Below are 72,089 nucleotides of genomic sequence, written 5' to 3'. Positions count from 1 at the left end.
TTTCACGTACCCCATTGACCGTGCGTTTAATTAATGATATATTTTTGTGATTCGGACTTCAACTTTTATTAGGGAAGGGGTTAAATGATCTTTATTCACTTTTTTTTTTGCAATGTTATAGCTCCCATAGGGGGCTATAACACTGCACACACTGATCTTTTACATTTCTCATAGGAAACCATTGATCAATGATTCTGTCGCTTGACTGCTCATGCCTGGATCTCAGGCACTGAGCAGTCATTCGGCGATCGGACACCAGGAGGCAGGTAGGGACCCTCCTGCTGTGTCACAGCTGTTCGGGATGCCGCGATTTCACCGTGGACATCCTGAATGTCCCCTGAGCTAACCGGCAATGATTTACTTTCACTTTAGGCACGGCATTCAACTTTGAACGCCGCATCTAAAGGGTTAATAGTGCGCGGCGCGGCGATCAGTGCAGTGCGCTATTAGCCATGGGTCCCGGACATTGGTAGAGGCCGGGCCCGAACCGCTATGACGCATTATAGAAAGGGAGCGGACTCATGACGTACCGGTACATCATGGGTCCTGTAGGGGTTAAAGGGGTGCTCCGCTGGAAAAAATTTTTTTTTAAATCAACTGGTGCCATAATGAAGCCCTGAGAATCCTCTCAGACACTACTTTCTACAAACAGACTCAAGGAGATCCATTCAACAAAATCAAAACTGACCTGGGAATATTCTTCTATTTAAGAATCTTTATCCTTCCAGTACTTATCAGCTGCTGTATGCTCCACAGGAATTTTCTTTTCTTTTTGAATTTCCTTTCTGTCTGACCACAGTGCTCTCTGCTGACACCTCTGTCCATGTCAGGAACTGTCCAGAGCAGGAGGGGTTTGCTATGGGGATTTGCTTCTGCTCTGGACAGTTCCTGACATGGATAGAGGTGTCAGCAGAGAGCACTGTGGTCAGACAGAAAGGAAATTCAAAAAGAAAAGAAAATTCCTGTGGAGCATACAGCAGCTGATAAGTACTGGAAGGGTTAAGATTTTTAAATAAAAGTAATTTACAAATCTGTTTAACTCTCTGGCACCAGTTGATTAAAAAAAAATGTTTTCCAGCGGAGTACCCCTTTAACGTATGTAATAACAGGCTACGATAAACACTTAATAATGTTCTCATATGGAACACTTGTCCACTATAGACTACAGTTAATTTCTTATGACAATCAAGATATCAAGAATCATGTCACGTATATCTTAAGGTCACCATAGACTCAGGGAGGCGCTGATGTTCCCACACTTAAAGTGCTGCAGTTAATTTACATACAATGAACCACATAACTACATGGATGCAAAAGGTCAAAGTATTGAATGGATGAGACAACAACTGGTTGTATAAAGATATTTATGATGCTCCCGATAAAAAATACACAATACATTGTAGTTCCAGTGCAGCATTTACTTGAAGCAGTCATCCTAGAAAAAAGAAATACAACCCCAGTGCAGACACCTGTCACCACTAAATAACTGCACCATGTCACAGCAATACAAGAAGTTTCTTACCTGCCCACCGTCCATACTTTGTGAGGTCTGTCCTCATGCATCGGGACACTAGGTGGTTCCTCAGGCCACATATTGCTTTCCATGCCTGTGTTATTACTATATAAGCTGCTGCCAGTATCCCAAACAGGGTAAAACCCTGCGTGCACAAACAAGACTCCTCTCCTGCCATGCTGCCACTAAATACAGAGTGAAGCGACAAGCTGGGAAGTGCTGGGCAAGGACCTCCTCCCTCTGTACTACACACTACAATACACAGTGCTCTGTTATCTGTCTTAGACATTCCATAAGCTCACAGTGCACACATGTACCGTATAGAAATATATATTGCACAGACTTTTTCCATACATTTTCAGAAATACAGGGTATACTAAAAAAAATCTCTAGTCTGATGAAGAAAAGGTCTAATACATATAACCGGGAACCAGACAGGAAGAAGTAGGTTTATATTTCAGAATATCCCACTCATACAGAATATGCCTTACATATATTAGTCACTTTCCCATACTTTATATGTGATATATAGAGGAATGTAAATTGTTTATTGGAAAATGGAAACTATTTTTTAAGGAATGTGGGTGCAAATATCTTAAGAAAGCTGTATCGGTCACAAGAAAAGTCCTTTTTTTTCTTACCAGATTTGCTAACTTGATACACTGAATCCTTTACATACCAACTGCTGAATAACAGACTTTATACATTAAAGGGGTACTCCACTGGCCAGCATTCGGAAGTAAATATTTTGAATGCTGTTTTCATGTGCCGGGGTCGGTCTTGCCCCTCCTGACATCACGGCCCCCTCAATGCAAGTCTATGGGACGGGGCGTGACGTCCGTGATGTCAGGAGGGGCAAGACCGACCAGGCAGCATGATATCTGTGTTTCTGATTTCCTTGTTCCGTTACCTGACCCTGCACGTGTGACACCTGCCCTGACCTTCTGTTACCTTGACCACGTCTTGCCAGTTTCTTTTTGTGCCATGCCACATCCCAGCAACCTGTGTGGACGAGTCGTGCTAGGGGTAGCGACCTGGGTGCCGCCTGCCGCAGCAAGACGGCGGGCTCTGGTGATAACGCTCCCTTGCACGGCTCACGTCATCATCCACACAGGCCCAGAGGATCCACCACCTGCCGTGACCCGTTACAAGTATTATCAGAGCTGGTTAGGGTTTCCAATCTTTAGCATAGCAACTAACGATAACAAAAATGGAGTAAATTGGTTAAAAATAAAAAACTTTTTATAATTTCTGGAGGAATGAAGACTGCACTGAAATCCCCTTGCTTCATGGTTCTTTTATGACTGGTTTGTTCCATTTTACCATTTAGTTTGGGCCTCTTATCCCTGATATATGACATATGATATGTTATGGTTTACAGATTTTTATACATATTTATTTAAATAGGACCTTTGTATATGCACCCTTTCTTTGTTTATTAATTGCACTGTGCTTAGCAGGGGATGGCTCCTTTTTTCCTCTGTAGTGGTACCTCCTCTGCCTCTTTTAATATTTATATACTTTAATTGCTATAAGAAAAATGCTATATTTATATTTACAACTACCAAAGTCACTCCATTTGTGTCAGTTAGTGTCTTCATTTTGGGGATCACATATTGGCATATACCGGAACTTTGTGAGCTGATGGCATTAATACATGTTTATAAAATTGTATATATATTTTCTCATTGATATTGCCCCTTACTCCTGTCTGCTATAGTTTACCCTTTATTAGGGTAGTAAAACCACGGGCCGGGTCAAAGTCTCCTGGATGTCAGTTAGATCTACATAAAGGTGTGATCCCAACTTCCCAGGAATGCAGGAGGGGATCACGTAGTATACGTAGAGACGATGCTGTAATTCAAGAGCAAGACAAAGGTCAGACAGATAGGGCTGCTCCCTGTCACAAAGAATGTGTTAATGTTTTCTTAAAAGGATATTCCAGACAAAAACATTTATAATCTCTCTACAAAATAGGTGAGAAATGCTAGATAGGTAGGAATATTACTGCTGGGACACCTACAAATGACCAGAACAGGGTACCTCAGTCACCCCAAGACTTCAGGAATAAGAAATCTAAATGGAGCAATAGTCCAGCATGCACACAGTGGCCCAGATTTATCTGTCTGCCTAAAATCCAAACTGTCTGGTTTTGCCTATAACCACCAATCACGGCTCAGCTTTTATATATTAACAAATGCTGGTAAAATGAAAGCTGAACAGTGATTGGTTGTTATGGCAAAACCAGACAGTTTGGATTTTAAGCAGATTGATGAATATGGTCTTGTGTCTCCATTCAAATTCTATGGCACAGATGAATACAGCTAAGAATAGTGCTCTACTATACTGTCTATACTGTGGGTTACACTGAAGAGGGTATGGCTTTCTTAATCCCTTTCATTCTTGATATGAGCTCTGCCATGTACACACAGTGTACTGCTAGGAGCAGATGTGCTGTGTGCAGGCATGTCTGGTTGACGTCAAGGATGTGCCGCTCCATTCAGGAAACACTCGCCGCTGGTAACTGTCTGCCACCCGCTGCACCTCACAGAGGACAAAGGAGTCTTGGGGTAGGAGGGGGGTCTGGGCCGGAAATGTGAAGGATATAGCGGTCTGAAGGAGAAGGACAGATGAGCCTGTGGGGATAGAGGGGTCTGAAGGAAGAGAACAGAGGGGTCTAGGGGGGACATGAGGAGAAAAGGGGTCTTGGGGGACAGAGGTCTGGAGGAAGAGGACAGAGGGGTCTGAGGGGACATAGGAGTTTGGAGGAGGCCAATAGGCCATATTGGAATTTGCGATATTTTGCGAATATATGGACGAATATTCGTCATATATTCACTAAATTCGCATATTCGTCAAATTCGCATGTGCGAAAATTTTCTATATGCTAATTTTTGCATATGCGAAAATTCGCATGCCAGTCTCACAAAGTAGTATTCCTTCTTTACACCACACAAGCTGGAAGCAGAGAGGGATGATCACTGTGATATGTACTGTGAAAAAAAACTGAATATTCGTAACTGCGAATATATAGTGCTATATTTGCGAATATTTGTGAATTCGTGAATATGCGATATTCACGAATAAAATTAGCATTGCGAATATTTGCGAGCAACACTAATTAGGGAATAGAGGAATCTTGCAGAGCAGGAGGACATATGGGATGGGGGGGAGGGGACAAGAGGTGTCTAGAGGTGGTCTAGAGGACAGGGGGGTCTGGAAGAGGACAGCACAGGAGTGGAATTTGGCCAAACTGAGAAGAAACAGTGTGTAGCAGTATTAATTAATTGTGTAAGCAGTATTAAGATGGGCACAGTGTGTGGTAGGGTTGTATTTAGAGGGTGCAATGTGTGACAGGGTTATATTCAGATGGTATGGCAGGGTTATATTCAGGAAGCACAGTGTCTGGCATGAATATATTCAGGGGGCACAGTGTCTGGCAGGGTTATAATGATTATTGTCCTCATATAACGAATTAGGAGCTGCTTACAAAGTGAGGAACCAATGATATCCAGGTATCAAACTTTGCAGAGGAAAGATTTAGCTGGAAGAAGTCATGGCATCTGGACAACATAAAGAAAAGAAAAGGAAAGACTACAAAGAAGATGTCACCTGTGAGTCACTGATGCCATTGTGTGTTCTGCCAGATTGTCCCATCGGTGCTGTAGTCATTTGTAAATTCTGCAGTGATGATGGTTGAAAATGTACCCCAATCTGTGGCTCTCCCATGATGCCTGAGCCTCTCCATGCATAATATGAGTTGTAACTTTGCAACAGCTGGAGAGTGATGATCGGTGGGGGTTCCATCAGTTGTCCCCCCAACAAAAAAAAAGAACTGCTTAGTCTAAAATGTCCGAGTTTATTATTGGTCCCAGTCCGGGCCTGCCTGTTGTACAGAGGACAAAGAAAAAAGGGTGTGTGTAGTTCCTAAGGATAGGACTTCAGTGTTAGCTGCCTATAAAATACAGCATCCTAAACAGCCCTGGGACATATGCATATCCACAACTGTGCAAAGACAAATGTTTGACCTGATTTCTGAAGGCAGACAGTAGACTTGCTACGTAAGTCTGCCCTGGACTGAAGTCTATTTTTGAAAAATTTTGCACCTTCTGTAAACCCCATTGGGCACATTTATAAAAAAAAAAAAACATGTGCAGAGGAAAAAAATTTAGCAATTTCCCATAGAAACCAATCAGATTGCTCTTTTAGTTTTACAAAAGGCCTCTGAAAAATGAAAGAAACATTTTGATTGGTTGCTATTGACAACTGCGCCACTCTTCCTCTGCACAGGTTTTGATAAATCTTCCCCATTGTTACAAATCATAAATTTGTCTTCAGCTGCTAAGATGGCCTATATTGTAGGTACATTTTAAAAGTGGCATCAATGGCATTTTGTTTCAAAGTCACACATTTTTTAGCAAAAACAGAGTTGCACTAAAAAAACATAAAAAATGTCAAGGCCCTTGATAAATTCCCCTTTTAAAGAGTACCTATCACCAAATAAATATTTTAATATAGTGTTCCTTGTGTAATTAGCAGACACTTTCCCATTCACTTGCTTTTAAAATTATCAACATAAATATGTTTAAAATGTAATAGAAAAAACAGCCACTTGGTGGCTCTGTTCTGTTCCCTGCCACAATTAATACAGTGAGTTTGGTTTCCTCCCAGCCTGGCAGGAGACCAAACTCAGGAAGTGTTTCTCTGCACTGAGCTTGATTGACAGCTGCACAGAGCCTCACTGAGAGTTGCACGGAGTCTCATTGAAACATGTAAAGAGCCTCACTGAAACATGCAAAGAGCCTCACTGAAACATGCAAAGAGCCTCACTGAAACATGCAAAGAGCCTCACTGAAACATGCAAAGAGCCTCACTGAAACATGCAAAGAGCCTCACTGAAACATGCAAAGAGCCTCACTGAAACATGCAAAGAGCCTCACTGAAACATGCATAGAGCTTGAGGTCTTCTATCCACCACAGCACTGCAATGATGTGAGGGCGGAAGTGGTCCCCTTTCTTCTTGTAGGCGATTGTGCTATGTGAGCAAGAATAAAGGTATAATACAGAGCATTTTAAAGCTCTGAACATTTTTTAAGGGTGGGAGGAGTGTTAGGAGTAGGAACATAGCTATTAGGGAACATAGCCTGAGTTAGTTCTCTCTAATGTTTACATGTAACTATAGGATCAAGAATCACCTGTGGGCCATAGCCAGTCAACAATGAAGCCCAGAAGATACTTTAGACAAAATTCCTATTTCTGCTAATATATATCAGTATATATACACTTTATTTAGGTCCATAATGTGACTCACATACAGTGTAGCTTTCCAGATAATCCCTTTTAGAATTAGGACAAAGCAGGCCCTGCCTCTTCCAAACTTCTTTCAAATCAATCTATTTTATATATGGTTCAGAAGATTTTTCTCCCCTATATATTCTTCACTATTGGTCAAATATATTTTGTCCTAATATTTTATTCATTAAAAGTTGTGTCTCTGTATAGACACGCAACACTAGTGCAATGGTATAGAGTGTGACTATATGCCCACTGCTGTCCAGTGGCGTTGCTAGGGCTGGTGTCATCCGGTGCAGTAGAAAATGGTGTCACCCTCATCAAACCCCCCCCCCCCAATCCCCATATTACTTTGCCTCCTCATCATCACTCACCCCCCAAACACTGTGCCCCAATCCGCCCCCCCCCCGCCCCCCAAAACCCACAATACTGTGCCTCCTCATCATCACTCCCTTAAATACTGTTCCCCAATCTTCCAACTCCCACAATACTGTCTCTCCTCAATATTCATCACCCGCAACCCCCACAATACTGCCTCCTCATCATCCATCACTCCCCACAACACTGTCTCATCATCCATCACTCCTCCACAATACTGTCTCCTCATCATCCATCACCCCCAAACAATATTGTCTCCTCATCATCCATCATCCCCCCACAATAATGTCTCCTCATCATCCATACCCCCCCCACACACACACACACACAATACTGTCTTATCATCCATCACCCCTCCCCCACAATACTGTGTCCTTATACTCCATCACCTCCTTTCCCACAATACTGTCTTCTCATCATCCATCAAACCCCCCCCTAATACTGCTCCTCATCATCTGTCCCACCATAATGTGCCTCCTTATCATCACTCATTAATTTCATCCATGCCAGCCAAGAACACCCTCCCCTCCATAGTGTGCAACCTTCATCATTCATTCTTTTGTCCATGCCAGCCAATAGCATCCCCCCACCAGCTCCATACTGTGCGGCCTTCATCATTCATCAGCCAATAGAACCCCAAACCCCCCTCCATACAGTGCCACCTTAATCTTTCATTAGCAAATAGTACACCCCCACTCACCCTCTCAATACTGTGCCACTCTCATCATTCATCAGCCAATAGCACCCCCCTACACACACTCACCCCTTCAATAATGTGCCACCTTCATCATTCATCAGCTAAAAGTTTTAGCACTGTGGTCAGGTAGAAAGGATATTAAAAAAGAAAAGAACTTCCTGTCGATCATACAGCAGCTGATAAGTACTGGAAGAATTGAGAGTTTTCAATAGAAGTAATTTACAAATCTTTTTAAAAGGAGATGTCCGGTGCTCACTTTTCTTATTTTATCCGTTCCGGGCTGAAAAATAAAAGAAAACAAATTTTCCCTTACCTGCCTAGGCTCCCCCGGTGCTTCAGTACAGGTGTTCGGTCCCCGGGCTGTATTCTTCTTACTTCCTGTTAGCCCGGCACGTCACATGGAGCTTCAGCCTATCACTGGCCGCAGCGATGTCCCGCCTCGGCCAGTGATAGGCTGAAGCTCCGTGTGACGTGCCGGGCTAACAGGAAGTAAGAAGAATACAGCCCGGGGACCGAACGCCTGTACCGGAGCACCGGGGGAGCGTATGCAGGTAAGAGAAAGCTTATTTTCTTTTTTTTTTGCAGCCCGGAACGGATACAATAAGAAAAGTGAGCACCGGACATCTCCTTTAACTTTCCAGCACCAGTTTATTTTAAAAAAAATGTTTTCCAGCATTAGTGTCCTTAATATAAATGTTTGACATTCCTGAGATTCACTGACGAATGCTTTTTGGATTGAGTGATATGTGGTAAGTGAAGCGCACGCTGCTATGCACTTCAGCTGGCTATTACTCAGTATCACAGAAGATTCCGGAGCCGCCAAAAGAATCAACATGTCCATTCTTTTGTTGGACTTTCACACAGACTACATTGCAATCAATGGTGATGGCACAGCTCTGTGCGGTCCTAGTCCCAATGGACGGGTTGGAGCACTGAATATTGTATTTCAGAATGAATGTCTTCACTGTGAAACTTTCAAATGGAATTTCCCAGCTCTGAAATCCCATAGTGTGAGTGTAGCCTTTTTTTCAGGCCTTTTGCGATAGATTTTTCTAAACCAATTTTTTTGTACAAGTCCACTGTCCTTTCGGGCCTCATAATATACATAAAGGCTATTTCCCCCAAATCAGTTACCACAGCTGATATTGTGCTTCCACTTATTGTCAGATAATGTAGGCTGTACTCCATGAGTTTTATTGGCATCTTTTCCCCAGTCAATTGTGGATACACAGACAGAGATTAGGACTGATTGTTTGTAGACATGTGCAGAAGAAACATTTTCGTTTTTTTTTTCATTTTGTTTTTTCGTTTTTTTATAAAATTTTCGGTTCAGTAATATTTTCAGTTTTGATTTTCAGATACATTCGGTATTCGGGTGTCCAGGTTTCATTTTTTTCTGGATACATTCAGTATTCGGGTGTCCGGGGCCCATTTTTTTAGGATACATTCGGTATTCGGGTATCTGGGTTTGATTTATTTTGGATACATTCGTATTCAGGTGGGTTTGATTTTTCGTATACATTTGGTATTCGGGTAAATCTTTTTTAAGCAGAGGACCATTATCGGGAGTGTGTGCAGGAAAAGAGGGCAGCCGTTGAGATCAGAACATTGGAAGGCAGGTAAGATAATATCATTTTGTGTGATTTATAATAATACATAATGTAATGTTGAATGAATGAATGAATGAATGCTGTATGAATGATTGATGTGTTTGATTGTCGGGTGATTTATGTATAACATGATGTTATACATAAATCACCCTACTATCAAACGCATCATTCAAACTGTTGCAAAACTACAATACCCACCCAGCATGCGGCTGTCTGGGCATGCTGGGAGTTGTAGTTTTGCAACAGCTGGAGGCACACTTTGGCAAACACACGCATTCGCACAATGCTTTTTAATTCATTTTCAAATTCAGCTAGCTTTTGTCAGAAATGGGTTACCAGGTCAATGACATGCATAGTAATTGCCGTGGGAACATTTTTCATTCATAAAACCGCAGACTTAATTGGATAATTGCAGTGTAGAAGGTTTGGTGTCCTAAGCGTTCTACACGGCAATTATCCAATTAAGCCTGCAGTTTTATGAATGAAAAATGTTCTCACGGCAATTACTATGCATGTCATTGACCTGGTAACCCATTTCTGACAAAAGCTAGCTGAATTTGAAAATGAATTAAAAAGCATTGCGCGGATGTGTGTGTTTGCCAAAGTGTGCCTCCAGCTGTTGCAAAACTACAACTACCAGCATGCCCAGACAGCCGCATGCTGGGTGGGTGTTGTAGTTTTGCAACAGCTGGAGGCACCCTAGTAACAGTAAAACAGTAACTAACAGTCAGAAACAGTGTAGCGCAAGGAACAATAAAAAAATTAGAAAGAAATCTTTACTTTCGTTTTTTTACCGCATGCAATAATTAATGCATTTGTTTTCAGATAACGAATGCATTCATTTTTTTACCACATGCATTCGGAGAATAACGAATGCATTCGTTATGTTGCTATTCATTTTATCATTGCTATTCGGAAATATTCAAAAAATGTTTTCGTGCATTCGAATGCACGAAAACGGCAAAATTCGGTAAATTTGACATTCATGACGAACCGAATCGCACATGTCTAATTGTTTGCAACCTGCTCACCTTAGCTGTGCCCTGCATGCTTGGCTCCTTCTCCCAGGTGCTGGCTTCCGTCATCCTCCTCATTTGTATTGTCACAGATGGAGACAGTTCCTGGCACACCCTGTAGGGGCTGAGCGCATGCACGGCCAGAGTCTTTAACCCTTTCCCACTATATCACGTGTATACACATCATAGTGGGAAGGAAATAAATGGGTATGCCCATCAAAGAGGCTCATGGGCATAATTGTGGTGTCATACACAGCTGAGCACCCACAGCACCCTGTCACCCGTCAAGCGTTTGCAGAGTTCTACTGATTTTCATGGCAACTGGAGGCCAAATTGCGGCCCCCAAGTCTGTCAGCTACAGTAGCTTGTGAGGTCCAGTCACAGGCTAGCTCTCACAGGTTGAATGTCTGTGTATACTGACAGGTATAATATGCTGCAATACTGTATAACAGTGATCAAAATATTTGCAGCTTCGAGTTTAAGGGGACAAAAAGATTATAATATTTCATAATAATTAATAATTATTAAATATTACTTTTCTAATCTTGCTTTTAAACTGATCAAATTACTAGTCCAACCACACACATAGAATACAGTGTACACGACAAACATAGGGGAGCTGATAAAGGTTCAAAGACTGGCAACCAGGGTAATACGGGGAATGGGAGGACTACAGTACCCAGAAAGATTATCAGTATTGGGGTTATTTAGTTTAGAAAAAAGAAGACTTAGGGGCGACCTAATAACTATGTATAAATATGTCAGGGGACAGTACAGAGATCTCTCCCATGACCTATTTATACCCCGGACTGTATCTATAACAAGGGGGCATCTTTTACGTCTATGTAATTTGCTTTACTGTTACTGTAAATGTGGCAGATTTTCTGAACTGAAATTCCATACGGAAAATCCGCAGCACGTGTGACCATACTGCATACCCATACTATTAGCATTTCCAACAGCTGGATTCTGTCCCAATTTTTTCTGACTATTCCAGATTTTCAAGTGATTTGGGAATAATAATAATAATTCAGGTTACATGCTGCAGCAGATGATTTGTGGAAACATTCAACACCAAAATCATTTTGTTGTAAAAGGTTATGAACAGATCAGAGACTTAATCTGAGAATTTTCAAGCTTTATATGATGTTGCAAATTCTAGAAAAATTGGACATACAATAAATGCAATAGACCAGAAGTACAAATAAAGAAATATTTTTCAAGATAAAGTCATTGCACAAACATAAAGAGCCCTTGTCACAATAGAAAGTACAGTAACATATCAAATTATCAATTTCAAGAAGTATTATCTGAAGTGCCATGCAGTATCCCCATCCACTCCTTTCACTTGTGAGGGTTGAGTCAGTGTTTTATTCTATTATGGAGGCACTTTATGTTACTTTTATATCTGTATTATTCACATAGACATTTTTTGTAAATCAGCCCCTTGGTAACACATTGTTTTCTGCACTATACAAAATGTCATGCAGCCTAAACTTAAAGGGGTACTCCCGTGGAAAACTTTTCTTTTTAAATCAACTGGTGCCAGAAAGTTAAACAGATTTCTAAATTACTTCTATTAAAAAATCTTAATCCTTCCAGTACTTTGTAGGGGCTATATAATACAGAAGAAATGCTTTTCTTTTTGGATTTCTCTGATGTCACAACCACAGTGCCCTCTGCTGACCATTTTTGGAACTGTCCAGAGCAGAAGAAAATCCCCATAGCAAACATATGCTGCCCTGGACAGCTCCTAAAATGGACAGCAGAGGTCAGCAGAGAGCACTGTGGACGTAACAGAAGAGAAAAGCATTTCCTCTGTAGTATACAGCCCATAAAATGTATTGGAAGGATTAATATTTTTTTATAGAAGTAATTTACAAATCTGTTTAACTTTCTGGCACCAGTTGATTTAAAAAAAAAAAAAAAAGTTTTCCACGGGAGTACCCCTTTAAAGGACAACTCCAGTGAAGGTCCTAATGAATTCAAGGACTAGTATTTTAACTGCTGCTATACTAGAGCTGAAAAAAAAAAAAAAAGGTTGGCATAAATTGTATGGCAAATCTATACTTGCTATCATGTACCTAAATGGCCATAACATGATTTATCTTCAACTCATGCTGATTGGTGGCAGATACATTTATGTTAAGCTTTACCTTTTCTGGAGTTTGTATTATTATAAATATAATATTTTACATTGGACTTTGGTCCAAGAAAAATGATGCAGGTCTGATTTACTACATTAATACTGAAACTGACCTTTTTACACAGCAGAGTGGGATAACATCTTAAAGGGGTGCTCCGGTGGAAAACTTTATTTTTTTTTTTTTTAATCAACTAGTGCCAGAAAGTTAAACAGATTTGTAAATTAATTAAAAAATATTAATCCTTCCAGTACTTACTAGCTGCTGAATACTACAGAGGAAATTCTTTTCTTTTTGGAACACAGAGCTCTCTGCTGACATCATGAACACAGTGCTCTCTGCTGACACCTCTGTCCATTTTAGGAACTGTCCAGAGCATATGTTTGCTGTGGGCATTTTCTCCTCCTCTGGACAGCTCTTGTTAGCAGAGAGCACTGTGGTCATGATGTCAGCAGAGAGCTCTGTGTTCCAAAAAGAAAAGAATTTCCTCTGTAGTATTCAGCAGCTAATAAGTACTGGAAGGATTAAGATTTATTATTAGAAGTAATTTACAAATCTGTTTAACTTTCTGGCACCAGTTGATTAAAAAAAAAAAAAAAAAAAAAAAGGTTTCCACCGGAGTACCCCTTTAATCTTTTCTCCCACCTTTATTTTATTAAACAATCCAATTCACGCAGCATTTTTATAACAGTAAAATGTAAATACGTGTGGCTTTTGTGACAATTTTCTATGAAAATAGAACTGCATTTTGGATCCAAACATGTTGGGTTTTTTTGTTACCATTTTCCTAGTCGAACACTATAGTTTGCTGAAAGAGATTGTTTTAGGTGAACAGAGACAACTACATTTGCAATCCGCCAATCTGCAGTCATTTTTGCATGTTGTTTTCAGTGTTATCTTTATAAAGCGTTAAAGTAGAGGCAGCTGCAAATACCTGACAAACCCCAAATAAATAGGGCATGATGTAGAGTTCCCATTTATAAGGATATACCACAGCAACACTGCAGAAAGACCAACATTAATATGGCAGGCTGTAATTTAAAAGAACAAACCCTCTTTACTTACTGTGTAAGAATTTCATGGTGGAAACCCTTGACTTATCTGAAGAGAAAGACCCTTGAATATTTTAGGAAGATCAACTTGTACGTTTTTTCATGGGAGCTGATGACTATTCTACTGCTGCCGCCCAAGCACACCACCTCTTGAGTGTCCCTCATCTACCCGTTAGTTTACACTTAAAGGGGTATTCTCATCTCATAAAGTGATGGTATATCGCTACCATATGTCATGACTTTATGATCAGTCCCATGCCAACTTCTGTGATCCCAAGTGATCATGCAATTATACAACACACAGGCCCTCATTTACTAAGAAAATCGGGTTGTAAGTCTATGTTGCTTTCTTACCCGACTGCTTTTTCCCCTGGTATTTATTATTATGTCGCATCCTGTTTGTCGCACGTGGGTTTTGTTGGTTTTGGTTTCCAACTCCTCTGAGCTGTCGCGAAAAAATCCACAACAATTCAACAAATTTGGGTTGGAAACCTTTATAAATACGTGGGAAAGCTCAGAAATGTCGGGTTACGCCCCTTTTTCGGGTTTGGGAGAATCCACATCGGGTCCGTCGGGAAAAAATGACGCATCGTGTCGCAGACTGGCGCACGATGTCTGCAACATGTCGCAGACAAAGATGCGCCAAAAAAACCCACAAAACAAGTCAGGTTTAGAATAGTAAATGAGGGCCACAGTGTCCCACATAGGAGCTCCTCACCTCGCTTAGAATCACTTGTAATACACACAGTGGGCTAGACAATGGAAAAGACAATGTCCAGAATTTAAAGACCAGCAGGGTAGTAACTCACGATTAAGCCAATCGTTTCCCAGATTTTCAAGACAATATTTTCTTTTCTTTAGATGTAAATCTTCTTTACAAAGTGGAGCCAAGCTTGTAGCAGACACAGAGCTCAGATCTTCCGTCAGCTCAACACCTTGGACGCGACGGCGTTTCGAGGGCGTGCCCCCTTAGTCATGCGTACCAGGTGGGGAGGGAGGGAGGATTAAATAGAGATACAAGGTAAACACATGTTCAGATGAGTAAAGCGTTATTTGTAAAAACCGCATGCAATCATTTTTTACAATAACTCACAATTTAAATAGTGTATTATAAGAATGCTTTAAAACTACATATCTCATTGAGACCGTATGGAACTACACAATTTAATTCAGTAATCCACAAGCTTTGGGGAAAGTACAGTGGCGAGACATTTTCGTGAATTTTCATTAATTTTATAAGAGGTTCCTGTACAAGCAAACGACAATCTGAACAAAAGACGTCTGTTACAAAGAGAATGTTTTTGGATTCCTGAATTAAATTGTGTAGTTCCATACGGTCTCAATGAGATATGTAGTTGTAAAGCATTCTTATAATACGCTATTTAAATTGTGAGTTATTGTAAAAAAAACTATTGCATGCGGTTTTTACAAATAACGCTTTACTCATCTGAACAGGTGTTTACCTTGTATCTCTATTTAATCCTCCCTCCTTCCACACCTGGTACGCATGACTAAGGGGGCACACCCCCGAAACGCCGTCGCATCCAAGGTGTTGAGCTGACGGAAGATCTGAGCTCTGTGTCTGCTACAAGCTCGGCTCCACTTTGTAAAGAAGATTTATATCTAAAGAAAAGAAAGTCTTGAAAATCTGGGAAATGATTGGTTTAATCGTGAGTTACTACCCTGCTGGGTCTTTAAATTATGGTCATTGGGGGAGATTTATCAAAACCTGTGCAGAGGAAAAGTTGCCCAGTTGCCCATAGCAACCAATCAGATCGCTTCTTTCATTTTTAACAAGGCCTGTGCAAAATGAAAGAAGCGATCTGATTGGTTGCTATGGGCAACTTTTCCTCTGCACAGATTTTGATAAATTTCCCCATTGTCTTTTGCATTGTCTAGCCCACTCTGTGTATCCCAAGTGATCATGCCCTTACGCTGATTTTCCCTTAGTACAGCCGGCCTGACAGCCCAGCTTTGTAGGAAACTGCAGGGCAGCCCTTCTGACTTTATGAGATGGGAAACCCCTTTAACGTGGGTGATTTTTCCATTGGTCCTCAGTTTATGTACCGCCTATGTGCACAATAGTCCCAGAGCTTAAAAGGCCAGCAAGACCTAGTTCAATAGATTTCATTATATTATGCTCTACTGTCTTTTTAGGAATTATCACAATGTTGGTGTTTCCTTATTGAAAATCTAGTAAAAACGATTATTGAAAAAAGAAACCACCGCAGATTTTAGGCATGCTGCAGATTTGGAAATCTCCCATTTGCTTTTTTAATTGTTGATTTTATTAGCCGGAATGCAATATATATCTAAATGTGCACCAAAATCCACAACCAAATTTCATTGTGGAGTTGGGTGCAGACCTTTACGCCAGTTTTAACTACAATATAACCTTTATGCTGTGTATAAACCCAGCACAAAAAGCACATGCAAAACAAGCACAATACAATGTAGCATGTGGCATCACACATTGCAATAACTTATTACCATTCTATTTTTACCATTATTGGAAGCTAGATTGCTTTTCTCCAGCAGCCTTATGTATACATATTCACTGTATGTGCAGTTAAACGCATGAAACACAAAGGCTATTGTCATATTTGTGATAGTTCTTCAGACGCCAAACACCAATGGTTGCAAAAACAGTCCAGTGGTGCCCAGGATGCAGATCAGTACAAACACCCAGAGGAAGATGCGATCGATCACCATGGCAACATATTTCCAGTCATTTTGGATCTAAAGATAAGAAGAAGAAGCAAAAAATATTACCTACAATGTGTTGTAAAGTTTAACTTTCCTATGGCCGGTTTTACATAAGCGTATGGAAATGCTTCCTTAACGCAGAAATATTTCAGATGAAACACCGTCAGTATTTCATCAGTATACCGTCCGGTATTTAATACAGTAAATACTGAAGGGCTGTCTTCTAGACAGAAAATGACACTCAAAATGAAAATACTGATAAAATGTGGATGCAATATGGATCAAATACAGATACATGCAGATATTAATCCCACTCCATAGACTTCATTGGGTGTATTTCACCTGCACAATGGATGAAAATAGCACATGCTGCATTTTTTTAAATATGCACATATTTTATATGGCCATATAGACGAACAAGAAAATGTGCATAATACAGACCTAAAAGATACTGACTTAGAGCAGGACATGTTCACCTATAAGGTGGTTGAACTCTGTCATTTACAACAGGTAGGGTTGATCTTCAAAGATAGCTACCGTATATACTTGAGTATAAGCCGACCCGCATATAAGCAGAGGCCCCTAATTTTACCTCAAAAACCCAGGAAAAGTTATTGACTCGACTATAAGCCTAGGTTGGGAAATACATCATCCCCCCATGTAATCATCCAGACGTCATTATCCCCCCCCCCCTTCATCATCACCGCCTGTCAATCCCTTCATCAGTGGTCTTCAACCTGCGGACCTCCAGATGTTGCAAAACTACAACTCCCAGCATGCCGGGAGTTGTAGTTTTGAAACCTCTGGAGGTCCGCAGGTTGAAGACCACTGCGGCCTTCGTCATCATCCAGACCCCCCTTTTGTTTTGTACTCCCCTCCCCTCAGCGGGAAGTTAGGGTGAGCTGGTCCGGGCCATCTATGCTGCAGGAACCGTCCAGTGGGGAGGGTTAATCATTCCGGGCTGTCCATTTTCACCGGGTGGCCCTCTTCTCCGCGCTTCGGGCCTGCCCTGGACAAGTGATGTTGCCTTGACGATGACGCAGAGGGACGTTGCGCATGAATGTCCCTGTGCGTCGTCTTCAAGGCAATGTCACTATTCTGGGGGGCCGGGCCCCAAGTGCGGAGAAGAGGGCCTCCCGGTGAAAATGGACAGCCCGGAACAACTAATCCTCCCCACCGAACGGTCCCTGCAGCTTAGATGGCCCAGACCAGCTCACCCTAACTTCCCGATGAGGGGAGGTGAGTACAAAACAAAAGGGGGGGGGGGGGCTGGATGATGACGAAGGCCGCAGTGGTCTTCAACCTGCGGACCTTGAGGTTTCAAAACTACAACACCCAGCATGTCCGGGCATGCTGGGAGTTGTAGTTTTGCAACATCTGGAGGTCCGCAGGTTGAAGACCACTGAGAAGGGATTGACAGGCGGAGAGTTCACTTGAGTATAAGCCAAGTGGGGCGTTTTCAGCACGAAAAATCGTGCTGAAAAAATCTCTACTTATCCCCTATATATAGGGTATATAGCTCATCATCATCCCCCCATGTAATCATCCAGACGTCATTATCCCCCCCCCCCTTCATCATCACCGCCTGTCAATCCCTTCATCAGTGGTCTTCAACCTGCGGACCTCCAGATGTTGCAAAACTACAACTCCCAGCATGCCGGCATGCCGGGAGTTGTAGTTTTGAAACCTCTGGAGGTCCGCAGGTTGAAGACCACTGCGGCCTTCGTCATCATCCAGACCCCCCTTTTGTTTTGTACTCCCCTCCCCTCAGCGGGAAGTTAGGGTGAGCTGGTCCGGGCCATCTATGCTGCAGGAACCGTCCAGTGGGGAGGGTTAATCATTCCGGGCTGTCCATTTTCACCGGGTGGCCCTCTTCTCCGCGCTTCGGGCCTGCCCTGGACAAGTGATGTTGCCTTGACGATGACGCACAGGGACGTTGCGCATGAATGTCCCTGTGCGTCGTCTTCAAGGCAATGTCACTATTCTGGGGGGCCGGGCCCCAAGTGCGGAGAAGAGGGCCTCCCGGTGAAAATGGACAGCCCGGAACAACTAATCCTCCCCACCGAACGGTCCCTGCAGCTTAGATGGCCCAGACCAGCTCACCCTAACTTCCCGATGAGGGGAGGTGAGTACAAAACAAAAGGGGGGGGGGGCTGGATGATGACGAAGGCCGCAGTGGTCTTCAACCTGCGGACCTTGAGGTTTCAAAACTACAACACCCAGCATGTCCGGGCATGCTGGGAGTTGTAGTTTTGCAACATCTGGAGGTCCGCAGGTTGAAGACCACTGAGAAGGGATTGACAGGCGGAGAGTTCACTTGAGTATAAGCCAAGTGGGGCGTTTTCAGCACGAAAAATCGTGCTGAAAAAATCTCTACTTATCCCCTATATATAGGGTATATAGCTCAGACATTAGTGTACACTGCTTCTAGAAACCACTCTCTATTAGTTACAGTATAACTGTTTATTTGTATTGCTATCTGCTGGTAGGATCTAAAGTTTTTTCCTTGAAAACCTAGATCACATGACAATATTATGCATGTGTCAAAGTGCAGCATGTTTCTATAAGGAGAATTTTATCAGTAGACAATTTTTGGAATCTTTTTTTATTTCCTTAATCAACCCAAAATGCAAAAATATAAAAATCCTAAATTTTTTATAATAATTAGAAATAGTATAAACTACCAAATCACTTTACAGAAATGACAAAACCCAAATTCCACCCATTCCATACATAACAAAGCCCAAGGTATGTGGAGAAGAAAGAGAGAAGGTCCAAATATTTAAAATACTTCTTTCATACTCAATCTTATGTTTGACCAAAGCAACACAATGATCTATTAAAGGGTACCTTTCATCAAAAAAAAACTTTTTATATATTATAGATTAACGTATGCAGAATAACTTTCCAATAGCATTTTATTAAAAGATATGCTTCTTTCTTTTAAATTTTCCACTTTGAAAAAATGACCACTAGGGGTCTCCCTACCAGTCCTTTTTTATAGATTTCAGACTCATGCTGGAGTCCTAAATTTAAGACTGCAGCCAGGACACAGACAAACTCACCTACTCACTGCCAGGGAGCAATGTTGAGCTTGTCTGTGTCCCGGATGCAGTCTGAGATTTAGGACTCCTGCATGAGTCTGAAATCTATTTTAAAAAAAGGACTGGTAGGGAGACCCCTAGTGGTCATTTTTTCAAAGTGGAAAATTGAATAGAAAGAAGCATATTTTTTAATAACATGCTATTGCAAAGTTATTCTGCATACATTAATCTATAATATATAAAAAGTTTTTTTTTATGAAAGGTACCCTTTAATGTCTATTTGTATCTACATCTGTAGAGGAAGTATGCATGTGTATGTACAGAAATTCACTCTTACCTCTTTGGCTTCATTTTGTATTCTCATGTTCTGTGCGATAAAATGTACATTTTCAATGGCCTCTTTGATCTCTGAAGATAATACTGAATTTGAGAGAACATTGTCCACTGATTCCAAGCTGGACCCACGGGTAAGGTTACATGCAATGTCAGAGGTATATATTCTTTTCATTTGTCCACAAGGACAAGAGTTGTCCTGGCAGAAGAACTGGTCATTACAGCTTCTAATCTCAGAACTGCTGATGCTACTTATATTGAGGCTGTCCCCAATAAGATGAGGTTTTGATGCAGATTTGTCTTCTTTCGATGGTCTGGTCATGAACATTATTTTGGGGAGTTTTTCCAAGAAGATTTTCTTGACCCATTGGGGCATTGTGTGCGTTTTGGGAGTTCTGTAGTGCACATTCAGGACAAAAACCGTTATAACAATAGAAAGTGCGACAAATATCATTGTAAAAAGTAAATATTCTCCCATCAGAGGAATCACCAAGGAGGTTGAGGGAATAATTTCAGTAATAACCAAGAGAAATACAGTTAGCGATAAAAGGACAGACATGCACAATGTCACCTTTTCCCCACAATCTGAAGGCAAATAGAAGACCAAGATTGTTAAGCAGGAAATGAGAAGACAAGGGATGATGATGTAAATGGTGTAGAACAATGGCAGACGCCTGATGTATAAGGAATATGTAATGTCCTGGTAGATTTCTGTACAGCAGTTGTATTTAATTTCGTGCTTGTATCCAGGGGCACTGATAATGACCCACTCACCGCTCTCCCAGAATTCCTTCAGGTTCATCTCTGTTCCGATCATAACCAGATCAATATGTGCTTTATCGTATGTCCAAGAGCCAAACTTCATGGTACAGTTCTGGTAGTCAAATGGAAAGTATGTTACATCTATCCAGCAGGAGCTCTTGAATATAGCTGGTGGTATCCATGTGATTTCTCCGGTGTGTTTTAATATTGCCTTTGCTTTATCATCCACCTGAAACACTCCAACTGCACTGAAACCATAAAATAAAGAGATTTGTTTGTATCCAGTCATATGTTATACACTATATATACACAAGAATCATAATGTACAGTAACTAGCTTTTTTTTGTTCAAAAAGGTATTCTACATATGCTATACAAAACTATGGTCTTCTCACATTATATTCTACTTAAATGGGTACTCCACTGGAAAACATTTTTTTTAATCAACTGGTGCCAAAAAGTTAAACAGATTTGTAAATTATTTCTATACAAAAATGTTAACTCTTCGAGTACTTATCAGCTGATGAATGTTCCAGAGGAAGTTCTTTTCCTTTTGAATTTCTTTTCTGTCTGACCACAGTGCTCTCTGCTGAGACCTCTGTCCATTTTAGGAACTGTCCAGAGTAGAAGCAAATCCCCATAGCAAACCTATCCTGCTCCAGACAGTTCCTAAAATGGACAGTGGTGTCAGCAGAGAGCACTATGGTCAGACAAAAAAGGAAATTCAAAAAGAAAAGAACTTCCTCTGTAGTATACAGCAACTGATAAGTACTAGAAGGATTAAAGGGGTACTCTGCCCCTAGACATCTTATCCCCTATCCCTAAGATGTATGATCGTGGCGGTCCCACCACTGGGAATCCCCGTGATCTCTCCTGCAGCACCCCCTGTCATCTGTTGCACGTAGCGAACTTCGCTCCATGCCTGATGACGGGTGATATAGGGGCTGGAATATCGTGACGTCATGGTCCCTCCCCCTCATGACATCACGGCCCGTCCCCTCAATACAGGTCTATGGGAGTGGGCATGATGGCCGCCACACCCCCTCCCATAGATTTGCATTGAGGGGGTGGGGCCATGGCGACACAAGGGGGCAGGGCTCCATCCCCTGTATCGCCCTTCATCAGGCATGGAGCAAAGTTTGCTCCGTGCAGCAGATGACAGGGGGTGCTGGAGGAGAGGTCATGGGGATTCCCAGCAGTGGGACCCCCACGATCAGACATCTTGTCCCCTATCCTTTGGATAGGAGATGTCTAGGGGCGGAGTACCCCTTTAAGATTTTTAAATAGAAGTAATTTACAAATCTGTTTAACTTTCTGGCACCAATTGATTTAAAAAAAATGTTTTCCAGGGGAGTACCCCTTTATTGGGTGATAAAACACTAGTTACATATTGTCATTCACTATTGAGTACAGTGACCCACCAACCTACGATGGCCCCGACATACAATAATTTCAACATATGAGGCCATTGCATGTTGAAGGCAGCATCAACATACGATGCTTTTTTATGTCGGGGCCATTGCATAAACGGCTATTCGGTAGTGCAGACTGCTTCAGCTGCCGCCGGATAGCTGTTTAAGGTGCCCCAAGTGGTCCGGTGATGATCACTCACCTGTCCCCGGCGCTCCGGACCGTCCTCTTCAGGATCCCCTGCATCGCCGTCGCTCTCCTTCATCATCATCACGTCGCCGCGCACGCCATCCCATCATCCAATAGGAGCAGGGTGCACAGCGACGTTATGATGTCGATGAATAGCGACGATCCCAGGCAGCAGAGATGGTCCAGAGCGGCGGGAACACCCCGGGGACACGGCAACAGCGATGGAGGGCGACATCCAGGGCAGCGGTGACGGTCCGGAGCGGCGGGGAGAGGTGAGTATAACTTCCTATACTTAACATTGCATGGATCCCTCAACATACAATGGTTTCAACGAACGATGGTTCATTTGGAATGAATTACCATTGCATGTTGAGGGATCACTGTATATATATATATATATATATATATATATATACACAATATTGAGCATATATATATATATATATATATATATATATATATATATATATATAAATATAAATTAGGAGAAATCCGCAGCACACAAATTGATGAAAGTGCAAAAAAAATGAAATTTATTCCATATCTTGGTGAAAGTTACAGCGACGTTTCAACCAGCTCTCCTGGTCTTTCTCAAGCAGGAGAGCTGGTTGAAACATCGCTGTAACTTTCACCAAGATATGGAATAAATTTCATTTTTTTTGCACTTTCATCAATTTGTGTGCTGCGGATTTCTCCTAATTTATATTTACATATGGACCATTCACCGGGGTTCGGTTTTGCGTGCACCACATTACTGATTTTTTTGAGTGCTGCTTCCCTTGCTATATATATATATATATTAAGAAAATGCTAAGAAAAATGCTTAAAATGCTAAGAAAAATGCTTAGCATTAACAATACACGTCTCCATCTGTTGGTGCTGTTATTCTGTAGCTCAGCGAATCACAGCCACTGAGCCAAAACACGACTATGAATCACAAAGCCAATCTGGGTGCATCTCAAATTCTTGCAACCCACAGTGTATGTGACCATTCAAAACAGATGTTGTGTTTATGTATTGATATATATATATATCATAATTTATACGTGTAGCTTTCATCTTGGTTAGTTTTAGCTCTGTTTGTGTCAGGAACAGTCCAGAGCAGGGCTTTAGGGGCTTCATGCTGCTCTAGAGCAGTGGTCCTCAACCTGCGGACCTCCAGATGTTGCAAAACTACAACTCCCAGCATGCCCGGACAGCCGTTGGCTGTCTGGACATGCTGGGAATTGTAGTTTTGCAACATCTGGAGGTCCGCAGGTTGGGGATCACTGCTCTAGACAGTTCCCACCACAGACAAAGGTGCAGCAATGTGACAGATTGAAATTATATGACTTCGGCGGCTAATAAGTGCTGCAGTTGTTTCTTTGTTTTTAATAGATGTACTTTATGGGGGAGATTTATCAAAACCTGTCCAGAGGAAAAGTTGCAGAGTTGCCCATAGCAACCAATCAGATCGCTTCTTTCATTTTTCAGAGCCCTTTTCAAAAATGAAAGAAGCGATCTGATTGGTTGCTATGGGCAACTCAGCAACTTTTACTCTGGACAGGTTTTGATAAATCTCCCTATATGAGTCTATAACTTTCTGTTTTTAGTTTATTTTCATTTTCTTGTCTTCAGAATCCCCTTTAGGGTTTATTCACATGTACTGTAAACCATATTTAATGCTGCACATTTGAAGCTGTGTTCAGCATTTTAGTTTGCATTAAAATCAGCAGCATAAAATCAGCATCATCAAACAGGATTCTGTACATCTGAATACACCCTTAACCCCTTAAGGACCGGAGGTTTTTCCGTTTTTGCATTTTCGTTTTTTGCTCCTTGCCTTTAAAAAATCATAACTCTTTCAAATTTACACCTAAAAATCCATATGATGGCTTATTTTTTGCGCCACCAATTCTACTTTGTAATGACGTCAGTCATTTTGCCCAAAAATCTATGGTGAAGCGGGAAAAAAAATCATTGTGCGACAAAATTGAAAAAAAAACGCTGTTTTGTAACTTTTGGGGGCTTCCGTTTCTACGTAGTACATTTTTCGGTAAAAATGACACCTGATATGTATTCTGTAGGTCCATACGATTAAAATGATACCCTACTTATATAGGTTTGATTTTGTCGGACTTCTGGAAAAAATCATAACTACATGCAGGAAAATTAATACGTTTAAAATTGTTATCTTCTGACCCCTATAACTTTTTTATTTTTCCGTGTATGGGGCGGTATGAGGGCTCATTTTTTGCGCCGTGATCTGAAGTTTTTAACGGTACCATTTTTGCATTGATAGGACTTATTGATCACTTTTTATTCATTTTTAAATGATATAAAAAGTGACCAAAAATGCACTATTTTGGACTTTGGAATTTTTTTGCGCGCATGCCATTGACCGAGCGGTTTAATTAATGATATATTTTTATAATTCGGACATTTCCGCACGCGGTGATACCACATATGTTTATTTTTATTTTTATTTACACTGTGTTTTTTTTTTATTGGAAAAGGGGGGTGATTCAAACTTTTAATAGGGGAGGAGTTAAATGATCTTTATTCACTTTTTTTTTTCACTTTTTTTGTGCAGTGTTATAGGTCCCATAGGGACCTATAACACTGCACACACTGATCTTCTATGTTGATCACTGGTTTCTCATAAGAAACCAGTGATCAACGATTCTGCCGCATGACTGCTTATGCCTGGATCTCAGGCACTGAGCAGTCATTCGGCGATCGGACAGCGAGGAGGCAGGAAGGGGCCCTCCCGCTGTCCTGTCAGCTGTTCGGGATGCCGCGATTAGCCGCGGCTATCCCGAACAGCTCGACTGAGCTAGCCGGGAACTTTCACTTTCACTTTTAGCCGCGCGGCTCAGCTTTGAGCGCGCGGCTAAAGGGTTAATAGCGCGCGGCGCCGCGATTGGCGCTGCGCGCTATTAGAGGCGGGTCCCGGCTTCACTATGACGCCGGGCCCGCCATGATATGACGCGGGGTTACTGTGTAACCCCGCGTTATATCGGAAGAGCAGGACCAAGGACGTACCGGTACGTCCTTGGTCCTTAAGGGGTTAAAGGGGTACTCCCGTGGAAAACTTTTTTTTTTTTTTTTAAATCTACTGGTGCCAGAAAGTTAAACAGATTTGTAAATCACTTCTATTAAAAAATCTTAATCCTTCCAGTACTTTTTAGGGGCTGTATACTAAAGAGAAATCCATAAAAGAAATGCATTTCCCCTGATGTCATGACCCCAGTGCTCTCTGCTGACCTCTGCTCTGCTGTCCATTTTAGGAACTGTCCAGAGCAGGAGAAAATCACCATAGCAAATCCCCATGCTGCTTTGGACAGTTCCTAAAATGGACAGCAGAGGTCAGCAGAGAGCACTGTGGTCACGATATCAGAGGAAATGCATTTCTTTTTTGGATTTCTCCTTGGTATACAGCCCCTAAAAAGTACTGGAAGGATTAAGATTTTTTAATAGAAGTGATTTACAAATCTGTTTAACTTTCTGGCACCAGGTGATTAAAAAAAAAAAAATAATAATAATAATTTCCCACGGGAGTACCCCTTTAAACACTTTTGCAACCACAAAAATTCGTCTGGTCGACTAGGTAAAGTGATGTAAGGATGTCAAGTTCCTACCAGTCAGAGATTGACAGCTAAATCAACCCATTTAGTATTGCTGAATCAATAGCCACATTTCTATACATCGCACTATAGACTTCACTTCTTGCTACAGTTTTCAAAATCTGGCTATTGTACGGTGAATTGGGAGGCATTTAATGGGCAACTCTAGTAGGATACCATTCAGATGTCTTAAGAGTAGACTGCAATAATTGAGGACACATACCTTTAATGCTTTACATGTAAATACGGTATTCTATTGTATTTTTATATCTAAACAGTACTTTTTTTCCCACCTTTTCAGGAATATGCATAGACTGGGTTTTGTATATTAATCAAATAGAAAACCACTGAAGTGTAATGTGTAAAGACAGATAGAGATTACTTGTTATAGAGAACTATGTCTGGCCTCCAGATCTGTGCAGACGGAATTCGAATAAATTCAATTCCTCCGTACTGTTTTGGATCCCATTTCAGCTTGTAATCGCTCCATATCTGTAAAAATATAAAACACTATGAAGCCACTTGTTATACAGAATCTTTGTGGGAGGGGGCTATTTGTCGTATCTGCCCAAGGCACCAAAGTATCTTGCCCTGACCCTGTCTATAAAAAACAAACTATTGTTGTGTATGTAATCTTTTAAAAAGATTATTGTTATTATGTCTATAAATATCATCATTTTATTGTTCACAGTAAATAGGTATGTGGTGGCCCAGTACAGAAGTGAACCTTCTGTACACTGTTGGTCCTATCAGGTGGACTCAGTCCCCGTCCCCTGGCCTTCACACTCCTCAGGACTCTCATCATTCCTTCTGTAATATAAAGTGTTAATGTACTATACTCATATATAATATTAATATTATATATTAATGTGCCTTTAAATGTTGTTACTAAACCTGTGTAACCAGGGAAGGTGTCAGTGACCAGGTGACTTGTGTGTGACCTATAGGACCCCTCCAAATTGCTCCCTTATATAGCAGGGAGGAGTTAGCCTAGTCAGTCCAGTTCTATGCATGCTGAGGAGCAGTACAGTCAAGACCTGAGAGTGTCTGGTTTCCTGAGGGAGACCAAGGCCTAACCACACGCTTCCACCAACTGGGAATCCCCTTCAGGTGAAAGTCAAAGCCTGGTAAGCCTAAATACAGGGGAGAAGTCTAGTCAGCATAGTCAAGTCTAAAGTCAGCGTGAGACTGCATAATTGAGTTCAAGTCCACTACAAGTCCCAGCGATCCCGCAATTCTCCTAAAGTCACTGGTCATCTCCTTGGGCCTAACTGAGCTGTAAAGACTTTAACATCTGTCTGCCTCTTTAAAGCTGCCCTTGTTCGGTAACCTTGAATTGGAGTGATTATTTGCCCCACGCCATAACTTGGGTGCGGTAGAGGATAACCATGCCCTGGCGTCACAAATACCAACGGTTAATAGCATCTGCCCTTCCTTTCATCACACCCCTCACCACAGGTATTTTCTTTCATTAAAGGAAACCTATCATGTCAAAAGATTCAGCATAACATGTAACTTATTGATTGAAATCCCTGCCCCTTCTGTTTTAGGAGTCCAGAGGGCGGTCTTAATCAATGACAACAATGCATGCATGCTCAATATTGAGTGAGACTGCCCACTGGACTCCTAAGAATAAAATGAGCTGGAATTTTAATCAATAACTTACAAGTTATATTTAATTTTTTTTATACAATATTATATATTAATCTGCTCAACATCTCCTGCAATGCAACATGATGCCGATAGATTGGACAGCATTTTCATGGTTAAGGGTTCCCTATAAATACAAAGTTAAAAGCCCTTGTGATTTCTGTGACAAACATGAAGGTTGGAATGTGGGGATTCCCCTCTCTATGATGTGCATGCACGTTCATTTGCACCTAGGGGTATTAAGGCTGTGGACACATTTGCAGACATTTATTTTATTGCATTGTGCACATTGTATTAAATCCCTGAAAAGGTACTCCGTCTCTGGGGACCCCCGCAATATCCCTGCTGCACCCGGCATTCGTTTAGAGCGTCAGCTGCAGCGCCGTAGGCTCGTGACATTACGGTCACGCCCCTCAATGCAAGTCTATGGGAGGGGGCGTGATGACCGTCAAACGCGCCCTTCCCATAGACTTACATTGTGGGGCATGGCCTGACATCACAAGCCTCCGCCCCGCATCACCAGTGATCCGGCATGGAGCAAACTTTGCTCCGTGCTTCGGCTGTCTGGGGTGCCGCAGCCAAGATTGTGGGGGTCCCCAGCGGCGGGACCCCTGCAATCAGACATCTTATCCCCTATCCTTTGGATAGGGGATAAGAAGACTAGGGGCAAAGTACCACTATAAGGACACAGACAATTTATATTTTTCTGTTTTCGCCTTTTTCCTTTTCTCATTTTAAAAGCCATAACTCATTTATTTTTAAATGCACCGACCCATATGAGGGCTTATTGTTAGCACGACCAATAGTACTTTGTAATGACATCTTTTATTTTACCATAAAAAGTACATACAGTGCAACCCAAAAAATATTAATCGTGAAATTGCAATTTTGAAACTTCTGTGGGGGGGGGGATCATTTTTACAATGTAAATATGCGTGCGTAAATGTCCTAACTATAAAATGATAATGTTAATTAAACCGCGCGGTCAATGGCGTACATGTCAAAAAATTTCAAAGTCCAAAATAGCATATTTTAGCTCACGTTTTATACCATAATAAAATGAAAAAAAAAAACAGCAAAAAGTCAGATCAAAACAAAAATGGTATCGATAAAAACTTCAGATCACGGTGCAAAAAATTAGCCCTCAAACATCCCCATATGCGGAATAATAAAAAGTTATAGGGGTCAGAAGAGGACATTTTTGAATGTATTAATTTTCGTGCATGTTGTTATGATTTTTACCAGAAGTACGACAAAATCAAACCGATATAAGTAGGGCATCATTTTAACAGTATGGACCTACAGAATAAAGAGAAGGTGTCATTTGTTCTGAAAAATGCACTGCGTAGAAATGGTCAAAAAGTAACAAAATTGCATTTTTTTTCTATTTTGTCCCACACATATATATATTTTTTGTTTCACTGTAAATTTTTGGGTAAAATGACTAATGTCATTACAAAGTAGAATTGGTGGCGCAAAAAAGAAGCCATCATACAGTGGGGCAAAAAACTATTTAGTCTGCCACCAATTGTGCAAGTTCTCCCACTTAAAAAGATGAGAGAGGCCTGTAATTTTTATCATAGGTATACTTCAACTATGAGAGACAGAATGAGAAAAAAAATACATAAAATCACATTGTCTGATTTTTAAAGAATTTATTTGCTAATTATGGTGGAAAATAAGTATTTGGTCAATAACAAAAGTTAATCTCAATACTTTGTTATATACCCTTTGTTGGCAATGACTAGTGTTGCAATATTCGCAATTGGAATATTATTCGCGAATATCGCATATTCGCGAATTCGCGAATTTCGCGAATATAGCGCTATATATTCGTAATTACGAATATTCGTTTTTTTTTTGTTTTCTTATTCTTCACAGTACACATCACAGTGATCACCCCTCTCTGCTTCCAGCTTGTGTGGTGTAAAGAAGGCTGTAATACTACTGTGTGAGACTGGCGTGCGAAAATTCGCATATGCGAAAATTAGCATATGCGAATTTTCGCGTATGCTAATTTTGTATATGCTAATATTCACATGTTAATTTTCGCATACGCGAAGTTTCGCATATGCGAAAATAAACGAGAATATAACGAATATGCGAATATATGACGAATATTCGTCCATATATTCGCGATTATTCGCGAATTCGAATATGGCCTATGCCGCTCAACACTAGCAATGACAGAGGTCAAATGTTTCCTGTAAGTCTTCACAAGGTTTTCACACACTGTTGCTGGTATTTTGGCCCATTCCTCCATGCAGATCTCCTCTAGAGCAGTGATGTTTTGGGGCTGTCGCTGGGTAACATGGACTTTCAACTCCCTCCAAAGGTTTTCTATGGGGTTGAGACCTGGAGACTGGCTCCAGGACCTTGAAATGCTTCTTACGAAGTCACTCCTTCGTTGCCCGGGCGGTGTGTTTGAGATCATTGTCATGCTGGAAGACATAGCCATGTTTCATCTTCAATGCCCTTGCTGATGGAAGGAGGTTTTCACTCAAAATCTCATGATACATGGCCCCATTCATTCTTTCCTTTACACGGTTCAGTCATCCTGGTCCCTTAGTAGAAAAACAGCCCCAAAGCATGATGTTTCCACCTCCATGCTTCACAGTAGGTATGGTGTTCTTTGGATGCAACTCAGCATTCTTTTTCAGCAAAAAACAAGACAATGACCCTAAGCACACAGGCAGGACAACACACGAATGGCTTTAGGACAACTCTGTAAATGTCCTCGAGTGGCCTAGGGTCTGAATACTTATGTCAATGCAAGATTTAAAGGGGGTACTCTGCCCCTAGACATCTTCTCCCCAACCCCCGTGATCTTGGCTGCGGTACCCCAGACATCCGGTGCATGGAGCGAACTTTGCTCCGTGCCGGATGACTGGCAATGCGGAGCGGAGGCTCGTGACGTCACGGCCGTGCAATGCGTTATGTGCACTATGGATAGCACCACCCCAAGTCTAGTGTGAACCGTGTTTGAGGTCTGACCAGAGTACGGCACAAGAGGGGACTTCTGTTATGCTATACCAGCGGTGCTCAGCACAACTGTATCTACTTTGCACTAATACAAATACTGCTACAACAAATGCCGGGTGCTGCAGGGAGATCGCGGGGGGTCCCCATCGGCGGGACCCCCGCAATCAGACATCTTATCCCCTATTCTTTGGATGGGGGATAAAATGTCTAGGGGTGGATTACCCCTTTACGTTTTTCTTACAAAATAGATTAAAACATTTTTTCTTTTCATATTCTCATTGAATATTGCATATGACTGCAGATTGATTGGGGGAGGCTGCAACGTAACAACATATGAAAAAGTGAAAGCGCCTGAAGACTTTGTGAATGCATTGTATATAAGCATTCTTATGTTATCAGTGTTATAGAGGGACTGTCCACATAGTCCAATCATCATAATAATTACCAGTAGGATCACTGAAGAATATTGCCATACAAGTAGAGCCTTGTGGCACCTAATGAAAGAAAATGGATCATGTATTCTCTGCTTTGTCCTGTAGAGGGAGATCTAGCACTGCCTAGACCCAGGACCCCACAGCAGCTCCGCTGTATCGGAAATCAACTTGACATTCTAGAAATGAAAGATGCTGAAAGATCTTTTTCTTTCATTAAATATAAAGTTTCTGATACATGTATTTGAAATTACATTTGACATTATTCAGTAATGAAAATATTTCTGACTCCTTTTCTGAGCACATCAATGTTATTACTCTTATTACAAGACAAGTAACATTGAGAATGATATCATGTACCAAATGTTGTAAAGTCTCCTTCATTGCTTTGTACTACAGGATAACATTTTGTAAAGGAACACACAAGAAGAATGTTATTGTGAAAATATATTACTAGTGTGTATTCTCTATAATCTGTACCTGCGCAACTCAGAAAGCAGGAAAAATATCATGTATATAATATAACAGTACAGTGGTCCCTCAAGTTACAATATTAATTGGTTCTGGGATGACCATTGTATGTTGAAACTATTGTATGTTGAGACCAGAACTCTATGGAAATCTGGTAATTGGTTCTAAAGCCCCAAAATGTCATCCAAAAATAGGGAAAGTGAGAATTAAAGAAAAATAAGTAGATACCTAATATAGATAAAGCAAATCCTTACATATAAAAGTAAGAAAGATCTGTTAGGAGCTGTAATCACTGTCTATGTCAGTGTTTCCCAAGCAGGGAGCCTCCAGCTGTTGCAAAACTACAACTCCCAGCATGCCCGGACAGCCAAAGGCTGTCCGGGCATGCTGGGAGTTGTAGTTTTGCAACAGCTGGGGGCACCCTGCTTGGGAAACACTGGTCTATGTAGAGGACAGGAGCTTTTTCGGGGTCCTGTACAGTACAGGCAATGTACTAAAAAAGTAACATGGAGTTGCCCTTATCTGGTGTCCAAAGGTACAGGTACAGGTAAAGAGTACAGAACATGTAATACCTCCCTGTACTGTAGGGGGTGCTACCAGACACCAGTCAGTGCATACACTTTAGTAATACAGGTAAAGAGTACAGAACATGTAATACCTCCCTGTACTGTAGGGGGCGCTACCAGACACCAGTCAGTGCATACACTTCAGTAATACAGGTAAAGAGTACAGAACATGTGTTACGCCGAGCGCTCCGGGTCCCCGCTCCTCCCCGGAGCGCTCGCTTCTCTCTCGCTACCGCAGCGCTCCGGGCAGCTCCACTGACCCGGTGCGCTGCGATACCGTCTCCAGCCGGGATGCGATTCGCGATGCGGGTAGCGCCCGCTCGCGATGCGCACCCCGGCTCCCGTACCTGACTCGCTCTCCGTCTGTCCTGTCCCGGCGCGCGCGGCCCCGCTCCCTAGGGCGCGCGCGCCGGGTCTCTGCGATTTAAAGGGCCACTGCGCCGCTGATTGGCGCAGTGGTTCCAATTAGTGTGTTCACCTGTGCACTCCCTATTTATACTTCACTTCCCCTTCACTCCCTCGCCGGATCTTGTTGCCATTGTGCCAGTGAAAGCGTTTCCTTGTGTGTTCCTAGCCTGTGTTCCAGACCTCCTGCCGTTGCCCCCGACTACGATCCTTGCTGCCTGCCCCGACCTTCTGCTACGTCCGACCTTGCTTCTGTCTACTCCCTTGTACCGCGCCTATCTTCAGCAGTCAGAGAGGTTGAGCCGTTGCTAGTGGATACGACCTGGTCACTACCGCCGCAGCAAGACCATCCCGCTTTGCGGCGGGCTCTGGTGAAAACCAGTAGTGACTTAGAACCGATCCACTAGCACGGTCCACGCCAATCCCTCTCTGGCACAGAGGATCCACTATCTGCCAGCCGGCATCGTGACAGTAGATCCGGCCATGGATCCCGCTGAAGTTCCTCTGCCAGTTGTCGCCGACCTCACCACGGTGGTCGCCCAGCAGTCACAACAGATAGCGCAACAAGGCCAACAGCTGTCTCAACTGACCGTGATGCTACAGCAGCTACTACCACAGCTTCAGCAATCATCTCCTCCGCCTGCTCCTGCACCTCCTCCGCAGCGAGTGGCCGCTTCTGGTCTACGACTATCCTTGCCGGATAAATTTGATGGGGACTCTAAATTCTGCCGTGGCTTTCTTTCCCAATGTTCCCTGCACTTGGAGATGATGTCGGACCAGTTTCCTACTGAAAGGTCTAAGGTGGCTTTCGTAGTCAGCCTTCTGTCTGGAAAAGCTCTGTCATGGGCCACACCGCTCTGGGACCGCAATGACCCCGTCACTGCCTCTATACACTCCTTCTTCTCGGAAATTCGAAGTGTCTTTGAGGAACCTGCCCGAGCCTCTTCTGCTGAGACTGCCCTGTTGAACCTGGTCCAGGGTAATTCTTCCGTTGGCGAGTACGCCGTACAATTCCGTACTCTTGCTTCAGAATTATCCTGGAATAATGAGGCCCTCTGCGCGACCTTTAAAAAAGGCCTATCCAGCAACATTAAAGATGTTCTGGCCGCACGAGAAATCCCTGCTAACCTACATGAACTCATCCATCTTGCCACTCGCATTGACATGCGTTTTTCCGAAAGGCGTCAGGAGCTCCGCCAGGATATGGACTTTGTTCGCACAAGGCGTTTTTTCTCCCCGGCTCCTCTCTCCTCTGGTCCCCTGCAATCCGTTCCTGTGCCTCCCGCCGTGGAGGCTATGCAGGTCGACCGGTCTCGCCTGACACCTCAAGAGAGGACACGACGCCGCATGGAGAATCTCTGCCTGTACTGTGCCAGTACCGAACACTTCCTGAAGGATTGTCCTATCCGTCCTCCCCGCCTGGAAAGACGTACGCTGACTCCGCACAAAGGTGAGACAGTCCTTGATGTCTACTCTGCTTCTCCACGTCTTACTGTGCCTGTGCGGATATCTGCCTCTGCCTTATCCTTCTCTACTATGGCCTTCTTGGATTCCGGATCTGCAGGAAATTTTATTTTGGCCTCTCTCGTCAACAGGTTCAACATCCCAGTGACCAGTCTCGCCAGACCCCTCTACATCAATTGTGTAAACAATGAAAGATTGGATTGTACCATACGTTTCCGCACGGAGCCCCTTCTAATGTGCATCGGACCTCATCACGAGAAGATTGAATTTTTGGTCCTCCCCAATTGCACTTCCGAAATCCTCCTTGGACTACCCTGGCTTCAACTCCATTCCCCAACCCTGGATTGGTCCACTGGGGAGATCAAGAGTTGGGGGCCCTCTTGTTTCAAGGACTGCCTAAAGCCGGTTCCCAGTACCCCTTGCCGTGACTCTGTGGTTCCCCCTGTAACCGGTCTCCCTAAGGCCTATATGGACTTTGCGGATGTTTTTTGCAAAAAACAAGCTGAGACTCTACCTCCTCACAGGCCTTATGATTGTCCTATTGACCTCCTCCCGGGCACTACTCCACCCCGGGGCAGAATCTATCCTCTGTCCGCCCCAGAGACTCTTGCTATGTCGGAGTACATCCAGGAAAATTTAAAAAAAGGCTTTATCCGTAAATCCTCCTCTCCTGCCGGAGCCGGATTTTTCTTTGTGTCCAAAAAAGATGGCTCTCTACGTCCTTGCATTGACTACCGCGGTCTTAATAAAATCACGGTAAAGAACCGCTACCCCCTACCCCTCATCTCTGAACTCTTTGATCGCCTCCAAGGTGCCCACATCTTTACTAAACTGGACTTAAGAGGTGCTTATAATCTCATCCGCATCAGAGAGGGGGATGAATGGAAAACGGCATTTAACACTAGAGATGGACACTTTGAGTATCTGGTCATGCCCTTTGGCCTGTGCAACGCCCCTGCCGTCTTCCAAGACTTTGTTAATGAAATTTTTCGTGATCTCTTATACTCCTGTGTTGTTGTATATCTGGACGATATCCTGATTTTTTCTGCCAATCTAGAAGAACACCGCCAGCATGTCCGTATGGTTCTTCAGAGACTTCGTGACAATCAACTTTATGCCAAGATAGAGAAATGTCTGTTTGAATGCCAATCTCTTCCTTTCCTAGGATACTTGGTCTCTGGCCAGGGACTACAAATGGATCCAGACAAACTCTCTGCCGTCTTAGATTGGCCACGCCCCTCCGGACTCCGTGCTATCCAACGTTTTTTGGGGTTCGCCAATTATTACAGGCAATTTATTCCACATTTTTCTACCGTTGTGGCTCCTATCGTGGCTTTAACCAAAAAAAATGCCAATCCCAAGTCTTGGCCTCCTCAAGCGGAAGACGCCTTTAAACGGCTCAAGTCTGCCTTTTCTTCGGCTCCCGTGCTCTCCAGACCTGACCCTTCTAAACCCTTCCTATTGGAGGTTGATGCCTCCTCTGTAGGAGCTGGAGCGGTCCTTCTACAAAAAAATTCTTCCGGGCATGCTGTTACTTGTGGTTTTTTTTCTAGGACCTTCTCTCCGGCGGAGAGAAACTACTCCATCGGGGATCGAGAGCTTCTAGCCATTAAATTAGCACTTGAGGAATGGAGGCATCTGCTGGAGGGATCAAGATTTCCAGTTATTATTTACACCGATCACAAGAACCTCTCCTATCTCCAGTCTGCCCAACGGCTGAATCCTCGCCAGGCCAGGTGGTCTCTGTTCTTTGCCCGATTTAATTTTGAAATTCACTTTCGGCCTGCCGATAAGAACATTAGGGCCGATGCTCTCTCTCGTTCCTCGGATGCCTCGGAAGTTGAACTCTCTCCGCAACACATCATTCCTCCTGACTGCCTGATTTCCACTTCTCCAGCCTCCATCAGGCAAACTCCTCCAGGAAAGACCTTCGTCTCTCCACGCCAACGCCTCGGAATCCTCAAATGGGGTCACTCCTCCCATCTCGCAGGTCATGTAGGCATCAAGAAATCTGTGCAACTCATCTCTCGCTTCTATTGGTGGCCGACTCTGGAGACGGATGTCGTGGACTTTGTGCGAGCCTGCACTGTCTGTGCCCGGGATAAGACTCCTCGCCAGAAGCCCGCTGGTTTTCTTCATCCTCTGCCTGTCCCCGAACAGCCTTGGTCTCTGATTGGTATGGATTTTATTACAGACCTACCCCGATCCCGTGGCAACACTGTTGTTTGGGTGGTCGTTGATCGATTCTCCAAGATGGCACATTTCATCCCTCTTCCTGGTCTTCCTTCAGCGCCTCAGTTGGCTAAACAATTTTTTGTACACATTTTTCGTCTTCACGGGTTGCCCACACAGATAGTCTCGGATAGAGGCGTCCAATTCGTGTCAAAATTCTGGAGGGCTCTCTGTAAACAACTCAAGATTAAATTAAACTTTTCTTCTGCATATCATCCTCAATCCAATGGACTAGTGGAAAGAATTAACCAGGTCTTGGGTGATTATTTACGACATTTTGTTTCCTCCCGCCAGGATGATTGGGCAGATCTTCTACCATGGGCCGAATTCTCGTATAACTTTAGAGTCTCTGAATCTTCCTCCAAATCCCCATTTTTCGTGGTGTACGGCCGTCACCCTCTTCCCCCCCTCCCTACTCCCTTGCCCTCTGGTTTGCCCGCTGTAGATGAAGTGACCCGTGATCTTTCCATCATATGGAAAGAGACCCAAGATTCTCTTTTACAGGCTTCATCTCGCATGAAAAAGTTTGCCGATAAGAAAAGAAGAGCTCCCCCCATTTTTGCTCCCGGAGACAAGGTATGGCTCTCCGCTAAATATGTCCGCTTTCGTGTCCCCAGTTACAAACTGGGTCCACGCTATCTTGGTCCTTTCAAAGTCTTGTGCCAAATTAATCCTGTCTCTTACAAACTTCTTCTTCCTCCTTCTCTCCGTATTCCTAATGCCTTTCATGTCTCTCTTCTTAAACCACTCATCATCAACCGTTTCTCTCCCAAGTTAGTTTCTCCCACTCCTGTCTCCGGTTCTTCTGACGTCTTCTCGGTGAAAGAGATACTGGCCTCCAAGACGATCAGAGGAAAAAAGTTCTTTTTGGTGGATTGGGAGGGCTGTGGACCTGAAGAGAGATCCTGGGAACCTGAGGACAACATCCTAGACAAAAGTCTGCTCCTCAGGTTCTCAGGCTCTAAGAAGAGGGGGAGACCCAAGGGGGGGGATACTGTTACGCCGAGCGCTCCGGGTCCCCGCTCCTCCCCGGAGCGCTCGCTTCTCTCTCGCTACCGCAGCGCTCCGGGCAGCTCCACTGACCCGGTGCGCTGCGATACCGTCTCCAGCCGGGATGCGATTCGCGATGCGGGTAGCGCCCGCTCGCGATGCGCACCCCGGCTCCCGTACCTGACTCGCTCTCCGTCTGTCCTGTCCCGGCGCGCGCGGCCCCGCTCCCTAGGGCGCGCGCGCGCCGGGTCTCTGCGATTTAAAGGGCCACTGCGCCGCTGATTGGCGCAGTGGTTCCAATTAGTGTGTTCACCTGTGCACTCCCTATTTATACTTCACTTCCCCTTCACTCCCTCGCCGGATCTTGTTGCCATTGTGCCAGTGAAAGCGTTTCCTTGTGTGTTCCTAGCCTGTGTTCCAGACCTCCTGCCGTTGCCCCCGACTACGATCCTTGCTGCCTGCCCCGACCTTCTGCTACGTCCGACCTTGTTTCTGTCTACTCCCTTGTACCGCGCCTATCTTCAGCAGTCAGAGAGGTTGAGCCGTTGCTAGTGGATACGACCTGGTCACTACCGCCGCAGCAAGACCATCCCGCTTTGCGGCGGGCTCTGGTGAAAACCAGTAGTGACTTAGAACCGATCCACTAGCACGGTCCACGCCAATCCCTCTCTGGCACAGAGGATCCACTACCTGCCAGCCGGCATCGTGACAACATGTAGTACCTCCCTGTACTGTAGGGGGCGCTACCAGACACCAGTCAGTGCATACACTTCAATAATACAGGTGTTTTACCAGTGACTGCCCATTCTGATTGGTCACTTCCAGCTATTGACAGTTTTCACAGATCTGGACTGTCCGTAGCATTGTATGTTGAGTCTGGTTTCAAGTTACGATGGTCCAGAAAAGACCATTGTATGTTGAAACTATTGTATGTTGAGGCCATTGTAAGTTGAGGGATCACTGTACTCATAAAACAAAAACAAAAAACTCAGTTGTCCAGTAGCCACAAGAGATGTCCGTAATAGCAAGACCTTGTGCAATGTACAGAGAGGGTGGCACGTGGAAGTCCTAAACTTCTTATTGTACCTATGTGCTGCCATATTGTTCAAGAGATTTATTAATGTGGTGAACCAGGAGAGTTGTGGTGCCTGGGGTGTTGCAGTGATGTAAATGCAGGGTCTGGTGGTATTAACCCTTAGATGTCATGACGCCAGGGTGCGGTTTCCTTAGTGTTAATGGTCCTACTGCCAACCGTCCCAGAAACGGTAGGGAAAATAACGGAATGTCCACAGCAGACTTTATGAATAAACTGAATAACTTTACTTGAAGATTTTATGCAACAGTCTTCACACATAACAGTCTCTTAAGAGATAACCGGAATGTAGGCTCCTCACAGGTTATGCTGGGACTTTGAAGCAATGAGCTTTGATGCAGGCCACTGTGCTACTAATTAAAATATTCTAGCTGGTAGAAGTCACCTAGGATTTGGTAGATTGACCTTGGTAACTCACAGTTTAGTGGCTGCAGGTTCTTAGGTTTTGGGCCTAGCTGAATTGAGATTTCTGCTGAGATGTCTGTGCTTGCTTGATAGTCCGGAACTAAGAGAGATAATTGATTGACTACAGCCCTTTATATAATAAGGGGCTGGACAAAGCTCATTGGTCAGCAAAGCTGTAAGTCCTGAACCCAGTGAACTCTGGGTACATCACATGACCCTGGAAGGTCCTTGAACAAAAGTACATTACAACTGTACATCACGTGACCTGGGAAAGGTCCTATACATTTATATTATCTTTATATATATTAAACAATATACACGTTATATGAGGCGACCAGGGGTAAGCCCTGCAGGAGAGCTCTATGGGAATGAAGGGACTCTGGCTGAGGGGACTTTAGACAGGGACAGGACCAGGTCCTGTACTGGGACACCACATTAACATTGGGGGAGATTTATCAAAACCTGTGCAGAGGAAAAATTGCCCCGTTGCCCATAGCAACCAATCAGATTGACTTCTTTAATTTTTAAAAGTGCCTGTGCAAAATGAAAGCAGCGATCTGATTGGTTGCTATGGGCAACTTTTCCTTTGCACAGGTTTTGATAAATCTCCCCCAATGTTGATAAATCTCTTGAACAATATGGCAGGTAAAATAGGAAGGTAAAAATGGCACAGACAGCACAAAATGTATCAAAATGACCCATCTAGATGTAATATATTTGTTCCAACACCTTCCTCTTCCTTTTGCTACCTCAAGCCTGGTATACATTACAGCAATACTTTGTACAAAAAAAATTGGTGCTCCATGTAATAAATGTGACATGTTTTACAATTCCTCTTGGTTGTACTACTTTTTCTGAGGAAGGTGCAAAAAGTCAGGGAAGCACTTAATTGGGCTTCCTTTTTGCACATTTTTGTTCAGAATATTAAGAAAACCACTCCCTTAGTCTATATTAACAAGGTGAAATTTCTTTCAGCAAAGCTTGCTGTACGGAATTGCGCAGTTGTGGAATTTGGCCGGGATCGCGGGGGAATTTCTGTGTTCCAAGAATTCTGCCAAATTTTAAGCCCCATTGACTTCAATGGTATATCGCCATAGAATTATGCAAAATATAAGACTGGTCTTATAATTTTTGCAGAATTTCCACAATGAAATGCCACAGAAATTGCGCTGTGTGAATGGGACAGCAGAATCCCACTGAAGTGAATGTACAATAAATTTCATCTGAATTTCCTGCGGAATTCCGCACGGTGGTTCCTCCATCTGAACATAGCCTGAGTTGGTAAATTTAATGGGTTTTATTTTTAAGCCTTTGAGCCACTTGACCATAACACAAGAGTGCTTGTTGTAATCTGCAGCCCCCAATAATATAGTATTCTGTGAGTCAATATCAGAAATGACATCTGATGGATTTACTGATCAGCTATGATATTAAAGGGGTACTCTGCCCCTAGACACCTTATCCCCTATCCATTGGATCTCGGCTTTTTCACCCCAGACATCCAGTGCACTGAGCGAACTTCGCTCTGTGCTGGATGACTGGCGATGCGGGGTGGAGACTTGTGATGTCACGGCCATGCCCCCATCACGCCCCCTCCCATAGACTTGCATTGAAGGGGCATGGCCGTGACATCATGAGCGGGGCGTGGCTGTGACATCACGAGTCTCTGGCACTGCACCCGACGCTCTAAACGAATGCCGGGTGCAGCAAAGAGATTGCGGGGATCCCCAGTGGCGGGACCCCCGCGATCAGACATCTTATCCTTAAGATGTCTAGGGGCAGAGTACCCCTTTAACAGCGGGAAGTATGTAACATTCATTATCATGTTATGGCATCTGTGAAGAGGTGGGATGTTAGACAGTAAGTGAATGGTCATATCTAGAAGTTCATGTGTTGGAAGTAGAAAAAATGGACAAACAAAGATCTGATTGAATTTGACAAGGGTCAGACTGTGAAAGCTAGATCCATAGTATTCTCAAAATAGCAAATCTTGTGGGGATTTCTGGTATAGAGTGGTTAATACCTTCAAACAATGGTCAAAAGGAAGGATAACCAGTGACCCGGCAACAGTGTCATACGTGCCTAAGCCTCATTGAAGGGTGTCGGAATTTAAGGCTAGCCTGTGGGGTCCAATCCTAGAAGAGCTGCTGTAGCACAAACTACTGAAGGAAATAATACTGGATATGATAGAACGGTATCAGGACACAGAGTGGATGAATGCTTGTTGTGTATGGGGTATATAGCTGCAAACTGCTCAGAGTTCCCATACTGACCATTGTCCACAGCCAAAAGAACTCACAGGGGCAGGCAGTGTGATGCTCTGGGTAATGTTCTGCTGGGAAACCTTGGATTCTGGCATTTCTGTAGATGTTGCCTTGACACATAACACTTGCATAAACATTGTTAAAGACCAGGTATACCCTTCATGGCAACGGTATTCCCTCATGGCAGTGGGTTCTATCAAGGGTACTTCTCATTTCACCTAAGTGCCCGGCTCCAAGCAATATATCCCATCAATTTCATTTTCCACTGCTAAAGCGAGCAGTATATGGAATTGCCTTAAGTACCATAGACTTGCATGGGAAGTGTATTACAATGCAAGTCCATAGCAATTCTGAAAACCATACGCTTTAGCAGTGGAGAATGGAGTAGATAGGATTCAGTGCCTGGAGCTGGGCACCTATCCTGCTGAAAGTATACTTCCAGCAGGACAATGTGATCTGCATCCCTCTTAAAGTGAATGTGTTGCCTAGATTATTATTATTTTTTTTTTTTTGTAAGATCCAGATATTGAAACATTTATATTTCTACTGTTTCTATTTTCTGAATATAATGTGTAGTTATTTTTTAGTATATCACTATGGGGGACGCCATCTTGCCTTAGCTGTTTTAACAGCATTTAGGGATATACTCTGCAGCAGGCCTCATGGACATAGATACAATTTATATCTCCAGACTCTATAGGGGCATGTTTGGAAAGGAAAGGGAGGGCTGAGCTGGTATTGCGTTTTCTATATACTGGTGTTACCTCTTGCTGTAATGCTGTACAGACCACTTTCCAATAGCCTCCTCCTTATCATCACAGACAAAACAGGGAGTGTCAGCTTAGTTTTAGCCCTAGTGGCCAGAATGAAAACAACAAGCTTTCAGGATTATTTTATAATACAAAAAGTTAAATGGAAAATTAGAAAAACCTTCACCACAAAATTCTTCAAAATTATGTTTACTATAAAAATTTTATCTAAACAATTGGTCATTTTCGGATGACACATTCCCTTTAAGTGATGATTTGAAGAACATCACAAAAAGTTCAAGGTGTCGACTTTGCCTCCAAGTTCCCCAGATTTCGATCTGTTTGAGCATCTGTGGGATATGCTGGAAAAGCAACTTTCTACTTACAGGACAATGGACCTGCTGCTAATGTCTTGGTACCAGATACCACAGGACACCTTCAGAGGGGGAAAGTGTTTTTAATGTTACGGTTCAGAGTATGTTTATAGAATTTTGCAGTATTCTTTGATATAGATACTTACATGTTTCAGCCAAAGGTTGGTTTCCATAATCTGATTAACTTCATCCTATGATTTTGCACACAGAAAGTCATTATATAGTCAATATATGTGTATACATCATTTTATTATTCAATAAAATTCATATCAATACAATTTCATGATTAAAGGGGCTTAGTCAGCACAGTCCATCTGTGTTATCTGCATTGTAGAAAGTGGATTATGGTATGTATATGAAGTAAAAAATGTGGACCTACCCTACCAAAATGCTGTTTTCTGCCTACCCCTCTTTAGGCAAGATCCTTTAAGAGGAAAGGACCTCCTGGTAAAATTATACATTTTAATATTTCCGTAAATGAGCACTGTCACTTTGACATTTTGTGGAGACATGTCAAAAGTTTTCATCATTTGTGGGATCTCTAGAATGATCCAGGAGAAGAGCGCTCTAAGGCTCCATTTACACTGCCGTTATGGCACAGCAGTGTAAAAGCCATCAGGGGAGCCGGGGAGAATAGCGGGAGAAAAAATACTGCTTTTTCTCCCGCTATTCCCATCAGAAAACAACTGCCCCCGACAGACCCCATAATAGTAAATGGGAGCTGTCGGGACCCCTTGTTGCCCGATGTGCCCTGTCACGAGAACGGCCGTTAAAGGCACACAAAAAAAAATAAAAAAAGAGACCTTAAAGGGGTACTCCGCCCCTAGACATCTTATCCCCTATCCAATGGATAGGGGATAAGATGTCAGATTGCCGCGGTCCCACTGCTGGGGATCCCCGGGATCCCCGCTGCAGCACTGCGCTATCATTACAGCACAGAGTGAGTTCGCTCTGTGCGTAATGACGGGCGATACAGGGGACGGAGCAGCGTGATGTCATGGCTCCACCCCTCGTGACATCACGGCCCGTCCCCTTAATGCAAGTCTATGGCAGGGGGCGTGACGACTGCCACGCCCCCTCTCATAGACGCGTATTGAAAGGGGTGGGCCGTGATGTCACAAGGGGCGGAGCCGTGACATAACGATGCTCCGGCCCCTGTATTGCCCGTCATTACGTGCAGAGCGAACTCGCTCTGTGCTGTAATGATAGCGCAGTGCCGCAGCGGGGATCCCGGGGATCCCCAGCAACGGGACCGCGGCGATCTGACATCTTATCCCCTATCCTTTAAATAGGGGATAAGATGTCTAGGGGCAGAGTACCCCTTTAAAGGCTGTTCTTGACAGGGAGCAACCCTAGTGAAACAAACTTACCATATAAGTCTATGGGATTGTCTTGGTCATGTGGCTGAGTTGTGCACTTCTCTTCTATTCATGCTAGCAATTGGTTAGGGTCTGAACAATCAGACCCCAACTGATCAAAACTTTTCACATGTCTCTATTACATGTCATACGTTTTCTCAAGTAACAGGTACTCTCTAAAATGTATCATGATAACATATTTGCCAGAAAACAGGGCCTCTGTGTTAGAATGATGTTTTAAAAAATGTGCCTGTCCCTATAAAAAAGGAAAATTGCCAGGAATATCCAAGGGAAACCAACACTCATGGGGAATATACAGAGGACAATTTCATTTGGATACAAATCCCAATTTTCAATTAAATAAAACATCTATGAATGTCAATGTATGATATATTACTGGTTAGGTTAATGCAATATTCCCCACAGCCATGTTCTGGTTTCTTTCTGCTATTATAGCACAAATGTAATACATTTCTAAGTAACCTCAGCCTCACCACAAATAATAGTTAAAATGATATAATAAAGCACTATTTGTGGTAGGAACAAGAAAGCAATAGCAGGACTGTTGTATGTATAGTGGTTTGATATTTTAGTTCTAAGCCTGAGTATGATTTGTTTCTTAGATTTATTGTCACTGCATCTATGGTGACAACAAGGAAAGGATAGAAAGCTTTTACCTCAATCACAACATTTATCAAAGCTGCCTGGAGGTTGTTATTGGGATTCTACAGATGGATATCAGAATGTATTGTAAATGAAGAAAGGATCGTCCAGTGCTTGACTCAGGGAACAGGTACTTTATTAGAAAGCCATGGAGAACAAACAGGAACACGAAAACTTGTGACGCGTTTCGGCTCGAGTCACTGAGCCCTAGTCATACAATTTGATTGTGTACCCCTTTAAAGAGAATCTGACTCTCTATTCACCTACACTAAACCCAATATACTGGGCTATAGTGTGGGTGAACAGTTTTACAAAGAGGGATCACTACTTTAATCTGTTCAGCATATGCAGAATTGTGGCACTGTAATCTTTTTGCTGCATTGCGCAGCTTTGCACATTGGAGGCAGGGAGCCGACTCACCCAGCTCCCCTGCCTCCATATTCTCTGTCCAACCCCCTTTATTATTATGCTAATAAAGGTCGTGGGTAAGCATCTGTAGAGTGTAATGCAGCTGAAGACTACAATGCCAGAACTCTGCATATACTGATCAAATTAAAGTAAGTGACCCCTCTTTGTAAAGCAGTTCACCCACACTATAACCTATTATATTGGGTTTAGTGCAGATGAACAGGGTGTCAGATTCTCTTTATGAATTTTCTGCTGCCTATAGCTTTTCCTATTATGTGATTGTATTGGCTAAAAAGATTTTAAAGGGATACTCCGCTGCCTGATGTTTATTTCCCTAACTTTTTCCCTCTTACTTGATAACTTCACATAACCCCGCTGTACTGTATGCGCCTTATCCATTCGCGTTGTCATTCCGTGAATTGGCGTTCTGTCTGGCTCACGTTGTTGTTTATTTCCGATTGTTCGGTCGTTGAAAACTACCATTCCCCTAATACTTTGCGGCCTGATTATGCGCTTAGGTGCCACCTCTTTTTCCTTGTTATTCTGCCCATCCATTTTTGTGTTCACGCCTATGTGCAAGCCCCTTTTTTTGTTTGTTCCGCCCATAGGCGTCCTAGCTTCCGCCCCTTGTTCATTGTTTACACGCCCATTATGTTCTGTAGTTTGGGAGCGAAATGTGCGCAGGCGCATCCCTACACTGCCAGCGTAGTGCTAACGTAGCTTGCGCAGTTCTCCTTCCAGTTCCGGGCTTACATTCATAGCGTAGCCCTGCGCATGCCCAGTTATCCTTACAGCTCAGGGCTACGCTACTAACGTAAGCCCTTATCTGGAAGGACTACTGCGCATGTGCTGTGCTACGCTACTGACGTAGCCGATGTTAGAACGCGATTCACTAAACGGCCAGACATGCGCAATACGCGCCGAAGACGACTCCGAAAATATACAGGACGCATGCGCCAGGCGCAAAGGAGGATTGGACCTAGGATGCTCACACAAGGGCCGGAAAAGAAAGAGAAATACGTCATTCACACACAATTGTAAAGAATTAATATTCAACAAGTGGGCCGGCTTGACTACCAACACGGGAGGAGGGAAATGCGGACGTCAATGCCGACACTGCAGGGCGGGCTGACAACAACATGGCCGCAAACGTTGTCAGCAGTCACGGAGCATCAAAAAACTACACTACTTCCTGCACATAGAAACAGTAAGTATAACGAAAATAATAAGCATTATTGACACAGCAAGCATATTAGAGAGTTAAACAACTTGACACAATGGGCAAATGTATTGATAAGGTCATAGCAGCAGAGTACCCCTTTAAAGGGCATGTAAAAGATTAGCAAAACATGGCGGTTTTCTTTTAAAAACCGCACAATATGTGTCCATGGATAGTACATTCCATTACAGCTTACGTCTATTGAAATGAATGGTGTTGAACTGCAGGACCATATTCAGATTCAGTAAAGAACACACACACAACAGGGATTGCGTTTATCCAAAGCTTTTATCCGTAAATTTTCTAATGCATAATACACATTCTTTTTCACCACGGATAAGGGAGTATGTCTATTATGCATTTGAAAATTTACGGATAAAAGCTTTGGATAAACGCAATCCCTGTTGTGTGTGTTCTTTGCTGAATCTGAATATGGTCCTGAACTGGGGTGTGAAGCACCTAGATTGAACACACGGGAACTGTCCTGCTTGTTAGGTTTTCAGGGATCTAAAAGCTTGTGGGATATTGAGACGGTTGAGCTGTCGTACCACTCACAACCAGTAGATGGGTGTGGCACTGTTTTGGGAGAAAGCAGACATGTTTTTCTAATACCGTACAACCCGATTTATTATGAAGTGGATTACTATTCTCAGACACTGCAAATTAACTATTTAGTACATTTGTGAAAATATAACATTGGTGTATGGTGTACTGTATGTGTAGTTATCATCTGTATTATGGTCAAGGCAATGACTAAATCTTTTAGAAATTGGCACTTTTGTTTAGCAGCATGATATGTCATATATACTAACTGCCCACTTTATTAGATATACTTTGCTAGAACTGGGTCGGACCCCCTTCTGCCTTCTGAACGGCCTTCGTTCTTAATGGCATACTTTCTACTAGTGGCCAGTGAGTGATGGGATTCCTCTATAAAATATTGGTAAATCAATATGCTATACATAGAAAAGAGAATGGCTTAAATATGAAATAATTCAAAAGCGATGTACATAATAACGGTCAATAACATGAGAAGTCTTACCACTTTAACAAGTTGGGACATTGACACTTCGAACTGTACAGTTACAGGATCGGACACATTTTTCACTGGTCGGATGTAAGGATTATACTTGTCAAATAATGTTTTATACAGTTTGTGTTCTGCGTTGAAGCAAAGGCACTCTAGAATTGAGACATTTAACATTATTATTAAATGAACACACTAAACATCACTTATTAAAGGAGTACTGTGGTACAGGAACACTTTCCTCCTATCCAAAAAGATAGGGAATAAGGGGGAGATTTATCAAAACCTGCCCAGAGGAAAAGTTGTTGCATTGCCCATAACAACCAATTAGATCGCTTCTTTCATTTTTTAGCCTCTGAAAAATGAAAGAAGTGATCTGATTGGTTGCTATGGGCAACTCAGCAACTTTTCCTCTAGACAGGTTTTGATAAATCTCCCCATTATCTTTATGGGAGAGCCAGAGATAGAGCATTCAGGTATTTCCGGCTCACCCATAGAGATACAATGAGGAGGTCAACCCGCTTTGTGCGGGGGGGGTCGACACACTTCATTCCTGGGGAAAGCCGTGATGCCATGCAGGAGATCTCAGGGGGTCCCAGTGGTCGCCCCCCTCCCCCATGCAATCAAACCCTTATCCCCTATCTTTTGGATAGGGGATAGGTGCTCCTGCACCACAGAACTCCTTATAAAACCTTATTTAAAGGGGTATTCCAGGCCAAAACTTTTTTTTTATATATCAACTGGCTCCGGAAAGTTAAACAGATTTGTAAATTACTTCTATTAAAAAATCTTAATCCTTCGAATAGTTATTAGCTTCTGAAGTTGAGTTGTTGTTTTCTGTCTAACTGCTCTCTGATGACTCACGTCCCGGGATCAGTGCAGTTCCTATGGGGATATTCTCCCATCATGCACAGCTCCCGGGACGTGACATCATCATTGAGCAGTTAGACAGAAAACTTCAGAAGCTAATAACTATTGGAAGGATTAAGATTTTTTAATAGAAGTAATTTACAAATCTGTTTAACTTTCCGGAGCCAGTTGATATATATATATAAAAAAGGTTTTGCCTGGAATACCCCTTTAACGTATTTATAAGGCAACTCTCACCATGGTTTCACTTCTTTATTTAAAATACATTACCATCCATAATTAAAAACTCAACCATAGAAGGACAATGCAGAGTTTCTAGTAATCTCTAAATCCCTTCAATTCTACCACAATGCAAACAAGAGAACAAAAATAATGCACTTACAGACGCACATCCCAAATAGACATATCTTAGAATAACATGTCTTTATTTAATTATACAAATTATATACATATAAGCCCACAGAAAGACAAGAAGGTACAAAGGCAACAATGGCTGGAAAATGTTATCTCCCATCATGACACTGGGTACAATGTAGGCATGGGAAAGTGTTGTTTGCTTAGGAATCCTCTGTTCGCTACCCATTCTGCCCGTACAAGTTTGCTCCTCATGTTGGGTCTCGCTTCTTATTCCACACTCTTGGAGAATTAGAGAATTCAGGTAAAGATGACGAAGCCTCCTCCAATATCACCATGTTTACATGGAATTTATGAATAACATAAACCCAGGGCCCTCTTTCCCTCTATATCAGTATGTCATTTAGTCGGATTCATGTTCATTGTACTTGTGTCTGTGTTTTGCATATATGTATTTAAGCCCTTACAAAATGTACAGCACCCTGGAACTAAGGGCGCTATAAAAATAAATAATAATAACAATATTAATCCCTCTTGGATATCCTCTGGGGATAAAGTTATATTGCATCTCTTGGAGGCTTATTTTTTGTTCTAGGAGGGGAGTCACTGTGTTTCACCCATTGATACTGGGATTTTGGAATAGCGCATTTTGTGGCCTGAGCGTGACTACTCGAGTAATGTAGGATGCTATACTTGTCAGGGATCTTTCTATAGAAGTCTGTCTCAATATATTCACTCTTACCCTTACTGACTATAATATCAAGGAAATGTACAAAGTGCTGGCTAGATGTGATGGTAAGCCTCAGTTCATCCCAAATTAAAGTGGCCCCACCAATACACAAAAAGTTTTATCAATAAATCTATATTGGGCCCTAGCATGCTGGCGGAACAATGCCTCAGTGCATAAGAATTGTGCCTCATAGTGAGCAATGTAGCAATTTATGGGGGCTGGGGGGCCATATTGGTTTCTGTCGCGGGGCTGCATTGATCTATGTAAAAGTCGGCCTGGAATAGAAAGTAAATGAACCTCAAAACCATCTCTAACATATCAGTAGTGAATGATCTTTGTAACACAGTGCGGTCACTTCTAAAGGCCAAAATGTATTCATCATGTTTTATTGACATATATAAGCTCTCTACGTCAATGGTGTCATCTCTAAAGCCATTTGGACGATTCTCTTGAAATATGATGTATCTAAAAGCAATAACTTAGTACCTTTGACAAGGGTGTGAGAATTTTCTCAAGACCCTCATAAAAGGCTGACAGCACAGCACAGATCCTGGAGTAAATTGAATACTTTAGAAGGGGGGTGTATAAAAAAGATTCTGCTATGCCACAAGGCGTATTGGATTTATACTTTAGATACATTGGTAGAGCTATTTTCCCACGTTTATTTGGGTGGTGGGTTTGACTAGCGTGCATCTTATTTATTAAAAAGGTGCAGCAGGATGATGAATTTTGTGCAGCTCTGCTGTGGTGGGAAAAGCTATACCACATACACTTTATCTAGAAGCTTGTGAGGGAGGGAAGTAGACACTTTCCCGGGTCCTGAATTTGGCAGGTTAGGGGTTTTTACTTACTTTCATAGAACTGCCAGGACATTTTTACTTGCATTTTAGACACTACAATCCAATTTGATTGTAGTGTCTAATGGGTTAAAGCCGGGCATCACCATGATCAGTGATGTCTGGCATTAGAGATGGGTCCTGGTGGCAGATAGCTGCCAGGACCACCCAGCTATGACCTGCGCTCAGCTCCTGAGCACATGTCATAGAAGGGGAGTGGGACGCTGTCGTCCACAAGAGGTTAAAGATTGAATTGCGGAAGGTAGAAGTGATTCTCATGCCTACTGGTAGGTGGTGTAGATTTGCTCCTAAAAAAGTACCTTTGTGCACAAAATAGCGACTTTTGACAAAAATCGCAAATGATAAATACGTGACCATTGCTTGGTCAAAAAGAAAAAGTTCTACAGGTAAGCAAAAAGAGTGAAACTGTCTATATCAAAAGACGCATAAAAGTCGCTAAATATGCTGCTTGCAACTGAGCTGCGCCAAAACATAGACAAAAGAATGCTCTAAAAGCAATGATAAATCTCCCACATAATCTACCAGAGGTTTAAATAGGGATCATGAAGTGACTTTACCTATTGGTTAATGATTTTCTCATGCATTTCCTAGGCCCATCAGAATAAATCCCATCTACATGAATCTCACCAAGTGAGATTAATAATTGCCAGTTATTCACATGTAACAGTTATCCCAGATTAATGCTACATGTGGGTAATTGCCAATTTTCTGAATGTATACACACATCTTGCTTTTGTTTCTTTATCATTGTTTCCAAAGCAACTGTATAATGTATGATAGACGCATCCAATTTTGTCTCTTTAAATGTGTCATTTCTATCTATGTGATCAGCTGTTGAAAAAGTCTTGGGTGGAGCGGGATCACATGCTGCATTCTAAGCTTATGCCTGTATACAGCAGCTTAATAAAAACATTTCAGACATTTCTTTTTTTTTTTTTTTTTTATCAATTATCTTTTTATTTTCAAATTTTTATGTAACAGACGAACATAGGAACAACTCAACAGAGCCAGGCGGATACCATATACATCAGAAAGCGAACAAGAAGTCTCAAGACATAGGATGTAATGACAAGAAAATAAAGGCATAGGATTAGTTGTCGGGGTATGAATAAGATTCCAGTGTTCTGTAATGGGGTCCGGCATCGCTAGATCACTAAACAGGCTAGGGATCCATATGGCCAGCAAAACTTACAGATCAACCAACAGGTAAAATAGAATTAAAAAAAGAAAAAGAAGCTGGGTGGGTGGGTGGGTGGGAAGGGAAGGTAATATGATGGGGTCACAGAGGGGTACTTCTGCTTGGACTTCCAGTCGGGGAAGTAGGTAGCATGTGCAGGATAAGGGAGTAGTGTAGGGAGGTCTTCCGGGGGGACCAGAGAGTCAGAAATCTGTTGTGAGTTCTGTTAGACCGCATTTAAGAAATTTCCGAGTGCTGGGCTCTGATTACAGTTCTTCTCCCTCCAGGCTCTTACTTGCCTTGTTAACAAGAAGTATGGTTCGGTAAAGCCTTAAAGGGGTACTCCTTTGGATAGGGGATAAGATGTCAGATCGCCGCGGTCCCGCTGCTGGGGAGCCCCGGGATCGCCACTGCGGCACACTGCTATCATTACTGCGCAGAGCGAGTTCGCTCTGCACGTAATGACGGGCAATACAGGGGCCGGAGCATCGTTATGTCATGGCTCCGCCCCTCGTGATGTCACGGCCCACCCCCCTCAATACAAGTCTATGGGAGGGGGCGTGGCGGTCGTTACGCCCCCTGCCATAGACTTGCATTAAGGGGACGGGCCGTGATGTCACGAGGGGCGGAGCCATGACGTCACGCTGCTCCGGCCCCTGTATCACCCGTCATTACGCACAGAGCGAACTCGTTCTGTGCAGTTATGATAGAGCAGTGCTGCAGCGGCGAACCCCAGGGTCCCCAGAAGCGGGAACGCGGCGATCTGACATCTTATCCCCTAGAGAGACTGATGGGTCTCAAAGTAAAGCTCTTTAAGTAAGAACATTTTATGGTCTTGAAGGTCTCTGAAAATGTGGTTCTTGTTGAATTTGAGCTTTTTGGGTTGTTACTCTCTTACATTTGCTTGGCACTTAGATCATATATTTTAACTGATATGGTTATGTAGTTTAGAATTTTAATTCGTTTTTACATTAGAGAAAATGCAATGCTGCTACTTTGCCAAGAAGGGTTTGGAAAGGATACAGCATAATTGTAAAATTCATGAGAATTTTTATTACCCCATGGCATTTCCTAATTGACCTTTTCCATGGCAAAAATTTGCAAGAAACACAGTGGGTTCACATATCTATAATCATACATCATTAACAGATGAAATACATTTATACATTTGTAATAATACAGTAAAAATTTTTGACAAAGCTAGGTGCAATAGCAAGGAATTAATGACGGGCAATACAGGGGGCCGGAGCATCATTATGTCATGGCTCCACCCCCTCGTGACATCACGGCCAGCCCCCTTAATACAAGTCTATGGGAGGGGGCGTGGCAGCCATTACTTATTCTGATTCCGAGATAATTTTTTCCGGGACATATTCTACTTTAACATAGTGGTAAATTTTCGTTGTTACTTCCCCAAAGTTCATGAAAATTTAGCATTTTTCTTTGAAACTTTCTGCTTGAAAGGAAAATGGACATTCCAAATAACATATATTAATTCACAAATACAATATGTCTACTTTATGTTGGCGTCATAAAGTTGACATGTTTTTACTTTTTGAGCACATTAGAGGGCTTCAAAGTATAGCAGCAATTTTCAAAATTTTCACGAAAAATTCAAAAATCTGAATTTTTCAGGGACAAGTTAAAGGGGTAAATCAACCAGATAGTCCCTGGAAGTAGTCTTGATCTGTTCCAAAAAGCTGTATGCAGAGATGTTAAAGCAATTTTTTATCCCAAAACTAAATCAAATGTCACCATGGAGGAGAAAAAAGCCCTTGACTGGCTTGGAGCCCGCAGTGATATTGTGGTCTCCAAGGCAGATAAGGGCGGTGCAATTGTTATATGGAACCGATCAGACTACGAAAATGAAGCTCTTGCCCAATTAAATGATATTAGAATTTATGAAAAGCTTTCATATGATCCAATGACTAAAGTCATGGACAAATTGAGAGTATTTTTGCGTAGATCGACTGAGAAAGGTATTCTAACAACTAAGTTAGCAGAAAAATTACTCCCAACTGATCCAATAAAACCCCATTGGTACATTCTCCCTAAACTCCACAAGGGGAGAAACCCACCACCAGGACGCCCCATTGTAGCGGGCATAGGGGCCCCAACAGAATATTTATCTAGTTACATTGAGTGGTTGGTTTCTCCCCTTCTGAAGTTTATTCCCACATATCTCCAAGACACTGGAGATTTAATTTCAGCATTGAATCAATTCGAATGGCACAATGATTATAAACTTTCCTCCATTGATGTGGAAAGTTTGTTCACTCGAATTCCTTGGTCTGCTGGAACCCAAGCTATGGGTGAATTTCTATCAAGTACAAACAAATCTAAAGAATTTATAGAATTTGTCACAAAAGCGGTTCATTTAATTCTATCAAATAATGTATTTCAGTATAACGATCAATGGTATAGACAGATTAGCGGAACTGCTATGGGGACACCCATCTCTTTGCAAATTACTTCTATCAAAAAAATCTTTACCCTTCCAGTACTTATTAGCAGCTGTATGCTACAGAGGAAATTATTTTCTTTTTTAATTTCTTTTTTGTCTTGTCCACACTGCTCTCTGCTGACACCTGATGCCCGTATCAAGAACTGTCCAGAGCAGGAAAAAATCCCCATAGCAAACCTATGCTGCTCTGGACAGTTCCTGACACTGACAGAGGTGTCAGCAGAGAGCACTGTGGACAAGACAAAAAATAAATTCAAAAAGAAAAGAATTTCCTCTGTATCATACAGCTGCTAATAAGTACTGGAAGGATTAAGATTTTTTTATAGAAGTCATTTACAAATCTGTTTAACTTTCTGGCACCAGTTCATTTAAAAAAAAAAAGTTTTCCACCGGAGTACCCCATTAAGTTTGAACTGGATTTGAGGGGCCTTTCTGTGAGAAATCCCCCATAAATGACCCCATTATAGAAATTGCACCCCTCAAAGAATTAAAAATGACATTCAGAAAATTTGTTAACCCTTTAGGGGTTTCACAGCAAAGTGAAGGAGAAAATTTCGAAGCTTCATTTTTTTACACATGCATGTTCTTGTAGAGACATTTTTTTGACAACAAGGAGTACAGTGAGCCTTAACACTAGGGATGAGCAAATCGAATCTGATGAATCCGAATTAGTTACGAATTTTAGGAAAAATTTGATTCCTAATTAATGCGAATATTGCAACGATTCGATCGCGCGAATCACTTAATTAAACTCCATTTAGTGCGGTCCAGGCTCCAGGGGCCCGGCATCTAAGATGGCGAATCCACATGTGAGGACATGGGGCAAGGAATACTGGGAAGGCGGGAAAAAGGGTCGTCAGCAGCCAGCCAACCCTATATAATCGGCAGCCATTTTGCGGCCAGTCACATAAGCGTTCTATTGCAGAGAGAGAGGGACAGAGAGAAGTGTGTGTTGCACAGAAAAGCATTCTTACAGCAGCGATTTACCTCCCAGTCACATCAGCGTTCTATTGCAGAGAGAGAAGGACAGAGAGCAGTGTGTTGCACAGAAAAGCTTTTTAACAGCAGCGATTCACCTCAAGCCCAAATCCAGCCTAAAAGCACTGATAGGGAAGGGAGTGAGATTGAGAGAGAGAGAGTGCAATTGTGGGTGTATTACAGCAGCGACTGTGTGCTGCAGCACTGGTGTGTACAACAACTGAAAAGCTAATAGTAGCCAGCCAGTTAGGGTGAGCAGAGCAATAAAAGCGTATTGTCCTCTATTAAGTGTAACCTGTGCGTACATCTAAGTGGTATACCATTTTGTTCCGGTTAAAGTCTTAAGGGCCTAGATACTGTGAAAGGCCTAGCAAAAGTACACACCTGCTGGTGTTGTACACAAATACTGTTTTAAGCGTACTGAATGTCACATTGTCCTCCCCTCATAAGTGCATACCACATATGTACATCTAAGTGGTGTACCATTTTGTTCCTGTTAAAGTCTTAAGTGGACAGCCCAGATCAGAGGACAGAGGTGGAGAGCCCCTATCCTCCTTATTTTCCAGGTCACCAGAGACCGGTATGACCCGGAATCGCTGCAGATCGCCGGTCTGAATTGGCCAGCTATTTTCGGTGATTGCCGACATGGGGGGGGGTCTCAGGACAGCCCCCCCCCCCCCAGGCATTGGCACGGGATGTCTGCCGAATGATTACAGCAGGCATCCCAGTCCGGTCCCTGCCGCTTGCCCTGCGTCCTTAAAGGGGCTATCCACCATAAGGTGATTTTAGTAGTTGGGTGAGTTATCTGGCAGGCAGTAATGGACATGCATAGGAAGAATCTGCGCTTGTCTTGGGGCTAAATGGCTATGTTGTGAGATTACCATAACACTGTGGCTAGCTTTTTGTGAACTTGCATTTCCTGCTTAACTTTTCTTTTTTTGACTACAAATCCCACAATTCCATTTTCCTCCCTCCCACACATCAACCACCCCACCCATTGAAACATAAATGAGTTGCATCCATTCAAAAGACCTGTGGATTTCAATCAGGTTGCTTACAGCTGTTGCATTAGTTGCAGATTGATCTCTCTCCCACCAAGTGATCGCTCCACCCACTGAAGCAGACAGGCTTCCTGTCATCAGCTGACTAGTGAGTCAGGTCTCGGCCGCATTGCAACCTGGGAAAAATCTGAGACAACAGTCATTTTGTATGCTGGTAAAAATAAATATTGGAGTGAAAATGACAGAAAAATAGTGAGAAAACCATCACACACAGGTAGAGACACTATATTATGAGCTACACTAACTTTACAACCCCTGTAGCATAATCAAATAAAAAAAATTCCTGGAATACCCCTTTAATGGGTTAAAGGGGTACTCCGGTGGGAAACTTTTTTTTTTTTATCAACTGGTGCCAGAAAGTTAAACAGATTTGTAAATTGTGCAAGGAGAAGGTGAAAAAAGTCGGCAGACTCACCAAGGCTTCTTTTTTCAGGGTTTTTTCTTTATTAAATACTCACATACAAAACTTTGTGCGAAAGGGGAGAGAGGATCACATGGAGGGGGGTATTCACTGACAGGCGCCTGACAGTGAATAACCCCCTCCATGTGATCCTCTCTCCCCTTTCGCACAAAGAAGCCTTGGTGAGTCTGCCGACTTTTTTCACCTTCTCCTTGCACATTGTATTTGACTCGTCTTACAAGTCAGAGCACTACCTTAGCTTCGGGGACTACTCCTATTCATCCTAGATCCAGGTCCTTTTGGTGGTCAGCAGCAGTGCCGGACATTGATATCTCTGTTTTTTGCCAGATTTGTAAATTGCTTCTATTAAATATTCTTAATTCTTCCAGTATTTATTAGCGGCTGTATACTACAAATTCTTGTCTTTTTGGATTTATTTTCTGTCATGATTAGTGTTGAGCGGCACAGGCCATATTCGAATTCGCGAATATTCGCGAATATATGGACGAATATTCGTCATATTCGCGAATATTCGCAATAGCCTCGTTTTATATTCGCATATGCGAATATACGTGCATGCGAAAATTAACACATGTGAAAATTTGTATATACAAAAATTTACATACGCGAAAATTCGCATATGCGAAAATGCGCACATGCAAATGTTCGCATGTGCGAAAATTCGCACAGCAGTCTCACACAGTAGTATTAGAACCTTCTTACACCACATAAGCTGGCAGCAGAGAGGGATGATCACTGTGATGTGTACTGTGAAAAAAAAAAAAAATACGAATATTCGTAATTACGAATATATAGCGCTATATTCGCGAATATTCGCGAATTCGCGAATATGCGATATTCGCGAATAAAATTCGAATTGCGAATATTCGCGAGCAACACTAGTCATGATAACAGTGCTCTCTGCTGACACCTCTGTCCATTTTAGGAACTGTCCAGAGCAGCATATGTTTGCTATGGGGATTTTCTCCTGCTCTGGACAGTTCCTGACATGGACAGAGGTGTCAGCAGAGAGCACTGTGGTCGTGACAGAAAAGAAATTAAAAAATCAAAGCATTTTCTACAGTATACAGCAGCTGATAAGTACTGGAAGGATTGCGATTTCTTAATAAAAGTAATTTACAAATCTGTTTTAACTATCTTGCATCAGTTGATGTCTTTAAAAAAAAGTTTTCCACCGGAGTACCCCTTTAAGGTCACACCCATCTGATGTATTCTCGAACAAACTGTAATAGCTGCAGTCCCTGATGTGCCCCAAGGGGTAAAACCCATGCGCCTCCAATGTGTCCTCCACCTCCACATTACCTATTGAAGGCTATTGAATTTTGTGGTTCTGCCATAGCAAAAGTGTGTTGTTCAAATCTGTTATCCTGTATTTGTCCTGTACCTGTTTACCTGATGTTATCTCTGCCTGAACCTTGATGTTGAACTTGAGCCAGTATCTAGCCAGCTATTCCACTACTTGAACATCTTCAGCTCTGCTAGATATACACCTTGCTGGACTGAATCTCCTGCTGCTGACCAGTACCACCTATCAAAGAGGTATTCCAGGAAAAAACGTATATATATATATATATATATATATATATATATATATATATATATATATCTCAACTGGCTCCGGAAAGATAAACAGATTTGTAAATTACTTCTCTTAAAAAATCTTAATCCTTCCAGTAGTCATCAGCTTCTAAAGTTGAGTTGTTCTTTTCTTTCTGACAACAGTGTTCTCTGCTGACACCTCTGCCTGTCTCAGGAACTGTCTGAAGCATTAGAGGTTTGCTATGGGGATTTGCTGCTACCCTAGACAGTTCTTGATACAAGCAGAGGTGTCAGCAGAGAGCACTGTTGTCACAAAGAAAAGAACAACTCAACTTCAGCAGCTGATAACTAATGGAAGGATTAAGATGTTTTAATAGAAGTAATTTACAAATCTGTTTAACTTTCTGGTGCCAGTTTTCTCCTGGAATACCCCTTTAAAGCTTCTTTCTGCTACTTACTGTTTAACTCACACTTGACTGTCCTGTATCTCCTGCTATTACCACCAGGCTGCTGACTTGTTGCACCAGCATCTCCTCTGCCTGTATCCCCCGTGCCTAGCGTCGGAGCCGCATGGTCCGCCGGCGATCTGTTACCTATACACCAGTGCTATTTCAGGAACCCCGAAACCCGATCCTGTCTAAAAGCTTATGGGGGAGATTTATCAAAACCTGTGCAGAGGAAGAGTGGTGCAGTTGCCCATAGCAACCAATCAGATTGCTTCTTTCATTTTCCACAGGCCTCTAAAGAGGCCTGTGGAAAATGAAAGAAGCAATCTGATTGGTTGCTATGGGCAACTGCACCACTCTTCCTCTGCACAGGTTTTGATAAATCTCCCCCTATATCTATGAGCAACTTTAGCGTTTAGATATAAATTTGGTGTTGTATCCTATTCGACAGGATTAAAAACAGCATGCCAGTTACCGGTATTCCATCAGTGATACCGCAGCATCAGTTGCAGGTATTTTGACAATATAAAAAAACACTAAATACTCACAAAGCATTCATATAAAACAACAATCTACATACAGAACAATAAAGTGGTTACTCTAAAGGCAGAAGAACACTTATGTGCCAACTTATTCCATATATATATATATATATATATATATATATATATATATATATATATACGCATTATAGCGGTATCATGCTATGTTATCAGCAGCAGGATTCTTTTCCCATTATAAGGCACACCAGGCAACTTGGTACATAAACATGAGCAGGCATGGATCTATAATAATCTAGCAGACACACCCAAGAACACACTGTACGGAAACTTTTTGGCATGCACATAATACAGTAATATGAAAGGCTGCAAGTGATACCATAACTATTCAATGTACAATCACCCTCTGCTCCATCACCTAACAATGTGTCAATATACAGAAATGCAAAAATCTAACAATATATCATAGTGTGTACCTACCATTAAGTGCAGAGAGGGTAATGTAGGTGCACAACCATTTCATGGTTTTGGTTATATAGGAGGTTTCCCTGGTGTCAGACACATGTAGCTGGTGTGTGAGAAGGGTCTGCACTACAATATCAGAGACCTACTGACAATAAAACAGCTCTGCTCATAATGATGTTCTCCTCCCCCATCCGAACAGCTGTACCAGTGCAGGCAAATGGGAAAGAAACCTCACACAAACAACTAAGAAGTAATGTAACAGCTAATTCAGCTCAATCAGCTTTCTATATCTGTCTATCTAGCTATCTACTATTATTATATGGAATTCATTGGATTTAACAGAGAAATTCATCCCTGAACAACGCAGACAATTTTCGTTTTTTCGTTGTCACCTTTTAATACCCATTACTATTTTATTTTCTATAGGTTTTGTTTTGTCTACATACCTATATGAGGGCTTGTGTTTTTGTGGGACCAATTGTACTTTGTAATGACATCTTTCATTTACAACAAAATATGCAGTAAATCTGAAACAAAATATATGTAAGGTGGGAATAAAAAAAATAAAAAAAGCAATTTAGCTCATTTGGGGGGGGGGGGGTTCTCTTTTACATGCGATTAAACTGACATGTTATCTTGATTCCTAGGGTCAGTAATAAAAAAAAAACAACAATACCTAATTTATATTACTGTATTAGAATTTATTAATAACATAATAGTTAAAAAGAAATGTCAACTTTTTTTTATTTTAACATCCATAAAATTGCCCTTTTTCAGACCCCTATAACTGTCTCATTTTTCTTCCTTTGGAGCTGTGCAGGGGCTCATTTTTTGTACCGTGATCTGTGTAGATTCGACTTTTTTTTAATCTCTTTTTATTTACATTTTTGCTAATATGTAATGTGGACAAAAAACACAATTTAATCATTTGGAAGTTTTTTAATGTTTACACTGTTTACCCAAAAACATTTTTTTAGTTTTAAATCATTTGGACAGTTCTGCACACAGTGATAAGGGAGTGATTAGAATTTTTATCAATGGGGGGATTTAAAAAAACATTTTTTTAAAACATTTCCTTAGTTTTTTTTCACGTTTTTAGTCCCTTCAGGGGACTTATATGAGCAATCATTTGATTTCTTATACAGGTGAATTGTGTCATATGGCTAAGGTTGCCAAGAGAACGTTAAACATATCACTGTTATGTATCCACATATTTGTTATGTCCTGAACGTTTACAAAATAAAACTGGGGTTTAAAGGGATCCTGTAATCAGATTGTACCATATACAACTTGTGGAGTTTTTTTCCCTCTTCTTCTTGCCATTTGTATCTTCTATAAAATGAAACAATAGTAATCTAGATCTAGTAATTTAATATGATCATATAAGAATGAAAGAAAAGCACAGTTGTAGATTAACTGCATAATCTTCTCAGTTTACAGATCCATCTTCAGAAACCCCTGGTTATCGTCCTTAAGGTTTTAATGTAAAACAAACAATCTCTATTACTGGTGGCATCTTAACACTTGACAAATGACGCCATCAGCATGATCACCGCTGTCTTGCAGATGTCGGTTGCAGATAGCAGTGGGCATCTGCCCGGTTTGGCTGCCACCCACGCCATACCCACCCCACCCGACACATGGTGTAAATGTATGTCATGGGTTGGGAAGGGGTTAAAAATCTTTTCTTTTTGTTGTTTTTTTTTTTTTTTGCCCCCCATAGGGGACTATTATAAGCAATCACTGAAGTGTGTGTACTGATCAATGCTATTCTCTTGCATTGCATTGATCAGTTACATCAGCACTCTGCTAGTAAAGTCTGCCTGAAACAGCAGAGGTAATATGGCCATCCTTCACTCTAGAGGAAAGCAATTCATGTGCAATACTTTATTTCCCCCGGGGTGGAGCTGCCTGAAAACTGAACACTTACTGCCAGGTTTTTCCACTGATTACAGCTGATCGCTAGGGGTCCAAGCAGGGGAATATTTATTGATAAATTTATTGTCAATGCACCCTTATAACAAATAGGGATTTGTCAAAGTGGAGAACTCCTTTAAATTACTCAACCTGTTGAGCTCAACTGAAGAACACATAGGTAGCATTTTTCCAGAATGTGTAGCTATGTGTCACTTTGAGCATATATAGAAGTTAGAGGAAATTCCTTAGGCTGAAATATAGAATTATTGATAAAGTAAACAGCTGCTGTCTCAATATGCCCTCTACTAAATGTATCTGTAGTTGAAGTGTAGATTACTACATACTACATTACTACAGATGGATGCTTCTGAATTACATTCAACAGAATAAAATAATGATGAATCTTAACCACAGATCCCCAGTTTCTAAACAATAGAAAGCGTTAATACTTTCCAAATGTTGGTCAATCACTTTCCACCCTGGAGACTTAATTTAATATTTCTTCTACTGCAAAAAAAAAGTGCAAGGTCATCAGAATGAGCCAGGCATGAAGTCAGAAATAACATAAAATCTGATCAATTATGTGGTTAGAACTAACACCAGAGAATACACTTTTGACAGGAAGCTATTATGTACATTAATAAGATGGATCTAATGTAAAGAACGAAGTGTGGTAGTAACTGATACACATAAGTACTTTGATAATGCTTGACACCTATGTGGAGGCATCAGGGGCATTGCTAGGCATACAAAAGATCCGGGGCACAGGCCATGGGCATGGCCGAGGGCGGAGCCAAAAAAGGAGGGCCAATGGAACGGGGCCGCTCAGTGGGTGGGGCCACTCTGGAGCATAATACAGGATATAACTCAGGATCAGTACAGGATAAGTAATGTAATGTATGAACACAGTGACCTCACCAGCAGAATAGTGAGTACAACTCTGGAGTATAATACAGGATATAACTCAGGATCAGTACAGGATAAGTAATGTAATGTATGTACGCAGTGATCTCACCAGCAGGATAGTGAGTACAGCTCTGGAGGGTGTGGTCACTAGGTGTGTCTGTGTGTTGCTGAGCTCCTGTGACTCCAGACTTCCAGTGGAGAGAGGCTGATTTTTTCCACCTGCTTTCCCAGGAAGGTGGCAGATTCCTGGGGAAGAGCCTCCTGCAATGGAGCCTCATGGCTCCACTTCCCGTTCTAGGCTGGCGGGGAGTGGAGTGAAAACTTCAACAGCCATTGTTCCGGCCGGGAGAAGATCTGGCAGAGTCTGCAGAAATGCAGGCTCTGCTTCCCAGGCTACGGGTGCCAGCCAGAGATCCACAGGTGGAAGAGGGGCACGGAAAAGCAGTGTGGAGATGTGGTCGGAGAGTGGGCCCGGAGAGTCCAGTTCCACGTACTGCTCCCGCATGGCTGCAAGGTTTGCGGAATATGAGCAGCGCGGCAAGGAGCTGAGGATGGCCAGAGAGGATCTGCGTGCGGCCCAGAGTCTGATGAGCGCCGGATCCAGAAAGAGCAAGCCAGAACTGAAGAGAAGGATAACATCGCTGAAGGGCGAGATTGTGAAGCTGGAGGCGAGGAGAGCGGAGATACTGGAGGGGAGCGGTCTCTTCAAGTAGAAGCTGATCAACAGCGATCGGTTTGCCGCCATGAAATCCCCAGGTAAGGTGGAGGTGGATGATGGGGAGAGTAGTGGCGGCGAAGATAGGTTTTGTTTTGTCTACATACCTATATGAGTGCTTGTGTTTTTGTGGGACCAATTGTACTTTGTAATGACATCTTTCATTTACAGCAAAATATGCAGTAAATCTGAAACAAAATATATGTAAGGTGGGAATAAAATTAAAAAAAAAGCAATTTAGCTCATTTAGGGGGGGGGGGTTCTCTTTTACATGCGATTAAACTGACATGTTATCTTGATTCCTAGGGTCAGTAATAAAAAAAAAAACAACAATACCTAATTTATATAATTTATATTACTGTATTAGAATTTATTAATAACATAATAGTTAAAAAGAAATGTCAACTTTTTTTTTTTTAACATCCATAAAATTGCCCTTTTTCAGACCCCTATAACTGTCTAATTTTTCTGCCTTTGGAGCTGTGCAGGGGCTCATTTTTTGTACCGTGATCTGTGTAGATTCGACTTTTTTTTATCTCTTTTTATTTACATTTTTGCTAATATGTAATGTGGACAAAAAACACAATTTAATCATTTGGAAGTTTTTTTTATGTTTACACTGTTTACCCAAAAACATTTTGTTAGTTTTAAATCATTTGGACAGTTCTGCACACAGTGATAAGGGAGTGATTAGAATTTTTATCAATGGGGGGGATTTAAAAAAAAAATTTTTTTAAACATTTCCTTAGTTTTTTTTTCACATGTTTTTAGTCCCTTCAGGGGACTTATATGAGCAATCATTTGATTTCTTATACAGATGAATGGTGTCAAATGGTGTCAAGAGAACTTTAAACACATCACTGTTATGTATCCACATATTTGTTATGTCCTGCACGTTTACAAAATAAAACTGGGGTTTAAAGGGATCCTGTAATCAGATTGTACCATATACAACGCGTGGAGTTTTTTCCCTCTTCTTCTTGCCATTTGTATCTTCTATAAAATGAAACAATAGTAATCTAGATCTAGTAATTTAAATATGATCATATAAGAATGAAAGAAAAGCACAGTTGTAGATTAACTGCATAATCTTCTCAGTTTACAGATCCATCTTCAGAAACCCCTGGTTATCGTCCTTAAGGTTTTAATGTAAAACAAACAATCTCTATTACTGGTGGCATCTTAACACTTGACAAATGACACCATCAGCATGATCACCGCTGTCTTGCAGATGTCGGTTGCAGATAGCAGTGGGCATCTGCCCGGTTTGGCTGCCACCCACGCCAAACCCCCCCCCCGCACATGGTGTAAATGTATGTCATGGGTTGGGAAGGGGTTAAAAATCTTTTCTTTTTTTTTTTTTTTTTTTTTTTTTTTTTGCCCCCCATAGGGGACTATTATAAGCAATCACTGAAGTGTGTGTACTGATCAATGCTATTCTCTTGCATTGCATTGATCAGTTACATCAGCACTCTGCTAGTAAAGTCTGCCTGAAACAGCAGAGGTAATATGGCCATCCTTCACTCTAGAGGAAAGCAATTCATGTCCAATACTTTATTTCCCCTGGGGTGGAGCTGTCTGAAAACTGAACACTTACTCCAGGTTTTTCCACTGATTACAGCTGATCGCTAGGGGTCCAAGCAGGGGAATATTTATTGATAAATTTATTGTCAATGCACCCTTATAACAAATAGGGATTTGTCAAAGTGGAGAATTCCTTTAAATTACTCAACCTGTTGAGCTCAACTGAAGAGCACATAAGTAGCATTTTTCCAGAATGTATAGCTATGTGTCACTTTGAGCATATATAGAAGTTAGAGGAAATTCCTTAGGCTGAAATATAGAATTATTGATAAAGTAAACAGCTGCTGTCTCAATATGCCCTCTACTAAATGTATCTGTAGTTGAAGTGTAGATTACTACATACTACATTACTACAGATGGATGCTTCTGAATTACATTCAACAGAATAAAATAATGATGAATCTTAACCACAGATCCCCAGTTTCTAAACAATAGAAAGCGTTAATACTTTCCAAATGTTGGTCAATCACTTTCCACCCTGGAGACTTCATTTAATATTTCTTCTACTGCAAAAAAAAAAGTGCAAGGTCATCAGAATGAGCCAGGCATGAAGTCAGAAATAACATAAAATCTGATCAATTATGTGGTTAGAACTAACACCAGAGAATACACTTTTGACAGGAAGCTATTATGTACATTAATAAGATGGATCTAATGTAAAGAACGAAGTGTGGTAGTAACTGATACACATAAGTACTTTGATAATGCTTGACACCTATGTGGAGGCATCAGGGGCATTGCTAGGCATACAAAAGATCCGGGGCACAGGCCATGGGCATGGCAGAGGGCGGAGCCAAAAAAGGTGGGGCAATGGAACGGGGCCGCTCAGTGGGTGGGGCCACTCTGGAGTATAATACAGGATATAACTCAGGATCAGGACAGGATAAGTAATGTAATGTATGTACGCAGTGATCTCACCAGCAGAATAGTGAGTACAACTCTGGAGTATAATACAGGATATAACTCAGGATCAGTACAGGATAAGTAATGTAATGTATGTACACAGGGACTTCACCAGCAGAATAGTGAGTACAGCTCTGGAGTATAATACAGGATATAACTCAGGATCAGTACAGGATAAGTAATGTAATGTATGTACTCAGTGACCTCACTAGCACAATAGTGAGTATAGTAAGTGGGGTCACTGTATGAAATTACATTACTTACCCTGTACATGGGTTTACATTATTAATGTCTATACTGTATACCAGTATTTCCTAACTAAAGTGCTTCCAGTTGTTGAAAAACTACTACTTTTGCAACAGCTGGAGGCACCCTGGTTGCCTCCTCTTCATATTGTATCAGTGCCCCTATTATACAGTAGCCAGACCCCCCCCCCTGTATTACATACACTTTGTACAGATACACACTCACACACATGCACTTTATATATTCATACACAAGCACATTACATAGACACACAGATATACACACATACATATATATCTACACACACATGCTCACACACATATGTACATGTAGGGACACTTGCTTTAAAAAAAAAAAAAACTCTATTCAGTCACCATCTTCTTTGTAGATCTTTCCCCTGTGCACAGTCATGGGCAGCCAGGGCCGGACTGGGACCAAAAATAAGCCTGAGCATACTAGAATATGCAGCCCATTTATTTTTTGGTGGGGGTCCCAGCAGTCAGACCCCCACCAAAATAAAATGGGCTGCATAGTCTAAAACCCCCAGGTTGATCTCCAGCTGTTGTAAAGCTACAACTCCCATCATGTCTGGAGCCTCAGGCATTATTGGAGTTATAGTTTTGTATCAGCTGGAGACCACAGATTGGAGTACAGTGTCACTCATCATCCCTGCAGGACTTAAAAGTGACTACAGCAGTGATGGGACAGTCAGGGGAATACACAAAGATATCACTGACCTGAGTGACGTCTTCTCTGTTGGTCCAGATATCACGTCTTCTTCCAGCTCCATCTTCTCTGTAGAGTCTGACGCCCGGACATCATTGGTTCCTCACTATGTCAGCAGATCTACATCCTCTGTATGAAGGCAATGATTATTATAACTCTACCAAATACTATGACATCTGAAAATTATTCTGCCATACACTGTACCCCCGAATATAAAACAACCTTCCACTGTACCCCTGAATATAATATGGCCACACACTTTACCCTCTGAATATAATACAGCCAATCACTGTACCCCTGAATAATATACAGCCAACCACTGTACCCCGGAATATAATACAGCCAACCACTGTACCCCTGAATAATATACAGCCAACCACTGTACCCCTGAATATAATACTGCCAACCACTGTACCCCTGAATATAATACAGCCAACCACTGTACCCCTGAATAATATACAGCCAACCACTGTACCCCTGAATATAATACTGCCAACCACTGTACCCCTGAATATAATACAGCCAACCACTGTACCCCTGAATAATATACAGCCAACCACTGTACCCCTGAATATAATACTGCCAACCACTGTACCCCTGAATATAATACAGCCAACCACTGTACCCCTGAATAATATACAGCCAACCACTGTACCCCTGAATATAATACTGCCAACCACTGTACCCCTGAATATAATGCTGCCAACCACTGTACCCCTGAATAATATACAGCCAACCACTGTACCCCTGAATATAATACTGCCAACCACTGTACCCCTGAATATAATTCTGCCAACCACTGTACCCCTGAATAATATACAGCCAACCACTGTATCCCTGAATATAATACTGCCAACCACTGTACCCCTGAATATAATACAGCCAACCACTGTACCCCTGAATAATATACAGCCAACCACTGTACCCCTGAATATAATACTGCCAACCACTGTACCCCTGAATATAATACTGCCAACCACTGTACCCCTGAATAATATACAGCCAACCACTGTACCCCTGAATATAATACAGCCCACCATTGTACCCCTGAATATACAGCCAACCACTGTACCCCTGAATATAATACAGCCAACCACTGTACCCCTGAATAATATACAGCCAACCACTGTACCCCTGACTATAATACAGCCAACCACTGTACCCCTGAATATAATACTGCCAACCACTGTACCCCTGAATATAATACTGCCAACCACTGTACCATTGAGTAATATACAGCCAACCACTGTACCCCTGAATATAATACTGCCAACCACTGTACTCCTGAATATGATACTGCCAACCACTGTACCCCTGAATAATATACAGCCAACCACTGTACCCCTGAATATAATACAGCCTACCACTGTACCCCTGAATAATATACAGCCAACCACTGTACCCCTGAATATAATACTGCCAACCACTGTACCCCTGAATGTAATACGACCAACCACTATACCTCTGAATATAATACTGCCAACCACGGTACCCCTGAATATAATACAGCCAACCACTGTACCCCTGAATATAATACAGCCAACCACTGTACCCCTGAATGTAATACAACCAACCACTGTACCCCTAAATTTAATATGACCACACATTGCACCCCTAAATATAATACTGCCAACCACTTTACCCCTGAATATAATACGGCCACACACTGTACCCCTGAACATAATATGGCCACACACTGTACCCCTGAACATAATATGGCCACACACTGTACCCCTGAACATAATATGGCCACACACTGTTTCTTCTGTATGGCAGAATCCCCCCCCCCCTGTACTTTCCTCACCCAGACTCAAAGTCCCCCAAGACCCATCTTTCCCCTCCTCCTTCAGACCCCTGTCCGCCTTCTGCAGGCCCTGCTGGCAATGCATTCTGGGTGAATTCTGCCCACAGAATGAACATTCTAATGGTTGGACGTCCATTCCAATGGCAGAATTGCCCTGTAGTCATTCCGCAATGTGCACAATGCATTAGTATCCCGGAATTTCGCTGGCAGAATGTCCACAGTGTGGATGAGCCCTAAGTCCCCCCCAGACCCATATCTACCCTCTTCTTTCAGACACTTAAATCCCCCCAGACACAGCTGCCTCCTCCAGATCCCTAAGTCCTCATTTAGACCCCTCTGCTCTCCAGACCCCTAAGTCCCCCTTTAGAAAAGGGTCGCCACCTTTCTTGAAAAAAAAAATACCAGCCATACTGATAAGCATAATTAATTTTATATGCGTGACATCACAGGATACACAAATGCAGGGAAATTTCGTCCTATTCTGACCTCTATAACTTTTTTTTTTCTCCTTATACGTCCTGTATAATGTAATTTTTTTGCACTCCGATCTGTAGTTTTTAACGGTTCCATTTTTGTTTTGATGTGGCCTTTTGATCGCCTTCTTTTGTCTTTTTGATTCAATTCTGGAGTTGCAGTTAGTTACTAACTACAATACCCAGCATGCCCTGATACAGCCTGTGGCTCAGCAGCTGCCCCAAACAAAAACTACAACTCCCAGCATGTTGGACTATATAGTAGAATACAGTATGGGTCAGTGTTTCCCAACCAGGCGTGCCTCCAGCTGTTGCAAAACTACAACTCCCAACATGTTGGACTATAAAGTAGTATATAGTATGGGTCAGTGTTTCCCAACCAGGGGTGCCACCAGCTGTTGCAAAACTGCAACTCCCAGCATGCCCAGACAGCCAACAGCTGTCCGGGCATGCTGGGAATTGTAGTTATGCAACAGCTGGAGGCACTCTGGTTGGGAAACAATGGTATAGTATATGGTGCAACATGCAGGGAGTTATAGGATTGGTTGGATAAATACCGGCCAGGTGGCAACCCTACTTTTGACCCCTAAGTTCCCCCCAGACCCCTCTGCTCCCTGCCCCCTCCTCCTGTACATTCCTTTGCCCCTTCCTAGACCCCTTTGCCACCACTCCTTTGCACTGTTCTGTCCCTCCACAGACCCCCTCTTTCACAATCTTTTGACCCCTGACCCCTGCCCCCTCAGGTGACACAAGGCAGGCTGTATATCATGTCGGGGGCGGGCTGCTGGTCACGCCTGGCTTCTCCTGTAGTGATTACAGCTCCGAGCTTCTGTCCTGCTCAGAGCGAACAGCCGGGGCAGGGAGCACGCCTGCGCACAGACTTCTGCTACTCTTAGGCTAGGTTCAGATTACGGAATCACCAGGCAGAAAATTTCTGCCCGGAGATTCCGAGTGCGGCCAGCGCCGGCTGAATCAGTCGGCGCTAGGACCCTGCGGACACTGCAGTCTCCAATAGAGCACCGCCTTTGTTCAGGCGGAAATTTCTAAGCAGATTTTCTAAGCGGATTATCCGCTTCACAAATTCCGAAGTGTGAATTTGTGAACGGAAACCCATTCACTACACTAGACATTTTAGCAAGCGGAATTTCGGACGGAAATTTTTACGACTGAATTTCTGTCGGAAATTCCGTAGTCTAAACCTAGCCTTAAAGTAGCAGTGTCCCGACTCCCTGCACCAGCCTAATAAACTTGGGACCGGAGGACCGGCCCTGAGCGAGGTCCCCTTCTGCGCGCCTGCGAAGGGGACCTTGCAGAGGACAGATCGGCCCCACTGTTTAATAAATATATATGTTTAAAAAATTTTAAGATTAAAAAAAAAAAAGTCCAGGGCTGCTAACATCCGGGGTGATGATTACCAATTACGAGTTATAGGGTTTTGTAGTCCCCTCAAACTTTTAAGGCAATTCATCAGAGAGGCGGGGGTGTTTATTATGTGTGCTGTGTTCTGTGTGGTGACTGTAGCAGGGGGCACGCATATTTAATGAACAGGGCTATGACCATGTAACGGTTCTGGATCCTTATCTCTTGGCTGGAGTGTAGATTGGCCACAAACAATATCTCTAGCTCTGGAGACCCAGTCCTATACTGCATTATAGAGACATTAAATGGGTGCTGTATAATGCTTCAACTGTGCCAGTGCTCAAGGGATGTTAAATACTATGAGTGCTTTCACACAAATTGGATAAGCTGTGGATTGTCAGCATATTACAGTACCAACAATATAAATAACCTTTAAAGTAACCTCTTTACATGATGCTTAATATTCTTTTCTCCTGGAGTATTGCACGGTTTGTAAGATTCCATATGTCAGTTTGGCAGTCTCCTTGGAGAGACACTACACCACTAGACCCACAATAAACAGCTCTTACTAGCCAGCCAGCACCCTACTTTGTACTGATGAGGGGCAAGAACCCAAAAACAGGCATGTCAGTGGAGGAGAGACTTCAAAACTCTGCACAGACAGCTACATTTCCTACAGGACCTTTACCTATGTAGTTGGGATGTCAGAATTGAGCTGAAGGAGACAAAGAATGGCCTAAAAATACACTTTGAAAATCAATGGACAAGAATAAGGAATGTACTGTAACTCTTTCTTTTTCAGGAAGCACTACCCCTGCCACATGACCCTTAGTGAGCTGGGAGATGTGTCCTGAAGCATAGCATTGGGAAAACAGAGAGTAGTGGAAGTGATCAGAGACTACTAAATCAGACGTTACTGTACGAAGACCACTGAATATGATGGCACCGACAATGGTGGCGCAGGTTAAAAGGAATGGACACACCCTTGACAGTGGAGGAGTTGCACTCTGCTGCCAGATACCTTAGGCCTAGCAGGACACTGGGCAGTGATGGTCTCCAAGTGGAGCTCTATCTAGCGATGTGGGACCTCATTGGCCTGGAACTGTTGAAGCTGTACAAGTAGATGGTGACTGGGGGCAAAATGCCTCTTTCCATGAGGGAGGGAATGATCTTATAAAAGCGGAAAGGAGAGAGACAAGATTTTTTAAAAAAGTGCCTCCGATCTCTCTCCTGAACATGGACTACAAGATCCTTAACAAGGTGGTAGCCAACTGACTGACGGCTATCATCAGACAGATGTTCCACCCAGATCAGACCGGCAGCATTTTTGAACAAAGGATAGCAGACAGCCTCACCTTCATCAGCTACACTGTCCAATATGTCAAAGTTCGCTCTGGGGACCTCCCATTTCTTTTGATCATCTCTGGGATCATCACCTTGATTGGAGTCACATGTGGTAAATTTAGTTGGTGGATATGATTTGGAAAGAAACAGCCCAACGTATATAAGATCTCACACCTGACAATACATATAAGAGAAAAAACAAACCATGAGGTGGAAAGCTTAGAGACAGAAATGTGTGAAGGCATAGACCTGGAATAGGGTACAAAAAAATTCAGCAACACTGAAAGCTCCCAAAAGTTCAGCGGCCTCCATAATTCTAAAATAGAAAATATTCGGAACAATCAAGATTCTCTCTAAAGCTGAATGACCCACCAAACTAAGTCATCAGGGGAGACAGGCCTTGATAAGAGGTGTGACCAAGAACCCAAATGATAACTCTGACTTAGTTTCAAAGCTCCTGTGTGCAGATGGGATAAATTCCCACAAGATCATCCATCACTGTAGTACTCCACCAATCTGGGCTTTGGGGGGGGGGGGAGGGGGGGTTTAGGGTTGAGGAAGAGCTGGATGGAGAAAAGTAAATAGATATTCTCCTGGTCTAGACTGCTTTGGACTTCAGATTGGACCAAAGATTCACCTTCCAATAAGAAAATGACCCTACGCACACAACCAAGACAACACAGAAGTGACTTAGTTACAATTCTGTGGATGTCCTTGAGTTGCCCAGCCAGAGCCCTGACTACAACTAAGTCAAACATCTCAAGAAAAGAGCTGTCCATTGACAGTCCTCATCCAACCTGACAGAGCTTGAGAGGATTTTGAGAGAACAATGGCAGAAAATCCAGGAGTGAAAACCTTGTGGCATCATACTCAAGAAGACTAGGGGCTGTAAGTGCCTAAGGTGCTTTAACTATCTCATGTACTGAGTGAAGGGTCTCAATACTTATATCAATGCAATATTTTAGTTTTTCCTTTTAAAAAAATAGGATTTTCATTTTTTCATTATGGGATATTAAAGGGGTATGCCACAAAGCAAAAATGAATCATATTTTGTCCCCTCATGGCCAGATAAACTGTATCGCTTTTCCTCTTGTAATATGCTGTGACAGGCAGAAGTATAGAAAAGGGTGCCATCCTCTGTCCTCTTTGTCTCCTCTCACCCCAAAAGAGATCATGTGACACTTTGTCATTTCCTATAAAGGGGTACTCTGAGGGAAAACTTTTGTTTTTAATCAGCTGCTGCCAGAAAGTTAAACAGATTTGTAAATTACTTCTATTAAAAATTTTTAATCCTTCCAGTGTTTATTAGCTGCTGAATACTGCAGAGGAAATTCTTTTCCTTTTGGAACACAGAGCTCTCTGCTGACATTATGACCACAGTGCTCTCTGCTGACATCTCTGTCCATTTTAAGAACTGTCCAGAGTAGAAGAAAATCCCCATAGCAAACATATGCTGCTCTGGTCAGTTCCTAAAGTGAACAGAGGTGTCAGCAGAGAGCACTGTGGTCAAGATGTCAGCAGAGAGCTCTGTGTTCCAAAAATAATTTTTTTCCTATGTAGTATTCAGCAGATAATAAATACTGGAAATCCGTTTAACTTTCTGGCACCAGTTGATTTAAAAAAAAAAAGTTTTCCACTGGAGTACTCCTTTAACATCCTTGCCCTGTAAGCCACTTATGTCAACAAGCCACACTCCCTTTCTAACATTGTTTAAACAAGCCACCTTCTGTCTATCGTAGCTTGCTGTGC

At 42.4% G+C, this 72,089-nt stretch overlaps 2 protein-coding genes across 3 annotated transcripts in view; both read right to left on the bottom strand.

Moving 5' to 3' along the window:
* LOC130368773 (17-beta-hydroxysteroid dehydrogenase type 3-like) overlaps window positions 1-1,691 on the bottom strand; it is a 41,856-nt gene extending 40,165 nt beyond the window's left edge. The window contains exon 1 of the mRNA XM_056572973.1: window positions 1,523-1,691. Within this exon, the coding sequence (XP_056428948.1) occupies window positions 1,523-1,691 (169 nt within the window). The remainder of the gene's footprint in view (window positions 1-1,522) is intronic.
* Window positions 1,692-15,937: 14,246 nt separating this feature from the next.
* LOC130368770 (neuronal acetylcholine receptor subunit alpha-3-like) lies at window positions 15,938-58,481 on the bottom strand. 2 transcript variants are annotated; one of them, XM_056572961.1, is made up of 6 exons: window positions 58,379-58,466; window positions 46,517-46,656; window positions 41,973-42,017; window positions 26,133-26,242; window positions 19,790-20,795; window positions 15,938-16,441 (listed from the first exon to the last, which is right to left on the bottom strand). In XM_056572961.1, the coding sequence occupies exons 1-6, from the start codon at window positions 58,419-58,421 to the stop codon at window positions 16,319-16,321; spliced, it is 1,467 nt and encodes a 488-aa protein (XP_056428936.1). In that variant the 5' UTR covers window positions 58,422-58,466; the 3' UTR covers window positions 15,938-16,318. The 2 variants fall into 2 exon arrangements, with proteins under 2 accessions (XP_056428936.1, XP_056428937.1); XM_056572962.1 differs by lacking the exon at window positions 46,517-46,656 and having other exon boundaries at window positions 58,379-58,481.
* Window positions 58,482-72,089: the final 13,608 nt, after the last annotated feature.

The sequence above is a fragment of the Hyla sarda genome, chromosome 4 (assembly GCF_029499605.1).
Source record: "Hyla sarda isolate aHylSar1 chromosome 4, aHylSar1.hap1, whole genome shotgun sequence".
Classification (NCBI taxonomy): domain Eukaryota; kingdom Metazoa; phylum Chordata; class Amphibia; order Anura; family Hylidae; genus Hyla; species Hyla sarda.
Note: the sequence above shows the minus strand (reverse complement) of the source record. Positions and strands in the feature narration are given on the sequence as shown.

What these genes read in the sequence shown, in the direction of transcription:
- LOC130368770 (XM_056572961.1), bottom strand. Translation starts at nt 58,421, where the DNA reads ATGAAATGGTTGTGCACCTACATTACCCTCTCTGCACTTAATG. An exon ending in TACCCTCTCTGCACTTAATG is followed by an intron (nt 46,657 to 58,378) that starts GTAGGTACACAC and finishes TCTCAATTCTAG; the next exon opens with AGTGCCTTTGCTTCAACGCA. An exon ending in CCAACCTTTGGCTGAAACAT is followed by an intron (nt 26,243 to 41,972) that starts GTAAGTATCTAT and finishes ATATTTTTACAG; the next exon opens with ATATGGAGCGATTACAAGCT.